General features: G+C 42.2%; 1 protein-coding gene across 4 annotated transcripts; it reads right to left on the bottom strand.

Moving 5' to 3' along the window:
- Positions 1 to 13,385: 13,385 nt before the first annotated feature.
- CACUL1 (CDK2 associated cullin domain 1) lies at positions 13,386 to 64,873 on the bottom strand. Of its 4 annotated transcripts, XM_062635326.1 has the most exons (10): positions 64,411 to 64,869; positions 57,963 to 58,089; positions 53,520 to 53,622; positions 42,953 to 43,048; positions 36,404 to 36,506; positions 23,535 to 23,624; positions 20,570 to 20,708; positions 17,844 to 17,906; positions 16,942 to 16,985; positions 13,386 to 16,381 (listed from the first exon to the last, which is right to left on the bottom strand). In XM_062635326.1, exons 1-10 carry the CDS (start codon positions 64,703 to 64,705, stop codon positions 16,341 to 16,343), a joined length of 1,101 nt encoding a protein of 366 aa, XP_062491310.1. In that variant the 5' UTR covers positions 64,706 to 64,869; the 3' UTR covers positions 13,386 to 16,340. The 4 variants fall into 4 exon arrangements, with proteins under 4 accessions (XP_062491310.1, XP_062491312.1, XP_062491313.1 ...); XM_062635328.1 differs by lacking the exon at positions 23,535 to 23,624 and having other exon boundaries at positions 64,411 to 64,873; XM_062635329.1 differs by lacking the exon at positions 42,953 to 43,048 and having other exon boundaries at positions 64,411 to 64,871.
- Positions 64,874 to 72,089: the final 7,216 nt, after the last annotated feature.

The raw sequence follows: 72,089 nt of genomic DNA, 5'->3' as shown, positions 1-72,089 counted from the left end.
ATTTTCACTGCAGTGTTCGATTTGCCTTTGATCAAGCAAGCATCTGTCTGGTGATTCTCATCTGCCCCTGTTTGCACAAGATCATAGAATAGTTAGGATTGGAAAGGACCTTAAGATCATCAAGTTCCAACCTCCCTGCCATGGGCAGGGCTAGAGGGCCAAGATGTAGCTGTGCATTTAGTAATAACAGAATTGCACTGTATTTTTATGAATCTGCTCTCTTCCCATTTCAGGAATGTCAAGAAATTGGAATGTCGATGCCATTTCATGGTGGGCAGTTCCCTAGGTGCTAATGGATTAAGTATTTCTGCAAGCAAATCCAGAAGGCGAGGCCTCTAAACTCTAGTGCTCATCTTCTTTCAGTCAAGAACATTAGGGCTACTGAGGCTAGGAGTTTGCACAAAGTCTTTTGAAATCATCTTTTCACCACAAGGAGCAGAGGGCTGGGAAAATGAATCCAAAAGAATCGACTCATCAAAGATCAATATTGAAATAGCTTCAGCAAAATCAAATCCCTAAAGAAAAGGACATCTCTGGGTATCCAGCTAGACTGATCTAAAGTTACCAAGGCACAGACCGGTATGAAACGTCTTGTACAGAAGGGAACTGAAACTGGTTTGCTACAATGGATTAACCGTATCTTTGTATGTGTGGTGAAAAGATCTCTGCAGAACAAACCTTTATATAGATTGTCTTTCTGTCAGAAACAGAAAAGGCAATGACCTACCGCAGAGAACAAACTGTTACCCTCATGAATCACTTCATGCTGGCACAGGATGTATTCACACCAAGGCCTTGGAGCAGCAGCCATCAATTACACACCACATGGACTGTCACCGAATCACTCAGCAGCTGTTAGGGGACTATCAAGAAGAGCAGTGATGCTCCTGGCCCCCCAAAATGGAGAAATCCCTCACGAGCCTGAAAATGGGATTCTTCAGAGGTTAAAAAGGGTCATATTTATTAAGCTGACCTAAGCACTAGTGCTCCCAAGGGCCATTCTCCTCCACAGCTGCTGGGATCTACCTGACTCTGCAGGTAGTGAGTTCCCTGAACCAGCCCAGCCTTGGGATCAAGCACAAGACAGAAATGAAAGCACCACCAATATCATCGCTCTGAATGCCAGTCGTGTGCTTGCAGAGTGAATAAAAAGAACCACTTAGAGATGCTAATCCACACAGAGAGACCCTTAAAGATGGTCCAGGACCAGTACAAGAGACTAAACGGGAATTTCATATAGGGAGTTAATACAGAAGAGGAACAAAGAGCTGTGACGTGAGGAAGCCTTGCTGCCTGCTATTGCTTTCATACCGCAGGCAGCCAGACATGCAGCCATGAGAGGATTCAATGAGAAAGCCTTTGTGAAAGGCTCAGTCAGCCTTCAGAGAGCTTGCTTCACCCAAAGGTGCTGCAGCAACCCTGTGAGTGCAGGCGGGTGAAAGAATTCCCACCATTAAGTCCCCTTGGTGAGCTGCCCCATGCCTGTGCTGCCAGAGCAGCTACAAGAGCAGCTCCCAACCACTGCAGGAAGGACACTGGGGTACCCAGGCAGGTTTGTTCTTGGACCGCCTGCACTTTGTCTTGGGAAAACACTCCTTGTTTGGGGTAACTGTGCTGGTCCAGGCCTTGGTGACCAGCTTCTGTGGGTGTCCGCATCTCAGAACATGGACATCCTGATCCTCCGGGCAGCTTCAGCAGGAAAGAACCTATCAGGGCAGGTAGGGGTGTACTGGGGTTGCTGCTTCCGCAGCAGCGCACTCCCAGGCCACCTTTGACAGCGGAGACTCCGCTCCCAGCTCCTCATGGTAGAGAAATGCAAAGGTTACCCCATGTCTTTGTGGGGTGCAAAACTGTGCTGTTGTCTCCTTCAGCTTCTCCCCCCAACCAGGGCTATGGAGACTGCCACCTCCTCAGACTCCCTCCACTCCAAGAGTGCTCAGATGAGGCACTCGGACCAGGAAGGCTGCCAAGCCACCAGCAGCTGAACATCAAGGGATGGACACCTCTAGCAAAAACCCTTTCAGTGGGTGCTGGAGGTTGCTGCAAAGACCTGCCATGTTCCTTATACCGGGTGGGAAAGGAGCAGCTTTGTACACAGGGTTTTCCTTCGGCGACAGAACAAGGGCTACAATGGTCTGGGCCATGAACTGGCTGGGAGTGGGCAATGTGCCCATCAGCCTCTCTGATACCCCTGTTCACACATGGAGTTTTACTAGTGGAAATTACACCAAATCCTCTTAATTTCCTGCGCTGCACAGAGCAAGGAAGGAGCAGCTTTTATGGCTTTATACCTCCTCCTGCTCCCAGGTGAATGGTTTATATTGCATTGGTATGAAACCCCCAGGCAGCAGTCAAATCAGCTGGGCAGCACAGGAACAGCAAGAGGAACATCAGGGTCAGGACAGGATCTGTTCACCAGACAGCAGTTACCGCATCCACATCCCTCCATGAGGCCAAAACACAGACAAACATCATCTGAAAAAGGCAATGGCAGCAAATGAACCTGCTGTATGGGACGTGGCCAACAGCACTATGTAGCTGTGCTTTTGAAGGAAACAGATACCAAAGACACTCATTACCAAAAGACACTGAGCAGCAGCAGCCACAGCTCTGTCTGCTGCAGTAATCAGAACCTGCTTCATCAAAGCCCTGCTGTGCATTGGGGAATGCATAGCCCAAACCAGACAATGTGATGGTCAGCAAGGCAGAGAGCATGCCAAAATCTAACACAGCCTATCTCAAGCTTGTAAATTAGTTAATGAAGCAAGAAGAGCCTGCACTTGCACTCTGTGCAGCACCATCTACGGGGAACCAGCCAGTGGGGCTGGTAGGGAGACAGACAGACAGACAGACAGGCTGTGAACTATCCAAAACTGACAGAAGGAAAAGCAATTATGCCCTTTTCATGGGTGAGGAATGGAGGCTTCCCATGAGTAGAAGTCACATATTAGAAGTTAAGTACCTCAATACATGGAAAAGCCTTTACAGTATTAGACAGAAGAGGGCTAAAGAGTATCTGATGCTGAGCTCCACTGATTTCAGCAGCATTTCTATACTCAGGTGGTTTCTTCAGCAGTTCGAGTGAATATCAAAGGGACTGGATATGGCCGAGGTGCAGCAAGAAGTGAAATGCAACTTTCCAACACCACTGGCATCCCCCCTTACCGTACTGCAGTTTCTCCCAAAAACTCCCATCTCCATAGACTGTGCAGGTTCAGCAGCTGGGACATGCAGAGCTCTCACATCCCCAGGCTCCCCCATTGACCAAAGAGATGGAGAAGAGGCAGCAGAGAAAGAGCAAGCTGAAAGACTGGTTATCATGATTAACAAGGATGGCCCAGAAAAGCCACCCTGCAAATGAAACTGGGGGTAGCAAAGAGCAGCGCTAGGATTTACAGCCTTTGTGTGTTCAGATATCAGACACAGCCCAGACTTTCACCCAGGAAACACAGTCTGTGCAGATGTCCATGCACAGCAGCAGGGTCTGAGCCCACAGCCCCAGACCCATGTACTCCTCCTACCCTTTGAGCGCTGCTTGGCTTCACAGCAGGCAGGCAATCACAGCAAAACCAGGACTTCCCTACTAACAATATTCCGGGAGGATTTGGGGAATTGTTGTGCCAGGGCCTGTCAGACCAGAAATCTGTGTGAGGAAAAGCAGATATGGTTTGGTTTTTTTTAACACATATAATTCTGTCCTGAACGTAAGCGCTGAATGCTTTTCTAAATTGTTCTTAAATTGCATTACTGTAATGTTACCATTAATTTGGATGTTAGTGGATAATTGTACTTGGTGGAGTTTGATGAATTACACCAAGCAAAATCTGATTTTAAGCAAAGGAAAAGATCTTGAGACTGGAACAAAATGTCTCTTTATGCTTAAGCCATAAAGCCATTTATCAGAAGTCATTGGTGGTTTTCCCCACACAGGTATACATTTCCTGATACAGAAGGTAACAACCAGCTTTTGACCTTGATGTGGTCACTGGGACTAGGAGCAATCACTGCTAGTTAACTGCCACTCAGTTTAGCTCTGAGAACAGCCAGCCAGCTGGAGCACAGCCCAAAGGAGCAGGCAGACATCCTGCAGAGCTGGAGCTCTGATTTGCAGAGGGAATCCAATGTCCTTTGGAGGGCCAGGGCATGATGGCAATTGAATTTATAACTGCATCTATTCAGGCTGAGAGAGATGGGCTTGTTCAGCCTGGGGAAGGCTCTGGGGAGACCTTATAACAGTCTTCTAATACCTAAAGGGGGCCTACAAGAAACCTGGAGAGAGGCTTTGGACAAGGGCCTGTGTCCTGGGTTCAGCAGGAGCAGTCATGTTTCTCCCTCTTGGTATCTGGTGCAGTGCTGTGTTTTGACTTTCGGCCTGGGAACAGAGCTGATAACAAGGATGTTTTGGTCTGGCCAAGGACTTTGTGAGCCTCATGCTCTGCCAGGGAGGAGGGGAAGCAGGGAGGAAGCAGAGACAGGACACCTGACCCAAACTGACCAAAGAGGTATTCCATACCACAGCACATCATGCCCAGGAGTAACTGGGAGTTACCCGGAGGCACTAGGGCACTGCGGGGTTGGACTAGGTATTGGTAGGTGCTTGGTCGGGCTGGGGGGAGTGAGTTATCAGTTGGCTGGTGCTGAGGTGTTGTGTTCTCTTCCCTTGATTATTTCCTTTATCATTATTATTAGTGGTGGTAGCAGCAGTGATTTGTGTTATACCTTAGTTAATGGACTGTTCTTATCTCAACCCGGGGGAGCTGCATTCTTTTCGATTCTCCTCCCCATCCCTCTGGGAGTAGGGGGAGGGCAAGAAGGGGGGGAAGTGAGTGAACAAGCTGCCTGACTGGTTTTAAACCACAACAGCCTGTAGGGACAGGCCAAGGGGAATGGCTTTAACCTGCCAGAGGGGAGACTGAGATGAGCTCTTAGGCAGAAGCTCTTCCCTGTGAGGGTGCTGAGGCGCTGGCACAGGGTGCCCAGAGAAGCTGTGGCTGCCCCATCCCTGGCAGTGTTCAAGGCCAGGTTGGACACAGGGGCTTGGAGCAAGCTGCTCTAGTGGAAGGGGTCCCTGCCCGTGGCAGGGGTTGGAACTGGGTGAGCTTTAAGGTCCCTTCATACACAAACCAGTCTGGGGTTCTACAATCCGTTCTAGGTATCTGACATTGTACTTGAAGAGATCACTCAGGGGAAGACACCGATGATGATTATGCTCAAGAACACAGACTTGTAACACCAAACAGACTAACAACTGTGGTAAGGTCACTCAGTGAAGCTTTTCCAAACAGCATTGGCCTCTTTCTCCAGGATCTATACACACACATTCATATGGAACCAAAGTTGACAGGAAGAGAGACAAGCAGGGTCGAAAATCTCCTTTCTGGCTGCCTGCTATTCAAACTCTGTAAGAAACATAAGCAGCATTTCCTGTTTTCCTCCATTCTCCCTCTCCAAAGCACAATGCACACGCAGTCCATGTAGGAGGTTTGCACCCTGCTTCTGCTCACTAGAAAGAGAGCAGCAGAGCTCCCCATGTTGCACACCATTGGGGTTTTTGTTCTAAGAGTAGACAACAGCTCAGGCAGGTTAGAAGGCAGCACCCTACTGAAGTTAATGAGTGTGCCAGGAGGCCTTGCTCTCCCCAGCAGTCCTTACACACACTCGGGTCGGGCAGCACATGCCTATGTCAGATCAGATGACCTTCAACAACATCTTGTGCAATGTTATGTTGCTTCTCAAACCCACAGGTTTCCCTCTATCTACCCAGAGGCCAGGCAGCTGTTACCTGGTGGGGATGTTTATCTATCCATTCACTTAAGAGGTCTAACAAGGTTTAATAAGGTTTGCCTCTTCTGCCCAAAGCAATTGGCCATTTACCCCATTTGCTCCTCAGCAGCACCATGTTTGCTGCCCAAACCGCACCTAGCAATCAAACACGCTGCGCCTGGCAGGTATTGCAGACCACTTCTATTGCCACAGAGTGCATTTTCTTCACCCTTTTCAGTACTGCCATCCCTCAAGAGCTGTAAACAGAGCCATTTCTTCTGGGCAAACCTCCCCCCCCTGCATCACCAATACCCGAACAACCTGCAAGCAAATGAGGCCCATTTCCTTTACCATTTCTTAGTAAAGGAAATGACCTGCCATGAACTTTCCAAGGTGAAAGACCCCAGTAGACTCTACTATATTGCCCAATTTATTGTCTAACCAGTTTCTGTGTGCCTGGATCCTCCTTGCAAGGCACAGTTTAACACAACATCCCCATTTGGTTCGTGCATAATATAAGGAACAGCTGAGAGCCACTTCCTTCCTTGTGCAAGAGTGGATACAGCCACGTGCCTGAGCCCTTTGCTGCACAAACACCTCGGGTCAAAACCACAGCTTTGGTATTCTGCAGGGAAATCCCTGCCAAGTTCAGCAGGTGCAGAACTTCAACCTGCCTTTGTAACATCACCATCCTTCACCATGCATTTCGGACATCATTTCGTGTCACTGTTTTCCTTACAGCTGCTGCTTCATTTTGTGATGGGAGTTCTGTTTGCAGCTCCGTGATTTAAAGAAAATTACAGTGTATTTAGTAAATATGGTGTAATTCCATAAAATTAAATAAAATACAGACAAGAAACACAGACAAGAAAAATGTTGCTCTGTGATGAACCAAGCCACTGACATACCAAAGTAACAGCCAGCACTGCCTGATGGCCAAACATATTCAGCCCATCTTCAAGGATACAGGCATCCCCAAGGAATCTTTTGCTGTCAGTTATCTGCCTGATTACTGAAAGGTGGGTGTTTTTCACGACTCCAACTTCCAGGAATTTCCCATCAAGAAGGAATAAGGCTTTTTGACAGCTCTGACTTAGAGTGAAAGGCAGAAGTGAGAGGTTTGGAGCGCTTGAGAATAGAAGCGGAGAGAACGCAGCCACAAATGGCATCAGGTTCACAGATACAGCAGTAGTCTACAAAAAAAAGTGACAGCAGAAGAAAATCCTACATTGTAGGAACTCAGAGATCAGCAGAACCTGACTGACAACGCAGCAACACCGAGAGAATAACAGACTAGAACTGCTGGTAGAAAATTTAAGCATATTTAAATTAATTCCCCCATTCCTGACAAAGCAATTATGTTGACAGGGGAAGTACTGAAGATTTCAATCTGTTTTGAAACATCAAGCTGCCAATATTTTCATCTTCTCTGCAATACAGCCATTAAGGGGAATTGAAACGCAACATTGCTAAATGATTGCCAGTATGTCTTCCACATCAGAGAGAGGGATTTAATGCTGCTTTGAAATCTGCAGCCTCACCCAGCTGCAGAACATTGCTTATGATAAATGGACTACTCCCGAGCAGCACACAAGGACAGCAGCTCAGAAGGAGAAGGGTATAGATGGCGTTAACACAGTGTAAATGCTCTTCAGAGCACATTTGGACAGGCAGAAGCACAGATTGAGGAGTGGTTAAAACAGGCAAGATTACTAAAGCAAGGGGAATTCAGGTCATGCTATTTCTCTCCACACAGGGACAAAGAAACCACCTACCTGCGTTGACATCTTTCCTTAACTGAGCAGTCTGTCCTGTCGCATCCTTTCTCCTCACAGCATCTGCTTTTACAGATGCATAGAGTAGCCCAAGGACCATGCCCTAGGGCTAGGAGGGAAGATGGGGATGTGAAGGTGTTCAGCATCTCCAAGTCAGAAGACGCTGCATAGCCAAGACAGAGACAATACTTGACAACCACATAGAAAAGTACAGATTTCAGACACAATTCATTGTGGCAATACACTGGAGAAGTTAAAGATGTTGAAGTTGCACCTATAGAGGCACACAGAAGTTCTGCACCATCTTAGCGTGCGATCAAAGACAAGCTTCTTCCAAGTGGTGAAATGCTCCCTCCTTTCTGTTCACGAGTTGTCACTTTCAACACGACCTTCTGAAGATGCTCAGAGATTTGCCTCTAGGGCTGAGCCGAGCCAGGTGTTCTGTGAAATTTATCTAGTCGAGAGCAGAATTATTTCTTCTGTACGAATATCACTGCTTTGCTTTAAATTCAGTTTATTACCCTTAATTTGGCTGATAAAAAGATAAGGTCACAGTGGCTCAATTAAAAGCAGCCAGATGCACTGGGGTTCTTCTGTGCATATAAGAGCCATGTATGTATAGATGCATACATATGTAGCCTGTAGAAGAAATCAAGAGAATAATGCAATAATGGCCAAGACATTTGTTTGTATTCAATACAAGAGGAATTCACCAGGCTAAAGTAAGCTTGAACTCAGTCACTCTGCAGATGCAGATCAACAGAAAGCTAAACTAGCATTATTTTTCAGGATGCTTTTAAAAATCAATAAAGCTCTTGAAATACGTTAAACACAGCCAACGACTGGCTGCAAAGTCACAACATCAGTTGAAGAACAGAGGCTTGTTCTCCCTTGGAAATTGCTAAATAGGAACACAAGCACCATTTGGTGGCACAAGTAACAACATCCTCCCCAGCCCAGCACACAACTTCAGCCTGGGCATGGTGGACAGCAGCTCTGCCACCATCAGCACCTACACACACACACACACTGGGGAATCCTGCTCTATTTTCATCATGTAGCTTTATGCTTTATGGCATATGGAAAAGTGCCCTCTCCAAGACCAGAGCACAGTCACTGCCCAGTGGGATTCAGCTTTCTACCCCAAAGTCCAAAGGAGAGCTGTCCTTCCTGCTCACTTGGGAACAGCAAATACAGAGCAAAGCACAATCTTTTGTTTCGCTGTGTATTAGGCAAACCATCTCCCAACCCCAAAGGTAAGCCACAAGCCACGTGCACAGTAAGTCATTACATCTTTAATTAAAAGCTTCACTGCAACGCTCGCAGGACACGCATGAGGAACCTGGGTACCACTGAGCGGGGACCTCGGAGCAGCCATGTCAATGCCACCATAGGGCTGGGAAACTGGAAGCCACAGTTTTGATTCCTTACAAAAGAGCTCAGTGATGCTCACGCTTCAGGAGGGGCACAGTGGCTTCAGTAAATACACCTCAAAGGGGATTCCTGACATCTGAAGATGATTGACTGTGGTTTAACAGAACAACAAAGTTAAGTGTGATGACAGGCAATTTCACTGAGGCATTAAAGCACCCTGTAAATGAAAGAGACCATTCTGCAGCAACAATTGCGGGTGTTAAACCTCAGCCAGAGCAGCTGAATTGCTACTGGATGCTCTCCTCATTCTCATTTGCACAGTTTGGATCTTCAGATGTAAGTACATGGATAGCTGCATTGGCAAGCAGACAAGAGGATCTGACAACTTCCAAGCTTGCTTTCTTGTCCTGCATCAGCAAATCATGGACGATGACCAGTTAGTCTGAGTTGAGAGAATGTGCAGCAAAGGAGTTGCAGAAGCTCTTTCCTAAATAAAATCCTATCATTATAAGTCCTTCTTGTTTCCTTTTACCCAATGAAATCACCTTGACAATTCCCATTTCCTCAGCAGGATCACAGCATGACATCACAAATCCCCATTTGAGCTCGTCATCTTGTGATGTCAGCATCTGGACACTTGAGTCCATCCAGCAACACTCATGTGCTAAATGGTGAGCTATAAAATATGAGTGATGAGGGCCTGTTTCAGCATGTATAGCATTGATACATGGCTTCAAATGACAAGGAATGCAGCTGAGTTGCACCAGGGCAGATCTTCCAGCAAGCACATGGTGAGTGAGATCCTTTGATACAGATTTCCATGGGGTGTTCAGTGAGCTCGCTCACTGAAAGCTCTTCACAAAGCTACCATGAGGTAACAGAGAAGCTTTTCCACATGTATAAATTGTCATTGGAAAGCTACAGAGCAGGAACTGACAGTGCTCACAGCAGAGGTCACCAGCAGAAGACCCAAGTGCTGGGGTTACACTGGTTGCTGTGTTCAGAAGTAGCTGAGAACATGAAAAACAGGGCTCACGTGCCATCATGCAAGGAGAGAATGAGGAAGATTGACTACAAAGAGCTACAGGACTGCACTTCACTAAGCGATGGGGTTAGAGATCCAGGTTACAAATGTTTACATTGACTGACAAAACGAGGCACTGGGAAAACACGATCCCAGTTTTGCTTTCACAAAGAGGAGTTACTCACAAATGACATCTTGGGATTGTAACACAGCTCTAAGAAGTGCTAGTGTGATATACAGCAGTTACTAAGAAAAGGCAAATTCAACACTGGGAATTATTAGCAAAGACAGAATAAAACATTATTAAGCCAAAACATAAATGAGGTGAAGGATTTTGTGTGCAGCTTTTCAGTTCATGCCACATCCCTGGAGGGAAGTGTAAAACAGAAGTATGCACAGAGAACTGCATTTTACTCTATGGGTCTCTCTCCCCGTGGATCTGTACTCAGTAACTACAACATTCTCTGAAGTAGAAGATTGGAGCCATAACCAGAAAATGTATTATCTCTTGAGCACACGTTCCTAAGTTGTAACTGAGGGAACAAATAGGGTAATGAGATTATTTTGATTTCAAGCAGATAATCATCAGGTCTGATGCATCTCTGTAATGTAAGGAAAATGGTTCTATAGCTTGGATGAAATTCTGCCTGCGATTCATTCCAACAGACTAAAACATCTAAACTGTGTTCCTTGCACAACTCAGGCTATCCAAGCAACCAGGAACAGCAGGTGCCTGCTCAGTCAGGACTCCATACCAAAGTCATTAAGAACAGAACACAACAGGCCCGTTTTCCTTCTGCTCTCGACAGGTAGGACAGGTCCTGTCTGGCAAGTTCTGCTTCCAGCTCCTTTGATGAGATGGTTCAAGTACCAGCAGGCCACGGCTGGTAACAGAGGCTCAAAAATGGAAGTCTTCAAGTACATCCATCTGGTGCTGTGTGGTGCCTGATGAAGAAATCTTTTGCTTCATGTTGCCCATACAGGCAATTTAAGTTAGGCACCTTAACGAACAGGCAGTTTTAAGACTTGACATGTTTCAAATGTGAGTCGTGTGTCACTGCTCAGCCATTCCTGCCACAGAAACAGGTTACCATGAAGATAAGTCATGAATCTGCAGTCCACCAGCTAACCAACCCTACAGAATTGGCAGTGACTTTTGGGGCATACACAGAGCAAGTCACTTCAGCATGAACTCAACCAGATGGACCACCTCAGCTCTTTGGCTGTCTTGATACCTCTGCACATCCTGTACTTCAAACAGGGGCTCTTATCCAGACAATGCCACTCATCCGAAGAGTACCATCTACCAAACATCTTAAGATACTCGTTTATGAACTGTTCTTTGTACAAAGTCATTCAATTTGCCAATAGATGGCAAATGGCACTAACAAATAAGTTACTTGCTGCCCTCTAATAGAAACCACTGATGACCCCAGAAACTAACAGTTTTTCTTAAGGAATGATTAGTTGAAAAACAATACTAAAGACACAGTAAATGTTATTACTAAATCCATTCTCTTGTCGTTGTTATGGGAGTCAACTTTCCTGTTCTATGCTAATCAGATCAGTTTGCAGAAGCTCCCGAAAGAGGAACATTAACCAAGTGTATCTGAAGCATCCCAGGGACAGAGAGAGACAGCCAGGAGGGATTTCTGAGCACTCAGACTGTGAAATTTTGGAATCCCCTTAAACCAGTCATTCAAGTTAGGTCAAGATACATGGGTTTAATCCTCCCATTCCCTCTGGCAAAGTACAAAGCACTCTGTCAAGGAGCTTTCAACTGAGGCCAAATCAGCAAGTTTGTCTTGTTCTGCTAATGCAGTAATGCTGATGGTCTGTGTGCCTCCTGCCAAAAGGTAAGGCTTCCTCTCACATGTGATTGTTTCCCATTCAAAGCCTGCTGATTTTACTGCTGATAAAGATGAAATTTAGATTCTTCAACATTATTTTCCTAACAGGCATACGGGTATAACAGCATCTTGTTGGGCCAGAATTACATCAATTTATGCTACAGGAAGTAACACCCCCTGGGACAAAATAACTTCCTCTGACCTGTAATTACTACAATGACACCTGCCAGAGTAAATCCACTCCTGACTCATGCCTTCAGTGATTACCTATACCTGGAGTTTGTAAACTCACTGAAAATAGCCTTGGCTACCCTAGATTAAATCCAGAATTAAAGTCTCACCATGCTAGAAGCATAGTGCACTCATGACTGGCTGTCTTGCACCACATTGTGCCCTGGAGACCAGCAGGCAAAAATGACACATAGATAACCCTTTCCCGTGGAGGAAAGATCCTTCTCCTCTAACAGCCATAGAAAGCTCCAGAAGGAAAGACTCTACCTGCAGATTCTCCTCTATCTTACGTAGAAATAGGCTGAACAGGACCAAGAACTACAATTTCATTTCACAGATCGGACTCAATGCTGAGAATGTGGACGATGCAAGGCATGTATCTGTTATCACAGACCCCTGGGTCAGAGAAAGGGGGACATGCAAAGCCTGACAATCTGTATCTTCCCTGCCTGGTGACAATGTCGGGAGCACAGTTTGCAGCTCAGTATTACACCATGCAAACATCTCCATAAAGACGCAGAGATCTTTAATGTGTATTTAAAAGGTTCTAGCGGAGGTGCTCTAAGTGAAGGAAATTCAGAGCAGAAAAGCAACCACCACTGATGCAAGCAAATACTGTCATTAACAAACTTACTTAGAGCATTCAGCTATGAACGCAATTTAAAATCAGTTGTCAACAGAAGAAGTATTTTCAACTAAAATGGCATCTGCACAGTGCCTATCCCCATGCCATCGTAGTCCCAGCAGACCAGAAAGGCCAGGACATCAACTCAAGCAATGACTGTTCCTCCCTAGCTGGACCTTTTGGTTGTGATCAACTGATCCTAAGGGTCTGCACTGTGAGCCCAACTAAGTACCCTCTGGCCACCTGGTGAATGTCAAGGCACCAAAAACAGGCATCTTTGTTTTCTCTCTACTAGAGCTGGGCTGAAGACAGGAGTCCAATTCAAGCAGCTGGTTCTTATTTGTAGATCTACAGAATAGTCCTTTCGCTAGGGCCACAGTGTACATGAAAAGCATTTCCTAGTCACTCAGAACATGGCCTTTGTAAGTCTTTCCTTTTTGCAAACCTGTAGGAAGTAAATAACCATTGTCATGGAAAACTTAAAAGCAATGGATGTGGCTGATCACATTTCTATCAAACAATAGGAATGAACACTTTGGCTTCAGAGTATTCATTCATAAACACTTCCTCAACAACTACACAAAGACACCGAGGATATCTAACTGTGGAGGAATTAAATACTTACCTAGTTAGTACCCCTCAGCTTCACCATTTGTATCAAAGACCATCTTGACCAAATATTGACACTTGCCTATCATTACAGTAGGATGAATTCAAATATTTCAACTTCTCAAATCAAGAAATGAAATTAATCTACAAATATTTTAATGTAGCAAGTTTGGCTGTAGAACCAGTGCAACATGAAGACGACACCCATGGTATAACCAACTTTACTGCTTAATCTTAACAGAGTAAGCTACAAATGCAATGGATTTACCACAAGTTATCTGGTTAAATTAAATACTGCAGTTAGGATCATGCTGTTGGTAATTGTGGCTTAACAGTACCAATGCTCAAGTCGGCTGAGTTAGTTTTACTGTAAGTAAAAGTTTACAGAGAAACAAAATGATTCAGTATCGTAAGCTGTATTCTGTTCCATGCTCAGTCACAATGAGAACGTCTTCAACAGATAAAACAGTATTTCAGCATTATGTTAATAATGCCAAAACATACAGGAATTTTAATGCCAAATTTACAACATAATACAGTGCTTAACAAACAGATTTCTCTGGTATGGTGGCCAAGTGAGAATGCTACAGAGGACTGAGGAATATGCAAGCACTACTCATGGCACACAGAGTGAACCATGCCAACAGAAATGCTTTACCTTTACTGTTCAAGAAGTTTGTGTCCCAAACATAATGCAATGTAAAATGAATGTTGAACCCTTGCCTCAGACAATGAAGCGAAAGCATGTTATTTACAAACTTGACCCAGTAAAACCACTTTAAGAACAGAAAAAGACTGTGATCATTTGACAAAGACAACAGAGCTTGATTACTGTATTATATGGGCTAGAATGGTAATGAAGTTGTAAACAGACTTTAACCAAATCAGGTTAATGCATCTATTCTTTACTCAGGAATGTCATGATTTCAGTAAACACTGATTATTTTAAAGCTAAGGACGCTATCAGAGGTTTTATTTTTGTTCAAATCCAAAACTGTCAGAAAATGTGGAAGCTGGCAAATCATTTTGTTCCCTACAAGCCTTCATTAATTTATCCACCGTGTATTTACAAAACCCCTGTTTGTACCTAATTCTGCTTCAACTTAAGTACCTAATAGCAAAGTTGAAGCACTATCAACACTTGAAAAATCCCTACCAAGTGGTTTGATTTTCCATTACTGGGGATGAAATTAGATTGCTGGCATTGTTCTACATAGAAAACACCACACCAAACATTCATTTTTCATTCTAAAAGAAAAGCTGCCTCAAAATTAAATAGTCCTTGCAAATATGCAAAGAAACACACAGGTAAATCAGATCTGAATCTGTCAAACACAGCAGTGTCCTTCTCATTCTTCCTCCCTGCCACCCTCCAAACTAGCGGCATTGCCAAAGCGGCTGATGTGAAATGGACTGAATTAAATTCATTTACATGACTCCTGGATACAAAACAAAAACAAAAAGAAGCTTTGTCCCTGCCGCATCTATTTTTGTCTTTTTCCTGCATTTTGTAATGAACTCATGCAAGCATAAAGGGGGTTGGTGGGTGTCTGTGTGGTGCTGTTCTTAAACAGGCGTAAGAGTTGTGCAAGACAAAACTGAACAAAGTTTGTTTCACTTCGGAAAGATTTTATATTACCAACTCATTTCTCTTCAGAACTAAAGGTACTGAAAATAAATCCATAGTAATAACAAAAAAAAAACCCAAACACCAACAAACTCTGTAGTCAAACTGCTTTTTCAAGTATATGTCTCCTCTCATGAAAGAACTGCATTAGACATACCACTGATTAAAACCCATGTCACAATCACTAGGATTTAGACCATCAGTCCAGATCTCCTGGAACTGGGCTCAGCTGGATATCCAACTGAGTCTACACAAGACTGGAAGCAAGAGGCTGCATTACACCACTCCTCAACTCCCTGATTCTGACTACACCCACCATCATACCCCCTTCACATTCCCAAAACAGGAGAAGTGGCACAGAAGCCACCAAGTGATCTTGGACAGGTACCATTGTTCGCAGATCTACCAGGTGCACATCTAGTTTGTGCTGACAAAGATGCACACTGCAGACCTACTGGACTGGAGAATTTTGTCCACAATGTCGCTACATAGCACAACATAAAACATATCTTAGTATTTCATTCAATCTGGAATTCACATCTCGATCTATTGCAATTATGGAAGCCAATGAAAAGTCAATGAGAGGGTTCTGCAAGAGTTGGTCCCAGCATTAAACACAAATATACAGGAAAATTAAAAAGGGGACAAACTTTCAAGTCACTATCAGTGATGGTGACAGGTTCAACTTTTCTCCCTTCCTCATTAAATTCACCTCCCATTAATGCAAGAGAAAAGTGCAACTTTGCAGCATGTTTGTTCGCATCAAGTTTTGACTCGAGCACATTTTGCAGTAAACAAAATATGGTCTCTGAAGTTGCAAAGTGCACAAGCTGAAGGCACAGAGTACAAACACACAGGAAAAGAGATTCAAAATACCAAGTAACAAAAAAAACAAAGAGAAAAGAAAAATCTGGAATTTTAAACTCCCTGACAGAAGATACGTTTACATGGGACCAACTCCTCAAAGGTGACCATTTTTGAACTAACAAACAAATACTGTAAAATAATGAAACTTTATTCTTATTAAGTAAAAGCTCCAGAAAATACCTTGAAGTTTAAAAACTAATACACTGATGTGTTAACTAGTTTTAAGAATGTCCTTAATATTAAGAAAAGAGTGCAAAAAAGATTCTTCCATTCTAACGCTTTTGGAAGCTGCTGATTTCGCTGCCCGTTTCCACTTTGAAAGGATCGTTTTTCAAGGTGCATTCCTCACAGAAAAAAATCACAGAACATGAACTTGTCGGTAGGTTAGACCAAGGAAACATGTCTTTCAAAGTCATCCCAACTGTAGCAGCAACTGACATTTTATTATATAAAGAAGAAAGTCCAAAACTCTTCTTTGAGGCATAGCTCGTGTCAGAGCTCGAGTATCAGCAGTTGCCAAAGGAGGCTCCGGATACCACCTGCGCTCCTCCAGTGTCTGTTCTGGCTAGGAATAGAAGCTGATCCAGTATATTCACTATCTGTACCCCCTGGAGCTTGCACAAGTTGATGAGCCATCTGAAATTACATTAAAAGTTCAAGAAATTCTCTTGTATTAAAACTTCCACCTTATGTCCTTTACCCCTCTTCCCCCAACAGCCCAAAACCCAGCACTGACTGAAAAACATCAACAGGGTAAACAGAAGCTGGTATAACATATAAATATCCATTCATTCATTTCAAGTTGTAATAACAGTTAATCATAAAACTGTATGATATTTTATGGTAGAAAATAAAGCAAATAGCTGAAGGCACAGGAGAAAACTTGGTGGAAAGAATGCAATAAAATGAACTGGCAATAACTAAAGATATTAATCCCCAGTCTCCAAGGCTATTTAATGACAATCAGGACCTTGTACTTCAATCCCAACCTGGAATGTACAGGACTAGATTCTCCCCTGGACAAGTATATAGTCAGCACAAAACATGGGACTTTCACTACACCCAAATAGCTGTATGTGGAGATGCAGTCCCTGATACCTCACCACCCCTGAGAAGCCAGAAGACCACCACTACCTGTATGCCCAGCCTCTCGGGGACTGCAGGACACTGGAGGGCAGGGGTAGATGCATACTTACTGTAAGTTAACTCTTCTCCAGCTCTCTTGCGTGACTGGTCACCTCTAGGAAAGAAAGAGAAGAAAGGTATTTTCATGATGATGTGAACTAACTGAAGATGCTCCTGCTTGTAGCAGGGAGGGTTGGATAAGACCTTTAATGGTTCCTACCAAACCAAACCATTCAATGATTTTTAAAAAGGGAAATTAGTATGAAATACCTCAGCACAGCCATCAGCTTTCATAGACTTCAGAATCAAAATTCAAACATAGCAGCAATAACACATGACTACAGGATTCTCAATTCACTAGACAGAAGCATAAGCTATATTTTTTGGATTTAATTAGCTCATCCTTCCATTAAAGTCTGTTTGATTTTATAGGATAATTTTGTACAAAATTAAGATCAGGAAAATTGCTCGTATGTAGCATGGTCTTAAGTCATGCATAAAATTGTTTTCTTTGTTTCAAACTCCTTAACTGAACTTTATAGAGCTATGTGAAAAACTCTGCATCTATCACTGTAGAAAGGTACAATGCTGCTGAATACCCAACAGACTCTAGGCGAGTCTGAGCTGAGAGCACTCCCTCTTCAAGGGGAAAATTTAAGTAAGTAACTATAAAGTTGTATAAACACTGATTGACATAATTGGTCCCAAAACCCCAAAGTTGAATTCCCATTGGAAAACATGGTTTCTTTCCTTTTATTCTTATGCACACGAACTCTCAGAAGCTGGAAAATACCTATCATCCTTGTGGTGATAGATATGCTATTGATGCTGTTAAAGAAGAGAGATTCTAATATATTTTCATCACAGTGGTTATAATGTCACATTTATTTGCTGGAAGTTGGCAGAAATTATTGGTTTTTTTTTCCAATAATATGAAATGTTCTTCCCTGAAGAAACTCTTAAGATGACTGACCTGCTGTGCATGCCTTGATTAAGGTCCTTCGCAAAAGAAATACTGCCAAGCAACTGGCCTATCCTGCAACAATAGTATTTAATAGTGTTTATAACCTGACTATTTCAACTAAAACCTGACATGCTGTTAATGCTGCCCAAGAGACCTCACTGTGTTGTGTTCCTCAAGGTTATTGCTTTACAGGGAAATGCAGCAGCAAAGACTTCACCATTTCTGGTGCAATTGGGGAAGAACAGATGATCTTTCATACTAAACTAGAAGAGAACAGATTTGGCACATTACCTGCTAAAAGAGAAAACAACCTTTTTTAAGTGTAAGTATATACATCTATATGTGTAGGAATACAACCTCAGACCAATTTTGAGTTATAAATAAGTTATATTTATTTACAACACAGGAAGAAACGTATTTCAAGATGTAATATGCAAACCAAAATGTGTTTCAAATGCCACTGCAAAATGCCATGTAGCAAATATATTACCTGTTTTTATTTTCTTTTACATGTATTCTTTTAATGATGACAGACTCTAACACTTCATACGACCTCCATGTTTACCAGACTGCACTGACCCCCTGACAGTAAAACCATATAAATATGCAGTGCAAAACACATTCACCAGAAACTAAATGGCATCAATCAGTTATTCCACTGCAAAGGTTTAGTTTGCATTTTTATTTAATACACTGTAAGCAGTTATGTAGAAACAGCAGCTGTGCAAAAGCATGGGCTAGGCTGGGCCAATTGCCTAAACCTACAAGGTATACCAAAACTCTTCACGTGTTCAATACCCAGAAGATGCCATACTGCATAAAGCCTGAAGGAAGAGAACTTGTTACTTTTCTGAGGATGCCCCCAAGTCTCTACCAAGAGAGCACCACAGAGGTGTCTAGACTTTGCAGTGGTCAGTATCCTTCCTAGCCTTTTATACAGCATCTTCCTTACAGCACCAGCCAAAGAACTTCACAGCCAGGCTAACAAGCCTCTTTTATTTTCAGGTACCTAGGGAAAAATGTTTTTGAGACAGATTGTTTTTGTGGATACGAACTGTTACTACTTGAAACTTGATTTTTAATTCTCTATAAACTGTGAAACTGGTGAAATGCAGTTTTAAGCAGAATATTAGAAGCCACCTACAGGATTAGTAATATTGAAAGACAAAACCAAAATGTTCCCTTTTTTGTTCTGTGTACTACATTCTTTTGTCAGCATTATAGGCCAACTCAGTTTCCAAGTCTCAAACTTCTGTTATCTTGTGCCAGCTGCACTGCTCTTTTCAGCGCAAGCCCTTATGGCTTGTTTTCAGTGCCTTAACTCGTGTGTGTACTTGCCAAAAACATCTTTTCCTCACCAGAAAGCCTTACAAGGAGCAGGCCTACAAAACCATTTGTATTTGAAACAGCAGTAGAGTTCTGAAGCTCAATAATTTACCAAGCTTTGAAGAGAGAAAGATCACCTTTGAGGAAACCTACACAGAATCATGGAATAGTTAGGGTTGGAAAGGACCTTAAGATCATCCAGTTCCAACCCCCCTGCCATGGCCAGGGACACCTCACACTAAACCATGTCACCCAAGGCCTCGTCCAACCTGGCCTTGAACACTGCCACAGATGGAGCATTCACAGCTTCCCTGGGCAACCCATTCCAGTGCCTCACCACCCTTAAAGAATTTCTTCCTTATATCCAACCTAAACTTCCCCTGTTTAAGTTTTAACCCATTACCCCTTGTCCTATCACTACAGTCCCTAGTGAAGAGTCCGTGTCCAGCATCCTTGTAAGCCCCCTTCAGATACTGGAAGGCTGCTATGAGGTCTCCACGCAGCCTTCTCTTCTCCAGGCTGAACAGCCCCAACTTTCTCAGCCTGTCTCCATACGGGAGGTGCTCCAGTCCCCTGACCATCCTCGTGGCCTCCTCTGGACTTGTTCACACTTGAGAGTATGAAATCCAGGAGTACATCTTACACTAAATATACCCATGTCTAGCGGGCGTTCAAACTACAGGACCAGATTCTCAGCGTTGCACAGGTAACAAGAAAGATGAAGACTTATTCTCTTCATGCAGAAATGATCCTCTTGGGAACAGAGCACAATGGCTCCCCCAGATTAAGACTACTACAAAAGTGGTACACTGCTGTAGCGAAAGCACTGTGCTTCCATCTAGGCAGTTAAATAGAAGAGCACAAAGCAACAGGGACTCCCCAGAGGGCATAATACAGGCCAGGAATATTTTCTGCTGTCTCTTTTGCTGCTTTTTCTTTCTCGCCCTCCCTAATTCAATACTTAGATGAGAAAAAGACTATTTAAAATAAACACCTTAACTATATAAATAGCTCTATAAGTGGAATAAGGAGAAAGTCATCAACTGGCATTTTCAGAAACATAATGAAAAGAAGTCAGTTTACAGAAACTGAAGAGCCAAAGTAAAGGCTGAACAAGGGCATAATCATACATTAGAAACAATCAAAACACAGGGAATTGTGTTTTGAATTTATGAACTATAAGCAATCTTTTTCATGAAAATATTTCAAGACTTGCAATCATCTTTTTGGTATCATCTGCAGGGTTGGCAGTGCTCAAAAAGCATGGAAAATAAGGCCATTTTCAAATACTGAGTTGTGAAGGTTATTTATTAACTCTTGAATTATTTCTTCAGTATTTTTAGGTGTATCCATTTTTACCATTTCAGCACTGTCCAGCACAATTACTACTGAAGACTAATAATTATTACCTAGTAAATCCATTCTGCATAAGCTCTCTCTGAAGTTTCTGGTCTTGAGCAGCATATTCCTGAAGCTCAGATTCCACAGCAGGTGGTAGAATATTTGGGATGAACTTGGAAAACAAAGCTGGTGCCATCTGTACCCATTCTGTAAGAAAAGGGGAAGCAACAACAAAATGTGGAAAAGATCTTTTGTGAAAACTTTATTCTTTGACAAATGTAACTTTGCTCCGTTTTAAACACATTTTAGGATCTTGAGTTTAAACAAACAAATACTCCACCCAAAATACCCCAAACCATCCCCAAACTCCACAGAAACCAAGCCATAAAGCAGAACAAATAATCAGATGTTTACATGTAGATAAAAGATTTACTGTTTGCCATCAACCTCATCACCAAATTGAAATTCAGTTCTTGCTGCATCTCACAGGTCCTGCTGAGTCTCTGCACTCACCTCAATGACAAGTTTGATTATCAACTCATCTAGATAATCAGCTCATTTGTAACACTTTACTCTGCGAGTGTATTCACAGAGCTGAGCCTTCCTTCTAGAAATCACACTAATGTCACCATACAACCCTGCTTCTCCATCCCCCATTTCAAATGAATTAATGCAATTCTTTTCCCGATCTTCCAAGGCTTAGATGAACACTTTTCTAATCTTTATTATGTAATATTAACCTCTACTAGTTCAGTTTCAGGACAGAAATGCAATTTCACTATACCGAACATTGCCTTACAGGAGCAAGATAGTTTACCTTAAAGTTGCGTCAAGGCTGACTATATGAAACACAGAATGAGTCAAGGATGAAAATTGGGTTTCTAGCAACTGCTCTGAGAAAAATAAATACCTCTTGTGAAGCCAACCTTCCCAGAGGTTATAGCAGTTACCTTAGACTCCATCTTTACTTGGAAAAAAGGGATGCTTTTAAAAACATTCACTAAGGCATATGACAAGTTTTCACCCAATTCCCACATATGTTTACTTGGTCAATGCCAAACTTCACTCTTCACTCTAACTGGCAAACTTAGAAAATCCTCTTTATTAGTGTACAGGGGGTTTAAACAAAAACCAATGCACTAAACTCCCTCATCACAGAATCATTTAGGTTGGGAAAGACCTTTAAGATCATCAAGTCCAACCATTAACCCAGAACTGCCAAGTACACCACTAAGCCATGTCCTTAAGTGCCACATCTACACATCTTTTAAACACCCCCAGGGATGGCGACTCAACCACTTCCCTGGGCAGCCTGTTCCAGTGCTCCACAAGCCTTTCAGTGAAGAAATTTTTCCTAAATACCCAGTCTTTGGGTTCAGCCATCCAGACAGTTTTACCCAGGGAAGTGCACCCATCCAAACCATGAGGAGGCAGTTTCTACAGGAGAATGCTGTGGGAAACGGTGTCAAAGGCTTTACTGATATCCAGATAGACAACATCCACAGCCTTTCTCTCATCCACTAAGCAGGTCACCCTGTCACAGGAGATCAGGTTAGTCAAGCAGGACCTGCCTTTCATAAACCCATGCAGAATGGGTCTGATCACCTGGTTATCCTGTATATGCTGTGTGATGGCCCTTGAGATCATCTGCTCCATGACCTTCCCCAGCACTGAGGTCAGGCTGTCAGGCCTGTAGCTCCCCAGGTAAAATGAAAAGCAAAACCAAACCAACAAAACCCCCAAATTCTACAGACATGAAACAGCACTGTTTGTCTGATGAAATACAGGAAAAAGATACCATGTGGAATGTGTTACCTACTAAAGACCTAATGCCACTGAATCATTTAGCCAAGCTAATAAACTGACTTGGAATTCACAATATGAAATACTGTGGTAGAATATTTCATGCCACTGCCAGATCATCATGGGCGAGGTGAAAAGAGTATTTCAAGCTAAATCCAAGTGGGCCAACCAGCAGCCTGAGCACCTGCCCAGGCTCCAGTGTTTTCTGATACAGGCACCACACGCTGGAGCTAGAATTAGAAGACAGTCTTTTCTGGCAGCATCTGAAATCTAACAGCCTGTCAAGTACTTTCTGCCTGAAGAGAAAACAAGAGAAAGCCCATCACCACCAGCCACATCAGCATCACTTTTCCTTTTGCTCTTTACACTGCCTAAGCAGACACTTCCTAGTGCTGCTCTAATACCCCAGCACATCCAACTGACCACATTTTTCTGCTTTACTTCTCCAGTTACCTGCTTGCCAGACCCATAACACATCCAATGGAGCAAGTCCCACAGAATAAGTAGCAAAGCATGGCCTCAGAGAAACTCTTGCCCTGACTGTTTCAGAATTCATCCTCGAGAACCAGCATCACCAGAGAAAGAACAGCCTTTTACATCAAGAAGTGTATCCTGTGCTCTTTCGGTTGGAATGACATTAAAGTTCCTTATTTTCTCACAGGCTGAGAAGCTTGAGGAGCAGGTAACCAGAGAAAATATGTATTGTTTAAACAACAGCTTAAAGTCAGCCACTTGGGTCCTCCTACCAGCTGTGGAAAGCAGGCAGATTGTAGGAACAATCTTTATACTTAAGTATCTTACAGACATAAGGCAACTATTCAAAATCCAATTAGGCACATGGTACCAACTCAAACCAGTATCTGTTGTGTTGTGAAGTAGACAACAATGATCAGCTGAAATGGAAAACTGGGAAATCACAAGTCCATCACCTGTAAGAAAACCAAACTGAGCTCCTTTCAAAAGAATTATATATACACCCTTCTTTTCTTTGGTACTGAACAGCTCACAAAAATGAAATCAGGGTTGCCTTAAAAATGATGGTACAATGTTACTTTTGCTGTTGTAAAAATAATCCCTGCTTACTGAAAGAGCTTTATCCATGCAATTTGTAAATGGAGGGTCCACCCCATTCCTAGCTTGCATACAAGAACTAGAGCTTTCTGTAAACCTTTCCCATCCTCATTTCTATTTTTATATCAACTAAAGTATGAGAGACCATTCCTTTTTTACCTGGTCGTAGTGTATACAGGCCTTTCACAATATTTGCCATGGTTGAAGGAGTTATTTGAAAGGGCGTTGACTGAGCTTCCAAAAGTAAAGCTGAAATAAAATTACGATAATTAGCAAAGTTTCTAATAAACAAATACAGCCTCTTACATATACATTTTTATATCAAAGACAAACAGCAGTTGTGCTTTGTTATGTGAAGTCCTCACAAAGGAAACATGTATATGACTCATAATGCTCAAAAGTAATACAACATCACCTTTAACAAACTTATTCTGCTCAAATTATATGTGATGAAAATGGGACATAACTTGTTTTTCATCCATTTTCAGACAGGCAGCAGGAGTCATGAGGAAAAACCAAGCAAGTGATGGCTCTTCAGTATTGAGATGCAGAACTCAAGTAAACAATTTATTTTTAGAAGCACTCTCATACTGTGTGCCAAACACCTGGAGAGCCACAAATCCTTGATTTACAGTACTTTGAACCTTGTACAGAAAACTAAGGATGGTTGGAAGTCTATAAATGAAGTACAAATAGTGTAAAAAAATATGTAAAAATCAAATAAGAAAAGTGGTTCTTTTAAACACAAGTGAATATTTTTATTTTATTCTTGGTATCTTCTGTAGTAAACATCACAATAATTGCATTTTCATCTTGTGGAAAAACCTGGCAATAGCACATTCACCATTTATATTACAATACACAGGCCTTTACCCTGCCTTGTAATTTATAAGGCTTAAAAGGTTTAAACTTATATCTGAATTATAGAAACACCCAGGAGAAAGAAAAGAAATAAGTAAGGTTTAAACCAAGTGCTGCCTCTCAGCTCTTACTCCTCTATGAAGGAGTTAAGCAACAAATACACCTTTCTGTACCCATTAGATAGAGGAGAAATGATTCTTACTAGTCTACCTAAAGGGCATCTCTCTGTGCTTATATTGTACAGACTCTGCTTTTTAAGCTTCAGAGCATCTCCAGATCTAGCTGCAGCACCTGCCACTATAGTACCATAAAATGGAAAACAGTGTCAGAAAGAGAAGCACACGCTACTGAAGATTTAAGTGGCTCATGTAATAGGGAGATTAAGGAACAAAGTACTTTTTCTACTCCCCAAGTAATCAAAGTTGTTATATTTAACTGTTGCAGATGAATTTATTTTACAAAGAACCATCTTACAAGCGCTTGCTCATTTCAGCTGAAGCCTTGAGGGGGCAAGAACCTGTGATTGGTTTTGTAATGACTTATTTACAGCCTATTTCGTAAAGACATTTTTCAAACAGCCTCTTGGCAACCAAGAAAGCTGCAAATCATAGAATTAGGAAGGAGATAATGCTTTATAAGGAAGCTAGGCAACAGTAACAGACAATCCAAAGAATGTGTGGGTATATATGTATATTTAACTAGACTGTAGCTACTTTAGCCTAAGCTTCACCAACAGATTTGCACTGTCCAGAGAACTGCAAATTTGTTCTTCAGATACAGACATCAAATTATATCCCTAAAATATGTATAACCAATTATTTAAAACAAAATAAGCCTAGGAATTAACAATAACATCGAAAGCACAAAGTCCAGAGATAGAAGTACTTGAACATTTAGTAAGAAAATTAAAGTAGCATAGCTTCTTGAATTTAATCCTCACAAACAGAAAACTGTGCTCTCACTAGTGCCCAAGATATAACTAGCAAGAGCAATCAATATTTCAGAAGCTACTTTATGTGACTTTATATATAAAGGACATACTGTGGGAGAAAATGATGCTGCTGAGAGTTTTCTTCCCTTCCAGGTAATGGAAACCCCCACCAGTGGCAGTGGTCCCTTAACATGATCAAGGTGTTGCCCAACTGCATTATCTGTAGAAGCAATAGTTTAAGAGCATAGTCCACGTCTTGAGTATAGTTTACCATTACAAACATGTAATAGTACTTGTCACTTTTGTTAAGGTATTATTCACTAATGAAGCTCGTTTCAGTTGTGAACCTTTGAGGTCATGTGAACAGATACATTTACAATATGAAGCATGTATAATAAGCAGCCACTTGTTTCTGTTCCAGATTATTGGTCACACTACCTGTCATTAGAAAGGGATTTCATGATTAAAATCAGTGGAAAACATAAATGGAAAACATAATCCAGCCTACGCTTTCTCCAAAAGCTAGATATCAATACCTGATATAAATAGCACTTCTGCAGGATATGTCTTTTCAGAATGATTTCGGTAAGAATCAGCAAGACTCCTCTCTTTGGATAGATCCAAAAAATCTCAGTTCAGGTTTATAGACAAAGATGTAAGTAGATGGAAGACGTAAAACTTTACCTTCAGTTTTGCAATGAAACCTACCTAAAGGCTCATCAATCCTGGATAACTTCTTAAGTGAGGGTCACTTAAACAACTGTGCCAGACATGCTGAAGTTACCCCTGTTGTTATTTTACAGTCTCACAAAAGAACCTCCACATATTAAGGCTTTGGCTCTTGTTTTATAAGAATAATTAAGACAAAACAGAAGGTGCACCGACTCCTCCCTGCTCTCAGAAGCTCCAATAAAACTAAACCTCAGATGACCGATAGCTGTACTGACGCTATGATACTATCTGACCGCCTCCCCAGTGCTTGTAAACTAATACTGCATTTTACAGACCAAGTAACCAATATGCTAAGAAGTTAATTAACCTGAAAACAGTCTTGAAAACAACTCATGGCAGAATCAAAGAAAAGCGTGGCTTCCCAAGATGGAATGTTTTAATTCAGAAACACACAAGATGCTCTGAAATACTCTTCAACCAAGGTAAGACAATACCTAGAACTACCTCAGGATTTTTTTGGAGTTATGGGGGATGAACTATATTGGTGCAAATGAGGTATGAACCTGCAGCACTTCAGGTCCTCCACAGTAACCGAGTTACTCCATTATTACACAGGAACACTGGAGAAGCTTGTCCCTCAATGAAGGTTTAAGCTACTTCCTAATTACAGTGGGGTACTTGGGGCAAGATTTGTGATCCCAGTAATTCCAGGAATAGCAGATGACATCTCAAGTTCAAAATCACTAGTTCATAACTCAAGGTTCACTTGAAGAAATTAAGAGTTAACTATCCTAAAAATCCTTTTCTATCCTTCAGCATTCCTTTAAAATAGATTTATTTTGCTTGGCAGACAACTGAAACTTTTGCATGTTAGCACACAAGATTTTTTCCTCCCTTTCCAGTAATTTAATAGACCTTAAAACCAAGATATTTTAACAAATTATACATAAGTAGGGCTTAGGCAGATGTGTTCAAAGTTGTAATTATTCAGGGATGCACTTAAAGGGTACTCCCATTAAAAGCAACTCCAACAGCTTCCACAACTAAGGCATTAGTCAGCTGCTGCTCTCCAGTCTTCAGCTGAAGCAGAACTGATTGCTTGATGAAGCTGCACAGTAGAATGAATGTATTCTGGATTTCTTTATCCCATTGTACAAACTGTGATCTTTAGTACTTAATTCCAGCATGCAATACTTGTATTATTTTGCAGAACAACAACTTTAACATTTCCACAGAATTTAAATCTTTACACAACCATGAGTAAGACATATCTGAGCTTTCCAGTACCTAAAGGGGCCGACAAGAAAGCTGGAAAAGGATGCTTTACAAGGGCAGGTATGGACAGGACAAGGGGGAATGGCTTTAACCTGTCAGAAGGGAGACTTAGATTAGATATTAGGAAGAAATTCTTCTCCGAGGCGCTGCCCAGGAGAAGGCACTGCCCAGAGCTGTGGCTGCCCCATCCCTGGCAGTGTTCAAAGCCAGGTTGGACTGGGCTTGGAGCAGCCTGCTCTAGTGGAAGGTGTCCCAGATGAGTTTTAAAGCCCCTTAAAGTCCCTTCCAACACAAACCATTCTAGGATTCTATGACATACAGTAGTAAAGATGAAACTGTCCCAAGTGCACAGCCAGTACAAACCCGAACAGCCCAGGCTCACCTGGCAGTTCTGCCCTTTAGGAATATCATCAGCTCACACGCATTCAAATCTATAGTTTAATAAATTACCTTTCTCTCGATCAGACTGCATAAGGTCCATCTGACCACACCTTGAACATGGTTCCTGTATCCCAATCTTTACTGCCAAATCCAGGCTGTGCAAAGCACTTGATTAAAAGCCACATGCCAATAGCTAATAGGAAGGAAACCACTATGGCTGGCATCAAAATGCAGCTGTAGTTTTGTTGCTGTTCTGGGTTGAGGTTTTAGGGGAGGCTGGCTGGGTTTGTTCTGGGCTTATTTTGGGGGGGGTGTCATTCTTTGGAGTTTTGGATTTGTTGTTTTATTATTTATCTGCTGCCTATTTTATTATTAAAAGGACTGATCACTTTTCATTACTTTAACTGAGATACAATTTGTACATGTTAACTTCAACAGCCTTTTACATGAAAGGCAAACTTTCCTCCGGCTTAACCCTCACATTTGCAGTAACAAACTGTTCACGATTCCGCATTTTTCTTTTCCTCTAAGTAGAACTAAAAAAGGATTTTTAGCACCTGAAGTTCTTCAAAAGTTTGGAATGAATTAAAATGTGGATTAGAAGAAAAAAAAAAGACCTAAACATTGTATTTATTACTAAACATTTGCCAGTAGGAATTTCATAGAGCCACAGATTATGTTTAAAATATTCATTGCATGGCCCAAAAGCTTTATTAAGTATTTAAAGAAAATGCTACAAAATAAAAATTCCAAAGTTTTCATCACATGGAAAATATCCAGCACTGTTAGAAGAATAAATATGAAAAGCAAAGCTATAAATGCAGACATATATACTTTGGGATTTCTATAATTGGAAAATAAGGTGATATTTTTCTGTTTGCAATTTTATGTTAAGGCTTATTGAAATGGGAACATTATTCCTAGTTTTTTACCAAGGAACCAGATTAAACATGACAGTCATTACTTCAGACTGTATTTTCCAATGAGAAAATGCCTTTACTCCAAAGGTGCTGCAACTTAATCAATATGAAACAAGATAAAACAAGAGATGCAACTTCGGCTTTTTAAAATAGCCTAGTTCTTGGGTGAAAAGTTTAGTTCAGTGATAAAATTGTGTGTAGATAATCATAGAGTCACAGAATAGTTAAGGTTGGAAAGGACCTTAAGATCATCCAGTTCCAACCCCCTGCCATGGGCAGAGACATCTCACACTAAACCACGTCACCCAACATTCTGGTCAAGCTGGTCTTGAACACTGCCAGGGATGGAGCATTCACAGCTTCCTTGGGCAAGTGTTATTTAAAGAATTTGAGCATATTCTATTAAACTTAGTAACAATACCTACTGTTTCCAATATGGTTACAATATGATTACTCAGTGCTTAGCTGACAAATTACAACCAGCACTTCAGTATGAGTGATATCACCCTGGTCAGCTTGCCATTCTTGATTACTCCATCAGGTATGCTGAGCACAGACAATTTAAGAGATGAATAGCTGCACAAGGTGTATCCCACATAGCCCTTGAGAGTGTGGGGGGAACTGCTGAGGTCTAAGAATAGACTGACATTAATGTGACAATTCAGTGTTTCAAAGGAAGAGGAATGGTCAGTGCAGCATCTCAGCTGAGTCCCCATATGCTGGGAAAGGACTGGAACATGCTGCACTTAATTTTCACTATCACTTATCTGTGTCTACCAGTATTTGGAAGGAAGATAGGAAGGAAGGAAAGGAAGGAAAACATGTTTTAGGGTTAAAACTGGGAACCTGAAGTGGAGGCAATAACATTAACCTATTTGCCTACATAGAATAAGCCAGAAATTAAACACAATCCTGTAGATACATAAAAATCTTTCATATGTAATTTTAACAAAGAATTCTACAATAAATGCATCCCTTCCCTACATCTAAAAAGGGACCCTTTATGCTACAAAACCCTTTTTCTCCCCTTCCCCAAACATTTAATGTCTCAAGCTGGTAACTCAATGGCTTTATAGCTGTGGAAAAAGAGTAAAATAGGTTTTTGTTGTAGAGAAATTCTAACAGAAGTCACCCCCGTTTAGTCTGGTACAAATGCACTGGAATCAATCAGAATTTCCTAGTGCTCTGCTACCTTGCTTCATTTCTAAGGCCCTCAGGAAGCAATCTTCTAACATCATTTTACCTATCCAGACACATAGGCTGATTCTAAAGGCAGAGTGCAAGGCATTGCACGTGAGAGAGCAAGTAATTCTGCCTTTTAAACTATTGTATTGTTTTAAAAGAAATTGATGGTTTTCTTTCTCTGTATCATTCTTAGAAGCAAGAAACACCTTTATGAAGGTAAAGTAAGGTTATGCAGTTTTTCCTCATACTGATTTTGCACACTTGAAGGAAGAAAAGCAAGCAAAGCAGTGTCTAGGGGCTGAGTAACACCCCATGTATTACAGAAGGAAAGAGCCTCAGCAATCAAATGGGACTTTTTGATTAACAACATACGACTTCTGCCATCACAGCAGTCACTCTGTGTCTCAAAGAAAAAAGGAATGGTGATTTCAAATGCTTAAGGGCAGATTCTCTATTAATGCTTTAGTTCAGATTTGAAATGTGCTTTTGAAGCAAATTCACTGATCATCCCCATTTACAGCTCCTTGGTTTGTATGGCAGAGCTGCCTTGGAGCACATTAACTTCATTCCTTTTGGGCAAGATTAAACCAGATGTGCCCAAACTCCTAACTGGCATTCTGTCCACAGGACCAGACATTAGCAAGTGTGAAATAAAACTCTCCCAAACACATGTAAAGGTGAATACTGGTTCCTCAACAACACACAGGTGTTTTGTCCTGTGTTCCCTTTACACCACACCAGTTATTAACATAGATATAACCTAAACCATGCAAGGAAACCTTCAGCTCCTCCTACAGGACAAATACCTTCCAAGATACAAACCCATGGTCACCAAACTTCAGCTGCACCAAAGCTATAATAATGCTCTAGGCATTTTTGTCAAGACCAAGACACAGAGATACACTGACTTTGGATCCAACAGAGTACAGCTATTAAAGAACAAGTTCATTTATGAAGCTAACTGCTATTTCTTCATGAAACATAAGCATTGGATCAATAAGGTAGAAAGAAGCACAACTTCTTGAATGTAAATCCAGAAGAGCAGCATACAGAAAGGGTAAGGGCAATGCCTTCTTTAGGCAGCTGAAAAAGAATGAGTGTTTTCTGCCTTGGCATGGGATTTTCTCTGTAGTTTGTGCATCAGGGCAGTAACAGGTTACTTCTCACACACAGATTTGAGATAGATGTCAAAATAGAGGGGAGGAAAAAGAAGCACCAGCTCAAGCAGGGAAAAAGTCAATCCAATCCATTCTTTTCTTGTCTATCTCTGCCAAAGGGTGAGGCATAGCAAGTGAATAAAAAAAAAAGACCAACACATCAAAAGAAACCCTGTGTTCCTTATTGTAGCTGCACAATCAGGCCGTGAACCTGGCATCAATCACAGCCTTTTGCACTGCTGCTCTTCTGGGGTAGTCACGACAGCTAGTTAAGGAATTTATTGACAGTAGGCACTATGTCACAGCAGTACAGAGCCAAAGTGATGAGGGTCGCTTGCTCCACTGACATCGACTGGTTTCTGGAGGTCAACACAGCAAAACACATCACCTAAATATGTAGCTCTCCTGCTTACCCACTGCAGAAGCAACAGGAAACATGCTGCCTGGTACATTTATCAACTCCAACAGCTAGGACTAGATTCATTCTCTACAATTTCGTATTAGATTTGTACCTGCTGCAAGCAACAAGGACAGCTGGACAATTTCATCCTCAGGAAGCTGTTAGCAGCCTTTTCCAGCTTCCAAGTTAACTTTTCTGGTCCTTTTCAGAAAGCACTGACATAGTGGAAATTCCTCTCCTGACATCTGTCTTACATAAGACTCTTCAGAGAAAAGTTTTTCCTAGAAAGCTATTAGAAACTGCTTATGTAAGGAAACAGGCTGCGAGTCCTCCTTCTCCTCCAGGGTTTTTACAATGAAATTTTTCTTGGAAAACCATGAGAATTGGTATTTTTGGTGAAGGTAACACAAGGGATTCTACATGGCTCAATGTCCGGCTGGAGACCAGTAACGAGTGGTGTCCCTCAGGGATCGGTGTCGGGACCGGTCTTGTTCAACATCTTCGTCGCTGACATGGACAGTGGGATTGAGTGCGCCCTCAGCAAGTTTGCCGATGACACCAAGCTGTGTGGTTCGGTTGATACCCTGGAGGGAAGGAATGCCATCCAGAGGGACCTTGACACACTTGTGAGGTGGGCTGATGCCAACCTCATGAAGTTTAACCATGCCAAGTGCAAGGTCCTGCACCTGGGTCAGAGCAATCCCAGGCACAGCTACAGTTTGGGCAGAGAAGAGATTCAGAGCAGCCCAAGGAGAAGGACTTGGGGGTGTTGTTCGATGAGAAAATGAACACGGGCCAGCAGTGTGCACCTGCAGCCCAGAAAGCCAACCGTATCCTGGGCTGCATCAAAAGCAGCGTGACCAGCAGGTCAAAGGAGGTGATCCTGCCCCTCTACTCTGCTCTTGTGAGACCTCACTTGGAGTACTGTGTGCAGTTCTGGCGTCGTCAGCATAAAAAGGACATGGAACTGTTGGAACAAGTCCAGAGGAGGCCACGAGGATGATCAGGGGACTGGAGCACCTCCTGTATGAAGACAGGCTGAGAAAGTTGGGGCTGTTCAGCCTGGAGAAGAGAAGGCTGCGTGGAGACCTCATAGCAGCCTTCCAGTATCTGAAGGATCTGAAGGGGGCCTATAAGGATGCTGGGGAGGGAATCTTCATTAGGGACTGTAGTGGCAGGACAAGGGGTAATGGGTTAAAACTTAAACAGGGGAAGTTTAGGTTGGATATAAGGAAGAATTTCTTTGCTGTTGGGGTGGTGAGGCACTGGAATGGGTTGCCCAGGGAAGCTGTGAATGTTCCATCCCTGGCAATGTTCAAGACCAGGTTGGCCAGAGCCTTGGGTGGCATGGCTTGCTGTGAGGTGTCCCTGCCCATGCCAGAGGAGCTGGAACTGGATGATCTTAAGGTCCTTTCCAACCCTAACTATTCTATGAATGTAAAGAATACATTTTTACACTGGGTTTTAGCTCTGAACTCACACAAGCACTGACACGGAAAACTACACTCAATAGCTGCCTACATTCTATTAAGAATCTACAGACAGATAACCAACCGCTCCATATGCTCGGGTTTCAGTAGGTGATTCTGTACTTATCTTGATATACATCATAAACAAAAATCTGAGACATTCAGAAGCTGAAAGCTAATGCTTTAATCCTCCGTGATCATTCTGCCTACACTTCATATTTTCAAGCCCATACTCCAGTTTTGTATTAGTAAGTTTCAGGGAATTTCCTCATTCACAGGCCATGTTCTCACCATGGATCCTGATAACAATGATCAGACTCATGAAGTCTTGGTCCCTCTTTATTGTACAGCGTTTTCACCATGGCCCAAAAGATTTCCTTTCCTCTGGGGAAAAGGGACCTGTTTTATGATCTCTTCCTGACACAACAGATCAAAGATGGGAACACAGGAAACTCAGGTCTAGCCTACCAGAAAAGACAGTGGCTGCATAAGAAGAAAAAACCCCATGTATCTCTGAATTTTCCTGCTTATAAATCATCTCATGCAGGACCCCAGCAGGAACAAAGATAACATTCTCCACCACCCCTTCCCTAGTGACAAGTGGGTATTATCTGTACCTTCCCCCCATCCCATTTCTGAACCTTCTTGTAAATAAGATGCTGTATCTTTCCTTCTTACATTCAGTTAAGTAATTCTGCACACAGCAACTTCTCCCAAGCCATGTAATACCGCAGCCTTATCTGCAAGAGCCAGCTTTGGCTTTGTAAGGAAAATAACCAGGTTATATTCACTTAGTTCAAATGTATCCACTTTAATTTGAAGAGCACTGACTCAATAAGTATGTGTGAATGTAAAAGTGTTTCACAAACACAACTGTGTATATGGATCTGTGTATTATTTCTTTTTATGTATTAACTGCTTATAAGCGCTCTAGATAAAAGAGCATTGTGGCGGTTTTATTAATAAACATTTCCTCTATCAAATAAATGGAACCAAATCGGTGTTTATGCAGGCAAAATTTGTTCAAGTAAAGCTCACTTAAGCGATATTTCTTCTGTAGGTAATGAATTCGCACCTCAATCACTCTATTTCTGCAACTAAGTGCTCAGATAAGTGCTCCCACCACAGAGACCATTTGACCAGGAGTTCATTTTGCATCTTCCTGCCTTCAACCACACAGCACGGGGACTTGGGCCGTCTCAATGAGTGGGAGTTTGAGCAAGATCAAACACTAAGGAAGAGATCTGTGCTGCACTGCTACTCCGACTTAATTTATCCCCATCTTTTGAAGTAGAGCAGGAACCTTTTCTTTGAGCAAAAGAACCTGGAATGTACTTACTGTCCTTCCTGAACACAACTTCAAATACAAATGCCAGCTTGCAGGCTCTGACAGAAAGACAAGATACTACAAACAAACCTCCCTTTGTACAAAAAACATAGCAACAAATTTCAAGAGTAAAAGCAGATGCTATTCTTGTTCTCTGAGTCTAGCCCACAAACAGATTAAACCTATTTTGTTGCTTGCTTTTCAAAATAGAGGCAAGGCATGCTGCTTCTCACTCAAGTGGCAGCTGCGCCATCTATGAAACAGCCCCTGGATTCCATTTCTCTATATAGATCACAATTTCAATGACTTTCATTTTCTAACCATACCCACTCTAAACCTTATTTTCCCCCCTCCCCATAATACAAAAATCTCTTTTCTGTTGAACTAAGTCTACATAGAATGTCAGGAAACAGCACCACACACTGACAATGTGGCAGTAATTAACAAACACTGACTTGCATGCTATTTTCACATAGGCCTTACACTTCCAAAGATTAAGGTAATATCCTTTTCTATTATGGCCTGAGTTACAGCAAGCTAGAAAGAACAGCCAAGAATGGCAGAAAACAATACAAGTTTTTCAGCACCTTTATAGGACAATAATAATAGAAAGGGACCATGTGCTACGTGTCCTTAATAATTTCCCAGGGAACTGATAGCAAGCTTAGAATTTTCTTTATGCATACTTTAACTCAATTTAAAAACCCCATTATCCAAGACTTAAGCAAGTCAGGTCACGGTCAGCAGTTTATACACACCCATATATATCACCTTACTTACTCCTAAGATAAAAACCTAAATAACTCAGTTTTAATAAGCTGATGGTAAGACTGAAATGAAACCCAAGTAAATTGCTCATTAAATAACAGACTCCATACACAGCAACCCCACTGATGAGAGCTCACTTTAATTTTCCAATTATTTTACTTCTGCAATTACAACAGAGCTGGAGAGAAGTATTTCAGATTTCATGCATACACAACCACAGGTATTTCCTTTCAATAGTTCCACCTATAATTACTATTTGATTCTCATACTTAGGTTCTAACGATGTGACCAGCATGACCTTTCCTTTGTCACTCAAAAAAACCAAATCACATTAATGTTTTCATTGCCTGAAAAATGCATATACTTAGAATTAAATGTACTTAATTTTAAGGCAGTATCAGCTGAGTTTTCCATGATCTTGTTGCAGCAATAATATTCCCAGATTTCACCATACTCTTTGTCACACAATAAAACATCAGGCCCATGGGTGGGCATTCCTCATTGTCCTGCTACTTCCAAAGTAATTTGATCTGCTACATGGCTAACAGCTCTTCTTAGAGCTATTTTTCCAAATAGGAACAACAAGATGGCATCAGAGTTGATCAGCTCACATCATTCTAGGTTACCAGGCTCCTTGACCGGAGGGTAGGTACCATGTTCACCCACCCTTCTCCAAGAAGGCCAAAACACAGTGACCCTAAGAAGCTTAACAAAGCTCCTCTCCCCCAGCTCTTCACTGGAGAGAGAAGGGCACTGATACCCAAGTAAAGACAAAAGAAGGAATATACTTCACTAATCTCCCACCCTTTGGTCTCCATTTGGCATACAGATAAGTGCTTCAGAGCAAAGAGGAGGGGACCAGCTAGATGAAAACAGAGACACTGCAGCAGGGGTGGGGTACAAAGGGGAGTACAGTAGGCTAGGTACTGAACTCAGCCCAGGACACAGGAACTATCCAGCTGTACAAAGCATCTACAATTGCAATTCTCTCAGCCCTGTTGGTCAACTGCTCACCACTTTCTGAACTCCATGCATGATTATCTCCACCTTTGCTAACTGCCTTTTCAAGGGACTAACCAGGCCACTACCTAGGCACCTAAGCTCACACAACCACACACTGATGGTAGAGCAGGTTGTAGGCAAACTCAGCGGTTCACCACAGGGGTTACCCACAGGAGCACTTAACGGGAAGTTTTATCACTTGAAACATATTCTATTTGCATTAACCCATCAGCTTCACAGAGAAAGTGCTGCCAGCAGTATGCACTTCACTAACTGGCAGGGAGTACTCAAGTACATCATGACAGTAACGCCAGTGGTGTCATAATTCTCTGACCACATCACATTCTTAATGATACCTGTCAATATTTTGATGCTGAAATTAAAGAGGAACAGCATAAGCAACAGCACAATAAAACATCTGTTGTCATCATCAGAAATCCTAAGGAAAAATGCAGATTTGCTCCCCCAGATACCCAACAAAACCCTGACTTCATACAAGGTCATATTCTCTGAAAAAGCAGGCCACATTTTTTCACATGGATGACTTAAAAGGGAATTTGTATTTAAGTTCACTAACCATTCGCCATTTTCCCCCTATTTGCTGTAGATTTCTGCAATATCTGAAAGCACTGTGGTTTTCCAAACTCCCACTGTAAGAAAAATTCAATAGGTTTACTTACGCATTAGGTTGTAAATGTGCTTTTCTGCAACATGTTCCGTAAACAGCTTTATAAGGTCATCTTTTAAGTCTCTGTTAAGCTTGGTTTCTATGTAAAATTTATTCTGGAAAATAAGACAGAAGTTTCCAAGTTTGTTTTTCATAACAGCAAATAAAATACACTTACTTATCCAGAAATAAAAATAGAATTTAAAGCTGTAGAATATTTGACCTGTAAAGCACTTCCTCAGTGACTGTATTCATACTAAATAGAACATTCCTATACAATAAAAACACCCCCAGGTATTTAAAATTAAGAATGCAAGTAGTACTACTGGTAACAAACCTACTTATAGACAGGGATGCCTCTGTCGTGTGTGTCCCCGTCCCCCCGTGGCCCCCCCCCCCCATCTACACATGTATCTCCATACTGATCCAGACTGGCGAGTTTGTAGGAAAAAACACTTCATTTTAGAACTTCAGAAATGCTCTAACTCCAAAACAGGGTTGGACATAATGTTTGCAACAAAACAAAGCATTTTTACCAGTGTCTAAAGGCAACTAAGCCATTAAAATAGGTATGTTACAATAACAAATCACCAGTACAACTATCCACTTCTGTCTGGTTCATTGCTAATCCCAGAGGATAGCTGGTCAGAATTACTAAACTGTGGTATAAGTGATATATATAAATCTGTACAAAACTGAACTACATTGGAATGTTTAGGATTCAATTACCTCAACCCACTCAGCATTAATAATACATTCACCTTTCAACCTTTGAAGGAAATTCTATTCTGGAGTTCCTTGAGGACCTCTACACCTAATGTACTATTTAGTGTTAATCCTCAGTTCCCAGCCTGCAATTAATAGTAAGATTTCTTGTCTGTTATTTTATTCAAAGGTGGGTTTGAAATGCTGGGAAAAACAATTGTTTCAAGATAAATCTCCTATCGTCACAACATTAACATGGAAGTAGTACAACTGAATTCATCTGGACACCATGGGTAAAAGAGTTCAATAGATACTGTAATGGAAAATCAACTTAATAAAAAATAATGTACTGAAGCACTTAACAGATTTACTAGAGGAAGGGATCTCTTAAGGGAGAAAGGTTTTTCCACGCTTTAAATCAAGTTGTTCTCCTGTTCACGAACGCATTTAGCACAACTGGAACAAGCCCTTGGAACACTATTAGGGCAATCTTGAAATTTCTTTTTGTGAAACCCATTTTCTTGGCCATTACAAAACTGTACACATAACATAACAAACTGACCATGCAGAAACCACTTACATTTTCAAGGCAAGTATTCAGCAGCATTTACCTTTAATGAAAACTGAACCTACTGGAACAAAAGCAATGGCAGGGCTGAATACCTGCCCCTACTGAAGTTTAGGTTTGTTGCAGTAATGGGTAACAATCTTCTTAAGATTTTTTTAAAGATATAGTAGCTTCCTACTGACAGTTCCCTCCCTACCAGCAGAGGGGTATTACTCAAAGGCTATTACTCAGTTGTTTTCCCCTCACCTTGACCTGTCCTTTGAGCAGAGGTTGAGAGAAAGACTGTAGTATTTTTGGTCAATGGTGAATTGCCATTGCAAGAGAAATTCACAGCAACTGAAGATACACATCATAGAATCATAGAATAGTTAGGGTTGGAAAGCACCTTAAGATCATCCAGCTCCAGCTCTATGCCACAGGCAGGGATGCCTCACACTAGACAATGTCGGCCACGGCTCTGTCCAACCTTGCCTTCATCTCAGAGGCATTAAGCTACACACCATGCTACAGTCTTTCATCAGACCTAGCTTCCTAAACCGTTTCCACCTTAAGCTTCCTGACCACATGCTACCATGTACCTACCGGTGCCACACACAAGAGTGACCAGAGCATCTCAGCACAGGTCTACTGACATGAACCAAACCTGACAATGCCAAACTACTGATTTTCACGAGGAGTTAGCTGAAGGAAACAGCTCACTCTGGTCCCTTCCCAGACTAAAGACTTTTTTACATGAAAAGTAGCTGGCAACAAGTGCAGACTGAGATGCTTCCTTTTGTTCAATTGAAAAGCCTATGCCTTAAGTTTCATAACTAGAAAAGCAACACAAGTCCCCAGCAGCTTCAAGCAGAAGAGTTACAACAGAGTACTTAACATGGAACAACTGTAAAATATTCTTCACGTTTGCTCACTTGGCAGCACCTTTCCAAAAAGATGTTACACTTGAACGAACAAAAAATCATCTAACCTAAGTACTTCGTGTCCAATCCACAGGGCTGAAAGGAGATAGCAGAAGAGTTGTCAGCTTTCCTGTTCTCGTTAGTGGAGATGTCACTACATAGGCTGTACCAGTATTTCTTTAAGTGTGTTAAGTCACCTACAGGTCTAACTGACAGGAGAAGGTAAGCAGGTATCAGTAACTGAGAAAGTCAGAGATGATATAAGCCTTTCTTCCACAAAACACCGTATCATGTAAGGCAGATGTTAACAAACGCAGTTGTATTAAGAGATCAATAAATACTTGAAAGAGAAAAAAAATATAAGAACACTTAACTCATCCACATATATATATATATACACACACTCACATATATTTGTGTATACAGACACACATGAAATGCCCTCTAGATAATAAGCAACAAAGCAATACCACCCAGTAAGAATAGTAGTATTTTAAAGGCAATGAAAACATTCTTAACTACTCTAAAACCACAGTGCTCACAAACATTAGGCTCATTTAAAACCACAAGATCACAGGTTTTCAGCTACATCTCCAAGTATAATTAACAACTGAGAACCTATTAGAAAAAAAGTATATCATCTAAATGCTGATTTTAATTTTTCCTGAAGTGGAAATATGATTTTTATTCATTCATGTGTGCAGCATGCTGTGATATGCACAATATGTGAGCAGGCAGAATAACCTCATTTTGATTTACAAAGCAAACACTTATCCACTAGGAATCATTCTTAGGAATAAAACCCCATGTGCTGAACTGCTTCTAGTTTAATTTGCTTTATTTGCAGTTATACCCTGGAGCTTCTGAAGGACCCAAAGAATTCTGAAGGGACGAAAGTGCTCTGGGTCTCCATGCTTCCTTAAGAAGTCCACTGTGTTCAGCCTGGAGAAGAGAAGGCTGCGTGGAGACCTCAGAGCAGCCTTCCAGTATCTGAAGGGAGGCTATAGGGATGCTGGGGAGGGACTCTTCATTAGGGACTGTAGTGATAGGACAAGGGGTAATTGGCTCAAACTTAAAAAGGGGAAGTCTAGATTGGATATAAGGAAGTTCTTTCCTGTTAGGGTGGTGACGCGCTGGAACGGGTTGCCCAGGGAGATTGTGAATGCTTCATCCCTGGCAGTGTTCAAGGCCAGGTTGGATGAAGCCTTGGGTAGCATGGTTTAGTGTGAGGTGTGCCTGCCCATGGCACGAGGGTTGGAACTGGATGATCTTAAGGTCCTTTCCAAACCTAACTATTCTATGATGCTGGTGTCCTCAACATAAGACCGGAAAAATCCATCACCACATGAAAACATAAACCCACTAGTGTGACTAGCAAAAGAAGGAAACAGAAAACTCCCTCAACTACAAAGTCAGCCCTCTCAACCATCACTCACGATTTGAAACACATCTTGGTCACCATATACAACAAGGTTAACAAAACACCCTTCCTGTATTCCCACCATTCACACACATGAATATGGTTTGGTACCCATCAGAAAGAACAGTGCAGGCATTGACATCAAAACACAGAAATAAGCCTAAGGAAAAATTCCGTGTCTTTTTTGGCCACCAAGGGACAAAACCATGTTTCAGTTGTACAAAAAAAAAACAACTTTAGCTTTTCCTCAGCTTCATTCATTTTAAATATTTAAATGCATATTAAAGTTTTCCTAAGCAGCAGCATAATGATCCTTTCAGAATTAAGTTTTCCAGTGCAACTCAACAGCCTTGGAAACTCCTGATTACAGCAATCACACATCAGTACTGATAAAGAGGCAGAGCTCAACAACTTAGTCCTCTTCACCCAAGAAGACAATGAAAATAACTATTAAATAACTGCAAAGCTGCAATTTGTACTGTAGGATAATCAGACTTTTTGTTTTTTAATTATATTTTCTTGTCTGAATAAAGGAAACTGCTGAAAGAAAACCTGATTAGACCCTAAAATATAAAATTGCAAGAGTAGCTGTACATAAAAGTACTTCCAAACACATACAGAAAAAACCTGAACACTTTTCATCCTGACTTCCCCAAGTATATTTTCCATATCATGCACAGCACTGATTAACAAATTATTTTAGAGAACAAGTATGACACTTAATTTGACATCAGCCTTCAAAATCAGCTATATATCTGAGGCAGCTCAGTATTGTATTTGGCAGCAAAAGGGACTAATATGCAAGTCAACTTTACTTCAAAGGGGCTTTTAAGAAAGATGGGGACAGGCATTCCAGCAGTGCCTGTTGTGATAGGCCATGGGGTAATGGTTTTAAACTGAAAAAGGGTAGTTTTAAACTAGGTAAGGAAGAAATTCTTTACAATGAGACACTGGCACAGCTGCCCAGAGAAGCAGCAGATGCCCCATCCCTGAAAACATCCAAGGCCAGCTTGGACAGGACTCTGAGCAGCCTGACCATTGAAGACGTGTCTCCTCATTGTAGGGGAAGTTGGACTGGATGACCCTTACAGGTCCTTCCCCACCCAAACCATTTATGATAACTCTCAGGCCTAACTTGAATTAAGTCAGGCCAGGATGGACGGGCTTGGAGCAACCTGCTCTAGTGGAAGGTATCCCTGCTTATGGCAGGGAGCTGGAACTGGATGAGCTTTAAGGTCTCTTCCAACCCAAACCATTCATTAATTGTATGAAATGGAAAAGTGTTTGCAGAAACAGAATTTTACTGCCTGAATAAATCACTAGTCATGCTTTAAAGAAGCTTCTCCTTTAGGTCAAGAGAGTACTTTCTCTCTTCTTCATTCTGAAATAAAATATAAAACCCCTATTCATTTTACAGGTCTGTTTATTACTCACTAACCATTCTTACAATGTTTAGATATCAGTTAAACTCTAAAAATGAAAGGATGAGATACAGAGAGTCCTCATTTGAAGATACAAACACCACATCACAACTGTGCACGAAGAAGGATATAGAAATCTATTCAGCAATTATACCTTGCCTGGTCATATAAATATAGCTTATAATGATAAAGCCTGTCTGATTATGTCTATCATGAACATTGTCTAGATGATTGTTATGCAGTCTTAATTGTTAAAGATAGATTTTGACCTCTGTGATGGAACTGAGAATTCAATAAAAGTACACACCTGAACACCTTATCTCCATTTGGATATTAAATTATGAGACCTCTTGAACACCTGCCTGCAATAAACAAGTGAAGCACGCATGGGTGAATAAATGGCTAGCATATAAGAATATCTGAATGCACCAGGGGGAAACAGTCTCTTCCTAGTTTTTCTCCAGGATTTTAAAACAGGAGCAAGGAGAAAAATACAAAATCAGCACTAGGAACACAGCTCTTAGCTTACAAGTAAAGCTGTGGCAACTGGATTTCATTCTGTATTAACGAGAGAGAAGAGCAATTAGAATCATCCATTTCAAGACACCCAAATTCCCCTTTTACTGCACTATGCTGAAAGGCTGTAGCAAGTTACCCGGTTTCAGGCACTTTCTCTGAAACAGGATATCCTTCTAACAGATAATGTTTCCCAAACTCTGGGAAGCTGCCAATGAGAATAATTTTGAAGAGTTTGAGATTTATTTAATCTAAATCAGTTTAAATACCTCCTTTTCTTTTAAAAAAGTTTCTTTCCCAACAAATATTTCCTTTCTTTTTCTTACTTCTAAGTGCTGCCAATGCAAGGATGTTTTCCAGGAGAAGGGCAAAATTCAAGCTCAAGTTATTCACTACATTAAAAAAAGGCAATAAAAGTCTTGGCACTTTGGCAAAAATTATGCAAACCATAAAGTTCTTGAGATGCGCTGAAGACACTGAATTACAAAATCAGCACGACAAACATAGCCAGTGGTTTCTGAACCTCTGTGAGTATGCCTGACAGTGCTATGAACTTAAGTTTGTCTTCCTCCAGTCAATGCTCTAAATTGCTTTATCAAGTGACACACATTTCCAAGAGACATTTCTTTCCATTTTGTCTGAATCTATACAATTTAAAAGCAAGAAACAATCATCTCTGTAATCCGCCCAAAGTACCAAGCCAACATAGAAACAAGCCACTAAACTATCTCTAATAAATAATGACCTAACTACCTGGGACAGCTTTTTACCCAAACAAAATAAAAACCATTCCCCCCACTCCTAGGAAAGAAATATTAGGGCAGAAACCAACTGCAAAATGCTACCTTTAAAAGCACAGCTCCCCTTTCTTCTCCCCACAATCGGTACTGTTGTGCAGTCAGCAAAAGCAGGCATGAATCATAAATGCTACTACAAGTTAAAAATCATTACAGCTGCATTTTATTCTTTTCACTTTCAGTCAATATCTTGTGTATGGACATACTTTATTTGAAAAGAATTTTCTAAAACTTACCATATATATGAAAAGAGGCACAATGCTCTGCAATGCTCCCATATACTGTCCAAGAGCTACGTTAAATCTTTCAATATAGAGATCTGGAGGGCTGGCCTGCAAGAAACCGTAAAAGTCAGGTTGTAATTTGAACAAGAGAAAGATCTGGAACAGCATGGGCTATGCTTTCATAGCAAACTCAAAACACTACAAAGCATTTGATACACTAAGTCCACACAAAGCAAGCCACACATCATTCCAGAGTTTCTGCTAGAACTCCCTCCAGCAAAACAGGTTTCTTCAGTAACTGATTTTTGCCTAGGACTATATGTCAGTGCCCAGCAAAAGGTCCACACTATAGGAAATACAGTATTCCTGTAACAAACTAGCAGTTAGCATATTCAAATAAAAGCACTTATTAAAGACCAGTCCTTTGTTTTGAAAGATCTATCACTCCTAGAACCCATAACCGATATTCAACAAGTGCTTCAGTGTGTGTTCCCACCCCCCTGGAGGTTTCTACCCCAAGACAGCAGGGTGGCATAAAGCTACTGCTTTGCATCTGAAGTGGCAAGTGGCACATCCTCCAGCTCCAGGGAAACACTGTTCCTCATAGAAAACATGTACATTTTTTGGCTGGGTCACTTAAGGCAAGGCAAGTATTCAGGGAGCTGACCTGGAGGGACCATGAAGCAATGTCTTCAGATAGAGCTCTGCAACTGGCATCCTGCACTCCAGATGAAGCTCACTAACATCTACTGCAGCCCTGCAAAACACAGCATTACCCTGTGGCCCCAAGCAAAACTCTGCTACACAAAACCTGAATGTGCTAACTTTATGATAGTGCTTGTAGAGCCCACAGTGAGCACTGCTATTTTCTGTGTACAATACCATCTTTCCCAAAGGGAGAGCTAAGGAAGCTAAAAGGATCTGTTTTGCAGCAAACTGAGTTGAAGTGAGAAGGGAACCAGACAAATGGGAAACACGAGCCACTGTTTCTTTTATAAATACTTATTTGGAGGGATGCAGGGTTGCTGTGTTAAGAGCATTCAGGAGCACACTTAGATAAGCAGGGATGGGAGCGGAGATGGGGTAACATGTTCCTCACATTGTGCTCTGCCTCTGGCCCAAATCCTGCTTTCCCTGTTATAGGCTTTTCAGAGGAGTGTGAGCAGCTGCCTACATTTCTACTGTTCATACACATACACACACCTACACACACCCAAGGACAAAGCATTGCTTGCTAATGAGAAATAAAACTTCTCTTCCCTCACACCACTTCCTTCTCTGACAGTGCCAAGCCAGAGGAGGATGGAGAAAGCAGCAGTGACTGGGACCTTGCAATGCAACAAAACAAGCTCAAAGATTTTCTCAAGCCAAAGCATCTGCGGTGTGAGAAACACCCAAGGCTAGCTGCACCTCTACCACCCTACAGGAATTTAAAGCTCTTATCTCCATGAAGCTGATTTTTCACCCTTCACATGGACATTCACCAGGGCCCCAAAAGAACAGGTAATAGTAATGCTGACCTTCTGCTCTGTTAACTATTCTAAACTGATCAAAGGTTTCTTCCCTTTAAACTAGCTTCTTCTGCCTCCCTCCTTAATATGCTTAATAAACCTGTGGGTAATTTTTCACAGCAAACGCTGATACAGTACAAACATTTCAGAAAGGAAAACAAAACTGGCAAAGGAATAAAGAGTGTTATTCCATATGCAGTTGCTAAAGGTTATATATGGCTATTCATTTTGATCAGAAGGTTTTAATCTTACTGCAGAAGCAGGTCTCAGGGGTGGGCAAACAAATTTTAGTTCAAAATGCCAACAATGTATAAAAGTGGCTATGAACTCTAAGGACTCCCTTTAATATACAGTTACATATATAATTTGTTGCAAATAATATGCAGTGAAATACGAATTTCTAAGCAGTATGTATTACTGCTTCACCCCTTTTTAACCTCAACTTTAAATATGGTTAAACTCTCTGGTTTGTAAAGACTTGGTATACAGCTTCTAGATCAAAGACAAAGGTAAATTCTGCTTCAAAGAACAGAGACAAAAGGAGACCATAGCCTGACATAGGGCATCACTCTTCTCACTGACATTTTGCACTTTTCATTAACAAAATAGAGAGACAGAAGTTGCCTGGATAATGCACAATTTAATCCCATGAACTGATTCTAGGCAATGATGCAGAGCCAGGCTGCCACTCTTTTTACAGGGGACATTAAGGCCGATATCTTTTTCCCCCACTGAACACAAAACCTCTGCTAGCTCACCTCACAATGCCTATGTCACACTGAGAGACGCTTTAAGAGGCACAACAACTGCACACCTCGCTGTCTCCTCAAAACAACCTATAACAGAGGCTACCTGGAAGCTCTTGACCACCACCACATTGCAACCAAGTGCAATGCTCTAGATAAAGACAAAAAAAAAGCTAAGTCCTCACAGCTTCAGGGTAAGCACTCACTAGTGTCAGGCAAGTATCAGGCCTTGGTCTTAACCTCTGGAATGCAATATCATGGTGTTAACTGCTTTATCGGCATGAGATGAAACCTTTCAGTTGAATTCTCCTGGTAATGTTTCATGTCAAGCCTCAACAGCCAAGACATTAACAGCAAAGCATGTACTACCTAACTCTGCTTAATTCAAAAAGAAGCTTGACAACCAAACTCTCTTCAGCTATCACTTGGCTTGTAAACTAACAAAACCCCCAAGCCAATGAGAAATCAATACTAGTATTTCCACAGCTCTCCTATGAATGATCATGGTCTGTTTTCTGTTCATTATGGTGTTACTGTATGGCTGCTCAAACTGCCAGACCAAAATCAGTTACTTGTTTGAGCATAGGAACTTTCTCCACGTCTTTACATTCACATTAATAAGACAGCAACTGCAGTGGGAGTAGCTTTATGTAAGCTACTGAATTTTGAATTATGAATTTTATAAGCTAAGATGCAGTGCCTGGCACCAAATTTATGAGTAAATAGATGTCGCTAAGATTTTTCTATTAACTGACTATCATTAGAATAGATCTTGACTTTAAAAACAGTATTTATTCTGCTATAGCTATTAAAAAAAAAAGAAACTGCTTAGGCTGACATTTTTCACTCTTGGTCTGAGTCCAGAAAACAGAACACACACATTCAGCTGTTTTAATTACAGGGGTGGGATAGGAAGAATTAAACATGACCCTCCAGAAAATATTACATCTTTAAATCCACTCCTATCTTACCTAAGGGATATAATACAGAAGGTATTCAAAGAAAGAAAAAGACACTGCTAAAGTTTTCCAGGAAGGAAGAGGACTCCTGGTTCCTTCACTCCCATCCTGAATCCTATTAAACTGTCAATTCAGTTGCTTTGGGTTTTTTTAAGACACTCTATATAGGCAGACAGCTTAAATCTGCTCCTACATCTGCTCTCACCTACCACTCATAGGCTTAAGAATAGTTTTCTAGTAGCAACTATACAGTGCGTCTGTCCATGGGGGCACTGAACATTTGGTCAGGTTTCTCAAACTGTGATGCAGCTGCATTTACTTAACACCGTCAGCCTGGTTTTGAGTCAACTACTTCTTAGCATAAAATACTACGGCTGCTACTAAAAGCTGATGTTAAAGACATCATTTAAAGTCATGTTAAAGACATCCTTACACACCACAGCAGACATCTCAGCACCAAGAGAAATGAGAAGAAAACACATTTGAGAAAGGATAACATGCAAGACGGACATCTTCAAACAGAAGCAGCAATTAGCCAGTATACTAAATTACCCTTCCCTTACTTGAAATCTAACATCTAGGTATTTCAATGAACTTGTGGGCAACAAGCTGTATACATGAAAAAGACGTGGGTTTTTCAGTTTGAATATCATTAGCTGAACATACAAATGAAACCAGAAGACATGGTGCTGGCTCAAGACAACTCAGAAACGGCTCACAAGACAGAAACAGTGACGACAGTTCTTTGCTTGAGGAACACAAAGTTAATCTGTTCATGAATAGTTGTCTGGCACAGTCAGCAATATATTCGGCAAAGCTTACATTCCTACCCTGAATGGGCAGCTCCATTTTCCTGGGAACATGCTCGCTGCCAAGATGCCAGCACGCATGCTGCAGCATCTCTCCCACGCCTGCCAAGTGAAAAGGGAGAATGACTCCACAAATTTACCTGCTATTCATGTAAGTGGTCTGAATCTTTTAAACCACTTGCTGTTCTTTCCCAAGAAAATGTAATTTGTTCACTTTGCCTTGCAGACAATTTACGTGATGCTCACATTTACCTCACAAGACGAGGGGACTATTAAAGCTTTTTACAAAGACCAGAAATAAAGCCAAAGTACAAGTCATTCAGAGACAGACTGTGTCTTCCAATCCACATCGGCACTAAAACCTGTCCAAAGCTTTACAGCATCACGACACACTCTAGTGTAATTGTCTTCAAGTAGAGGGGGCAGATATAGGGTATGTTTATAGGGCATAAAACTAAAAACCCATTGTATCTAAGGACCATCAAAACTCTGTTTAGTATCAAGAAAACTTCAGAAGCTTTGCCACCTAGTAAAGACATACAAGTAAATATAGCACAAACTAGTATCTTTCTGTATCAGGGTCTGCAGGACCCAGTGCAGTGTGTCAAGGAATTCAAAACGACTTCAGCAATACAAGCCTTCTCAAAAAGCAGCAGGCAAGGAGGCTCTTCTCAGGTTAGCTTGCTCATGAAAACGTCATTTTTAATAGCAAGTCTGGCAATAGAGTGACCTCTACCTCAAGTCAAAAACCATCTTTTTGACACCCACACATGAACAGGCACACATTTCTGACACTTCTGGCTTTTACAGTCTGAGTTTTAATACGGATCATTCATTTGATCTGATTCAATTCAGTGTGATTCACAGAAGTAAAGGCTTGGTTCACACACGATTAAGCAATCTTCCCCCAGCAAAACAGATGGATAAATGCCTACAGCACTTGATGTTTGATGGGGCTTTTTTTTCCTTTTAAATATTATGGACTCCAAAAAAGGCAGTCTGAGTCTCCTCTTTAAAAAAACGACTGTTGATACTAACAGATCATAAAGTTGACCCCAATGGACTTTAAGAAACACTAGAAGTTTAACATATTTAGTAAGAAAAGAGATAGGAAATGCAAGTACTCAATTTTCCTTTTCCACCTCTACTTCTGATCTTTTCTATAGGCAGAACATAGGGAAGGCAGTTTCATTTTCTACATAACTGCTTTGAGAAACTACTGCAACTACGGAAATTATTTCAGGAAATCACCTAAATTCAAATTAAGGTGAATTTGAGTGTCATTTCTATGCTATAAGAGAGGAGACATAAATCCTGAAGAAGATTCACTAGTCCTCATTAGGTAGCAAGTCAGGTGATGCCCATATAAACACTGTAGTATAAGAATGGGCTTCTTCACATGGATGGAGTATATCACCTGGCCCCCATAAGTAGATTACTAAAGTCTAATCATAACTTCATTAGCAATCTGATTTACTAAGATCACACAGAAACCAGCCACATACGATGTTGTCAAAAGTTTCATCTTACAGACTGGCTTAACTGTTCCATTACAATACAGCACTATGTAAAGGTACTGTAATCAGTGTACCTTGGAAGGAAAGCAAAATATATCTACAACACAATCCGGGGTAAAATTACCTTAAAATATAAATGAGATGGTACCCAGTAGGTAACTCTGCCCATAGCCAGAAGTTCAGCTTTACATTCCCTCAAAGCAATACTTGGATGCACTTTTATACCACCCTGACTATATGCAAAGCTCTCAAGGTAAATGTGACAAGCGACTTAAGCTTCATGCTTTTACCCCTGTAATCGGGAGAAATACTGGAAGTTACACAACTGTTTCTAAAAGATGAGTGAGGAAGTTCAGAACCTCATCTGAAATTTGGAGTAAGGCTTTTGTATTTATCACGTTAGTGTTTCAGAAAGAGTTGGGGCAGGAAATAAGACTCCTCATCACTGGATGGCGAAAATCCATATAATCACAGGGAACAAATGAAAGGAAATGTGAGACAGAAAAGGAGAAAAAGGGAAGGAAGGAACAGATTGTCTACAACAGATAATGCTGACACTCTTTAAGAAGAGATAGCAACAGTGAGATGATACAAGGCATCAGTTCCCAGAGATTTGGCAGATCCCAAAACACGGCTTTTACAGGAACCTGACACCAAGGCATATTCTCCCAAGGAAATAATAGGTGAGAAGATATTTTCATGCCCTGCAATGACTGGTTTGAGAGCTGATGAGACAGAAGGCTGGGAAGTTTAGTATGAGGCAGGAAAGATTTCTGGCATTGCACAGCGAAGACCTTAACCCTACAGGTCCTTGAGGCCACACAGCAACTATGCAAATTATCTACCAACACAAGTGACTGCTCAGTTCAGTCATGTTCATTATAAAAAAAATGTATTATTCAGACCAAAAAAAACCTTCCAAAATCCACATAAATAGCAAACAACAGATTGCTTTTTCCTCTTTCCTCTGGGTACAACAGGGTACAACATGACTTTGCAGCTCTCAGTTCTTTCCTAAAGGAATTACTGTGATTATTCTAACTAAAATGAAAATATTCACTGCACTTGCACAAAAAACCTCCTTCTGTCACAGGCATTCGCACTGTCAATGCTTAAAGTACCTTCCAGTGTCTTTTGCTGAGGAGATATGTAATGGGCAAATTACTTGATTTTACATGACTTTATCAGAGTGCATAAGTTTAGCCAGAAACACAAGTGCCTAACGCAAATACAGTGTTATTCATTTTAAAGAGAGATCTATGTAATTCAAAAGCGTATGTGCCTGTGTATGCACCCTACCTCACACATCTCAATGACTCAGCACTTAGCCACAAAACCAGCTGTCATTATGTTAAACCACAACATAATGGGCTATGGCCATTACCAATAAAACCTGTCCAAATAAAGTAGGTTGGAAAAATCATCTGTATACAACAGGCTTCACAGGCCTCAAGACAACAGGAAACATTTGTGTGTTCTGCAGTCACCTTTTTCTCTAAGCACACAAAATCCAAAATTCTGATCAACTCAAAAATCAGTGAAATTTCATCCTCAGTTACAGGAATCTCTACATGACAAAACTCAGCCTAACGCAGAGAAGCTCATCTGGACACCAAGTGCAAGAAAGGAAAGTGATTCTGGCTCAGCTCCTCCAGAACTGAAACACCCTGAAGACAGGACCATTTGCTTACACACATAGTAAGGAGGGAGCTAGGAATATCTTGGGATATAGGAGGCCCCGTATCAAAGAGCTGATGGTCTGATGACAAGCAATTAATCTCTATCTCTCAGCAGGCAACGGTCACTGCTTTTCACCCCATGTCCAATATGCAGGGAATACATGAGCCGATCCATATTTTCATAATGCCCCTGCCACCACCAAAAAGGACCTTTTTTGAAGGTGGAAATCTATGAAGCACACCCTGAGGAATGCAGGTGGCAACAAACACCATATATAGGGAGTTTCTGCAATGAATGCCACACAGAAAGATTAACTCCAGAAAGGCTGGAACCCTGCAACAGCAAGTCTGACCAGCCCTCTGAGATGCTCCCACTTTTACTATTTGGTGTCTGACAGGTTTATTGCTTTTGCTGCTGCTGAGTGGTTCTTGGAGGATACAGCTTGCTCTGGCATCTTGGTTACATGCAGATATTCTGCCATCCACCCACCATTAAACTGTTGCACCTCTATGCAAAGAGGTTGCTTGGCTTGTTCAGAATAAGACACCGCATTTGCCTGCCACTTCAGTTTTCATGATCGTCTGCTTTCTCACACAAACCAACACTCCTGCTTATAATGGGCTACATTTGCATCTCTGCATGTAAAACAAAACGAAAAATAAAAGTTATCTTGCATCAAATCACACCTTGCCAATTAAACAAAACTCACCATTAGAGTGAATATTGCTGGCAGGTGGAATGAGTCTGTGTCAGAGAAAGCAAAGCACCACATATTGTGCATTGAAAGGGTTCACATATACATACGTCTGCCTGTGTAAACCAAAAACTTTTAGGGGACTAGCATTCACAAAGTCTGTTGTTGGTGTTGCTAAGGATCTTGTACTGCATTTTCAACCTGAAACCCAAGTGACTGTCACCAAAATGTACTGAGATCAAAGAAGCATCAGGATACTAAAATACATTGTAGTCATTTCTTAAATTTCACAACCCATTGCTAAAACAGTTTCTTTATAGGACCATTTTCTACGCCACAGGAGTTTGACTTCAAGCAGCTCAAAAAGATGGATTTACCATCCAAAGCCAAAGTCATGTTCTCGTCAGACAAAACTGATGTAACACACTCAAAGATGGTATCATGTTATATATCACAGTCTTCTTGCCACCTGCTACAAGGTGTGTCTAACCTACATAAGGAAACTTTTGCAAGATGAAGATTGCATTGGGCAGTTCTCGATCATTCTTTCAGAGGCTGACGTTCAGAAGGCAGCCTTGGTTTTAGGCATGGACTGGATGGGAACCTGGCTGAGGGCTGATTCCCTCTCATGACTGAGAGACATAACAAAGCATTTTTTTTTATCAAAGTGTATTGGTAGAGTATACATGTTTATGTTCATTGTGACTGTTTGTCCAAAGAGGCAGGAAAACATGAGGCTGAAGCTGTTCTATGACCTTTATACTTGGCTGCACGAGGGCCAACGCTCCTGGTGCGGACAACAGCGAGATCATAAGGAACTGCACAGCCCCATGAGTAAAGTTACAGATATGGCATAAAGCCGGTTGTTTTTCTAAGGGTACAAAGGCAGGACCCTCTTGTGGCCAAATCCAGAGCCTCACCTATGGGTGGATGCACCATGCAGGAATTTTCTCAGCTACCTGAGACTCCCAGCATTGGCTGCAATGGGGCTTCCCAGCTTGAAGTGCGTGCCTGGATGACGCTTCAGTGGTATCTGGTGATGTGTTTCTTCTCAATCTCTGTTCTGTCTATGCTGTAATGATCTGATGCATTGCTAACTTTCCTCTGTACTTTACTCTCAATATGTATGTCTCTGATTTGCTCCCTTGTACTTATTTACTGTGTATAAAGAGATACATACCAAATTTGCATTAGTGTGCTTGTTTGCTTTAGTGTGCTTGTTTAATAAACTGTGCATGCGATACAGCTAGTGTGTGGTCATTTTGTGGCGTACCCTGCCTGTCAGCAGAACAAGGCAGAAGCATTTAGTGCATATATGTGTTAAATCAAACACTAAAAGCAGCTGCCTCAGTCAGCTTTGGAACCTCAGAGGAAACAATCAAGGACTACCACAGAATAAAGCCATGGGATGTATCAGAAGAACTGGCCAAACCTGTACAGCTGCAATGATTTGTAGTTCTCACAAGCTGAAGAAAAATGTACAGGTTGCACCAGCTCAGCAGAAGCAAGGGAAGGCTTTGCTTTAAATACTACATCCATCTACCCTGACCATTTTTTACAGAACAGTGAGGCTGTCATTCCACAAGGAAAAAAGGAATTCTAAAAGAGAATAGCAACAAAGAACCTAGTTTAAGATGACCTACATAACTCATAGTCAAAGACTGCTCCCAGAATTGCCCACTGAATGCAAGGAGGTTAGTTTTCTTTATAAGAAAAGCAGCAAGAGGAAAAGAGTGAAATGAGAAGTAAATCAGAGTAATCACAGTGCTATATATTTTCATGGCAATGCATGTTTAGCCAGAAGTACCTGAAGCAGTTAAAAGTAGTAAGACTGCTTCTGACTAACAGATGTGAGTTATCAGTTTTCAGAATCACTGAAGGAGCTGCTGCAGTTCAGGGTTCCTTTCCATCTCGATGCACCGCAAGTCAGTTGTGGAACTGACAAGAGCTGTAGGGTAACAAAATAGCATTGGTGCTACAGCAGTGACAATTTCAAGAATAGGTTTGGAGATTCTAGCCCAAAAGGAATTCTCAACAAAGAACACACATGAAAACAAACATGGATGCACAAATAAGATGCAGAGAAGGATAGGAATATACAAACTGTATTAGGACTGCTGTAAACCACTGACATCTAGAGATAGGCAAGAAAAATGCAGAATAAACTGTAGGACAAAACTTTCATATGCAATAATTCCTAAATCATGCTTCACAATTCGTATCTAATTCACTTCATTTTTTCTCCTTTGGATTTTCCCTTTTGTGCTGCTTGTGATGCACAAGGACCATAAACAGTTTAGACAGATTAACACAGCAATGGCAGACATCATGTCATGTGTTCAGATCACATATGACTAAAGCATTTACACCTTAGATGATAATGTAGATTTCCCATTCCCTAGCCTTTGATTCTGTATGATATATTCACGTTCAGCCGCTGCTCTCCTCATGGTTTAGATCTCTAAGGCTAGTCAGTGCCATGCAATTGGATCTAACAGCTGGTATTCTGCCTGACAGCCAGTTAGTGAATGAAGCAGCCCACAATTTAGTAAGCTAGTGTAAATCAGTCTTAATGGCAATCCCCCTCCATGGGCCATCTCCATGCTGCTTGGATATAATCACAGATCCCAGGAAAGACATAATTAGATTGCGCAGCTTCTTACCTGCAGCTCCTTTGAGACTCTCTCTAAGTGGTTAGTTATCTTTTTTATTAGGTCACTATACATCTGTTCCGAATGCTGCTGGCATACACACTTATACACACAACTGCAGAAACAAATATAGGAACAAACAATGAACTTACAACAGTTTGCAATGAAGGGTAACAGACTTCAAAATATTTCGTTCAAGTCCCAGTTTAGAGGATAATAAAGTTAACTGAAGGAGTGGTGAACAGCCCTAAGCTTGGAATGAGCTCCAGCAGACTCTTAAGTCTGACCTGGAGGCCCCACTGTGTCCACCCAATTTCCTCTCCCCAAACTCACTTTAACTTACAGTGAGATCTCTTAACAGTGCACTTCAAAACAGCCAGGATAATTCTGTCAACAGCAGACTCCTAATTCGGGATTTTGTCTCTCCTATGTGAATGAAGTCTCCATTAAAATAAGCAGGTTTCATGATTATATGCATATCATAGGGTGAAACCCTTATTAAAAGAAGGGCAACACTGACAAACAGTCACGGATGCACCAAAATCGTGCTAGTGGTTTAAAAACAAAAAGTTCTAAAATTACAGACCCAAGCATGTTACTCTATCCTTTGATACTTAAATTCTGAGAAACCCCCACATTTTCATAATAAACAAAGATGTACAGAAAGAGCAACAAAACTTGAATTCTACATTCCAGCTTGGCTGTGTTAACTCTGGTCTTCAGTGTCACCTTTGTTTTTTAAGGACATTTTATTGCTTTCATAGTTCAATACAACATATCTACAAAATAAGGCTATGCATTGAAAACATATTTACAACAGTCGTAAAACAAATACATATATTGCTTTCAGCAAGAAGTTACATTAAGGTAGTCATCATCATCATCAGGGCTAACACCATCATCTATACTAAGCAGCTTTTACTTCTCTTGAGTGCTTCCATTCTTTGAAGTCAGCATTCTGGCAGCTAGCTGTCAAAATTCAAGAGGCACAAGGAAGACTTGACCTGCTGTCTTGGGCAAAGCAAATCACCTCCCCATGCCTCTGTCCTGCTCCTGCTCCCCCCTCCCTTCATCCCTTTGTATGGAATAGAGTGACAGTGAGCAATTTAAACCAGAGACTGCTCCTCAAGACATGCACAAAGTATTTCCGGCAAGGTCCAGATCCCAGACTCGAATTCTGCAGGTTTTGAATAGCACTAAAACCCTAAAGCTGTGGTACAGCCACAGTGTCTCTGTAGGGGAAGAATAGCATTCCAACTCTCTACTGAGAAGGACAATGACAAACAAACTGCAAGGATGGGATTAAAACAACTACAGGCTGTTGGAGTTTTCCCATGCAAGTGAGAGATTAGGCACCAAGTCCAAGCCTTCAGGGGCCAAGACAGCACTCTCATTCATAAGTGCCACTCTCAAAAGTCTTCCGAAAGAAGGATTTAACAAGTGAATTATCAGTAACTCTTAGAAATGTGTATTTATTCCCTTTGACAAAAGGCCCTCAAAACACAGCAAAGTCTGCTTATTTGGCAAACCATGCTATTTCTTAAAGAACAAAAGACACCTCCCACCTCTCCTACTATTATACATTAAAAATAACTGAATAGCTATAGTTTGAAGTCTACCAACAGCAGAGCCTAGTTTGGAACAAGCAAGTACAAGACATTTGGATATGATGTAGTAACAGCAAAAATATCAATTTCATTTGGATCAAAGAGAGACACTGATAAGAAAAGCCAGACTGATTTTTGTGATAACTTACAAACCAGACAGCTAAGTAACAACAGCAAATGGCTATATGTTTGCTGCATAACTAACCAGTATATATATAGCCACTTCCACAACTGACTATATGTCTGCTTAGTGTTACATACACTACTGCTATACCTACTTCTGCAATGCGTTCTGTACCCAAGCACCAGCCTTCATATGAGCGTGCAGAATGTGTTTACATTTTACTTGAACACTTCTATTTAGAGGTTCCTTCCCCATTTTAAGATCCTGTTTTCAGTTCCTGAGCGTGGGCTGATTCCATGAATCATCCTTGCCCTCCTATTGCCCAAAAGAAGTCACCAGCTTGTGACATTAAAAGGTAAATATTTAAAGAGAGGGATGAAGATCTGAGATCTGCAAGTTGTCTTGAAGAACACAGATCTAACTGCATTGTACCTGGGAGGTAGTAACAGTTGCCAGAACTACAACTTAGCTGTTTACATCTTCCTCACCTCAAAGTTTCCTTCACATCTCTCTGTCAATATATTTAACCCTTCTAATAGGAAGTGACTCTGCACAGGCAGGCTTTGGACTTAAAGATAAAAGCAGTCACTAATCACACTTTGCTACCTTAGGGGTAAACTGATCCATAGTAAATATCTGCATACACACCTTTCAAGTTATCTCCTAGCTTTATACTGCTGTGGAGTAGACACCTACAGTTATCACTGATTATGGCAAATGCAGTAGTTTGGGTATCTAATAATGTATTTTGAGTCTGCATTGATTCCTTTAGTCAGCACAAGAATGATCAGAAAAAAAGCACTATATTTTCAGCTCAGTATCACTGTAAAAAAAAATAAATATGAGAGATGTAACTGTTTGAACCACTTCAGAAACACCCCATTTTCCAGACTAAATAACTAGCCTAGGGAAACAGAGAGGATCGAAACCCCAAGTCTGCAACAGACTCTCTTTAATACTCCAAGCAAGCATCCTCATTAAATTCAATAAAAATCAGTTTTCCTTCTCTTCTCAATCTATCTTGTCTAGATTGTCAATCAAGCAAAGGAAATGTCTAAAAATAATGAAAAAACAAAATAATCAATCTCCTGATTGGAAGAGGCTGTGTCAGAGTAATTACAACCACAGACATAATTTGTAATAGAAAACTGACACAGCAGCTTTATCAATAACACTAAAACGCACAATATCTTTTGGTTTGGTAAATTACATGCAACAGACATCTGTGCATCATTACAATACTGCATCAAGTGTAACCCTTTTACATGAGGGTTATCTAGGAGAAACTTAAAACCCATTATTCCTTCAATGCATAAAACTTCAGAGGAGTAAAAAGGTGAGAAAAATGAACTCCAGTTATCTTAAACCATAACCAGCTATAGATCTACTCCAGGTATTAAAACCATTAACTCTGTATGCCTACTCTATCAGAGATGACTGCCAAGATGGCTTATTTCTAAGTGATGACTGTTTGCACATTGGGGATTTTAAGCCAGGGAAAGGACTTTGATTACTTACACTAAAGCTGCAAAATGTCTCTCAATTCAAATGACCATCTCAATTATTTATACACATAAATGCCTGAGTCCTGATAACAGCAGTTCTAAAAGTTTGGAGAGAAAAGAGGAAGTTTTAAACTGGAATTAAGATGGAAGACTGAATACCTGTCATTCTTACATCTAGTTCCCTAATTCAAAGTTTCAACCTGGAGAGCCAAAGTGGCTAAGAGCAAGCGGGCAGGAAATGACAGAGCTGAAAGCCTCTAAACCCAGCAATCAGTGACTGAGCTGCTGTTATTTCATAGAGTGTAACACTGGATTAAAGAAAATCAAAGCCAGCAATGCTATTAGTTGTGCTGCTGGCAAGGGCCAGTAGTTTTAAGGGCATCTTGGCCAGTAAATGCAGCAGCAGCTACCCAATTTCCATTCTATTTACCAACACATCAGATACCAGTCACCTACAGCACAAAAATCTCCATTTTAGTCTATCTCAAATAAATGCCAAGTCTCTAAAGCATCTAGCAGCTTGGTTTGGAGCAGTAGCATGGTTTTGAAGCAAATCTCCTACCATCCCCATTACTTGCACAGGCCAGCTCTAGTGTGTGACTAGATCCTTTTTAACTCAAAGTAAACTGCAGCTCCAGGCCAGGTACAACTCTGTTTCCAAACAAGAATGGAGATATAAAGGATTGAATCTTGTGTCAGCCTTTCAGACAGCCTCCCACTGCACATGCAGCCAGATGGCTGGGCAAGGGAAAAATGAGACTAAAGCTACCTGGTGCAACACACACAGATAACAGTTAATGTGGACGGACCTTGACACCAGTAGCTTCTATTTATCTCTGGTGCACCAAATCAGTTCCTATTAGACATGACAAAGAAGCCTCTTGAAACATGTAGTGAAACCCCTACTATGCCAGTCTCTTCTTCCCCTTTGAGGAAAGGAATGTTGAGACTTTAATATATCACACTAAGCAATTGTGGTGGAGACTGATAATGTTTTCAGCACTTATGCACTGTAATTGTTTAGCATTTATTCCTATTAACATTGGACGTTGAGATACGCATCTTTTATTCACTCATTCCAACCATTTAAATGATGTGCTTCACAAAACCTTCCAACTTCCCTCCTCATAAATACAAATATGACATACGTGCAGGCTGCAAAATAAACCAAACACTTGATCTTAAATTAAAGAGTAACAAAGCGCTCAGATTTCCTTACCTGTATATTTGTTCATAGGAGATAGGGATGTAGTCACCAGGACTCTGAGTTAGAAGCTGATCTATGGCACTGTCCAACTTTGGCCAATATGTGCTCTTATAGTCTTCAATTGTTATAACATTCATTACTACAAGAAAAAGACAAAACTACATTTAGCAACTCCAGCTAAAAGCAGCAAGTAAATGCTCTGCAATTTCAGATCACACCAATAAGTTGGCCAAATAAACTAGGAACCATTGACTTCCACTAAGACAAAACACCTAAAACTAAAGCCCCAACTTGAAGCTGTAGTTTTTATTTAGAGAGAATAAAGTAAAATTAGAAAATCTGCCAAATCAGTGCTTGGCTATTTCTTAAGGGCTCAAACAGCAGGGAAAAAGAAACTCCTTGGAAGTTCTAGCATGACAAATATAGTAGTATAGAAAAATAGCTCAGTAGTTAGTTCAAACCAATAAACTCTGCAACTTTGTAGGAGTCCAGAATCAGCAATTAGCTCTGGATCCTCACATGCACGAAAACAAGCTTGGGCCAAGTCTGGCAGTTTCTGGAATACTCCTTCCCAGCAGATGTATGAATTTTACAAGTCTCAGGTGGGACCAGCAGCTTCCTTGGCCTAAAAGCTGAGGCAATTTCCTCTGCCTTCAATTGCAGTTCGGCTCCTGGGCAAAGTTTTTGGACCTGTATTACAGTTCCCCCTCTGGCAGGCACAATTACACTCCTTTTTCGGATCAGAATCAACAGTGAAGAATGGGAGGCATTCAAATTAGCATCCCCATCCCTCCCCAGTTTTCCTCCTCAGCTTCTCAACTGCACCCTCTTGCCAAGCCACCCCATGTGCCTCCACAGTCAGGGAAGAGTTTTAACCTGTTTCTTTTTGGGGAGGATTTTTGAACTAACCACACGCAGCTCAGTTCCAAAGGCAGCCATGGCAGAAGGGTTAACACCTTCCCTGCAGAGACTACTTGCAGAACTATCTTGCTGGCTTGTCACAGCACCATAGCTTCACACCACCTACTCAAAGCAGAGCCCTCCATAACTAAGAGCACAGGGTATCCTTCATATCAGAACTACCCAAGCCAGGGAATCTGAAGTCATTTCTTCACTGGAACTCCACACATGGGTTTGGGCTACATGGAACAGAAAATAAAGACAGTTCCTATCCCAAACAATCCATTTTAGACACCACACTGAAAATAAATATTTTAACAGATCTGCATTTAAAATACATGCGTAGATGTAAAAATCACTGCACAGTTTGAGGAGCAAGATTTCTGAGCTGTTGCTTTTACAAGGGGTTGAAAGGAGCCGAATGAGTCACTTTTATCAGCATTATGAAGAACAATTCTAGGGAAATACAGGCAAAAGTATGAGAAAAAGAAGAATATTAGAAAAAGAGTAGAATAAAGAGAGGTGTGAGACAAGGAATTGTACGAATGCTACCTGTAAGAACAGGTATTACATATTCCTGGTGTGGTTTTTTAGGGTATTTCATCCAGAAACCTTGCTTAGTGAAGAATGCTAGTGCAGCACTCCTAGTCCCCTCTTCACCCAACTAGCCACTGGTTCACTCTTGCTTCATACCTGTTACAGAAACAGCTCTAGTTAACCTGTCTGAGCAGTGAACTGGTCTCCACTACCAAGTCCTGCAGGATGCTGTCCCAGTGCTCCAGCCTGCAACTTGAAAGTGCAATCCCATTTCTTAACAACTTGACAAAAGGTTACAGGTGTGTGTACACAACCACCAGGACATAAGTTAACGTGCAGCAAGTCAGCTCCACAATGTAAAAACATCCATGCGGGCAGAACAGCACAGCACCTGCCTGACAGCGAATTCACTCCTTATTCATCTATTTCACAATGACTTGCTTGAGTTCTTGTCCCTTACAGAGCTCAGGCTCCAAGCAGCTTCACATAAAGCTATAGGTTTACTATGGATGCCTAGACTCAGCAGCAAACCTGAAAAAGTGGGTTTCCACAGAAGTGCTCTGTTTCACAGAAAACACTGAAGTCAGCATACATATTAGACCAAGTCTTGATTTAAGATTTTAATGTATAATCACACCCACACCTGGCTTAACATATGAAATGAGCTCTATTCATTTGAAAGAAAGTAGTCAAGTAAGAACTGAGAACATGCAAAATAATTTTTAACAGGCTGTTGAGATAGCAATTTGGTTTTTTTACAGTATGGAAAACGAAAGAAGCAGCAGAAAGGAATGTCTGCCCATTTGAAGTGCTGCGCAGGTACAGAACAAAATGCTTTCACAAACAGCCCCAGGAGACTTGACTAGGAACCACTGATGAGTTCAAAGTAATATTCTAGAAAAGATTTATTTTTATTCTGAAGACTCTCACAAGCAATATTTTATTTCCACACTTCAGTTATGAAACTAAGCCAACCATAATATTTATATAGTTAAGCATCCAAGGCTACATACTGAACAATCACTCTCTGGCTCTGGGCAATCCCAAGGACAAACACAGGCTGCGGAAGAACGCACTGAGAGCAGCTCTGAGGAGAAGGACCTGTGGGTGTTGGTTGACAAGAAGCTCACCATGATCTGTCAGTGTACGCTTGCAGCCCAGAACTCCCCTCTGTGCGGGGCTGCACACCCAGAGCATGAGCACCAGTCGAGGGAGGGGATCCTGCCCCTCTGCTGCACTTTGAGGAGACCCCCCCCTCCCCAGTCTTGATCTAGCTCTGGGGCAACAGCATAAGAGAGACGTGGAGCTGTTGGAGCGAGTCCACAGGAGGCCATGGAGATGGTGCAATGGCTGGAGCAGCTCTGCTCTGGAGCCAGGCTGAGAGAGCTGGGCTGGGGCAGGCTGGAGAAGAGAAGGCTCCTGAAGGGGAGACCTTAGAGCAGCTCCAGTGCCTAAAGGGGATTCAGGAAACCTGGAGAGGGGCTTTGGACAAGGTCCTGTAGGGACAGGACAAGGGGAATGGCTTTAACCTGCCAGAGGGGAGACTGAGATGAGCTCTTAGGCAGAAGCTCTTCCCTGTGAGGGTGCTGAGGCGCTGGCACAGGGTGCCCAGAGAAGCTGTGGCTGCCCCATCCGTGGCAGTGTTGAAGGCCAGGTTGGAAAGAGGGGCTTGGAGCAACCTGCTCTAGTGGAAGATGTCTCTGCCCATGGCAGGGGCTGGAGCTGGAGGAGCTTTAAGGTTCCTTCCAACACAAACCAGTCTGGGTTTCTATGATTCACAGATGCATCAGGCAATGAAAAATTAGGAAGCAGGACCACTCAGCAGGACACTCTCAGGTACTGTTTACACACACAAAGCAAAGGGTGAGTTAAAGCAGAGCCTCCAATTGCAAACTCTGCAAGAACCTCAAGAGCAGGAAGAAATCACACAAATCCTCACAAAGAAAAGACAGACTGCCCTTCTAGGAACTTACTTGATTTTCTACTTTTCTAACTTTTTAGGATGTCATTCTTCAATGCTTATCCCTACATTAGGTATTCAAGACTTGTAAGAATTGGTCCAATAGCCTCTTTCCAGATCTCAAGGAAAGGGTGACATTAAAGGGTGACTTTCATGTCATTGAGATTTAATATGTTTCTGGGAAGCGACACAGATATTTTATAACAAAGCATGCTAGAATGCATGATTTTATCCAACTACAGCAAGTTTGGGGTGGGGCTGGGAGAGAAATCAATCTGAGCAAAGGGAAAGCCACCGTTTTCCAGGAAATTATAATAGACTTCACAAGTGAAACTTGAGAAGCAACTGCTGCTTCTCCATATACAGGAAAATTCAAAAGAAAAACTGCTTAAATCAAATGCAGCAGTGAAAACATTTAAGTGAAAAAGAATATGCATGAGCTTCATATCATAACCTAGATATTTCAGTATCATAGCTATAATGGATACACAGCCTGCTGCAAGCTACCACATTCTTTGATATCAACTTCAACCAGAAGAACAGCAAAACCCACTTACATTTTATAAAAAACAAAACCAGAAGGTTCAAGAATAGGTATAGAGCCCCCATGAAATTGATGAGGAAAAACTTACAAACATACATAGATGCTGGAATAGTAATAGGCACAGGACACAAAGAATAAAACCAAAAATCACTGATACTGTTGGTTTTGTTATTTAGATGTAAAAGCTGTCTGAAAAGCCACTCAAACCCCCTACTACCCCTACATACAAAATGCATCTTCCTTTCAAAACCAGGATTTTAACAGATTTCTACCTAACCTTCTGCCTCCATGACTCTGCCAGCTAAATCAAACCAAAGAAGGCCCACCAGATGCTTTAGTCTGCAACTGTGAACATGAACAAAACTACCACGCTGCAAGTAACTACATGCTGGAACACAAGCATTGTTGGAGGAAAGAATCAGGAGGGAGAGACCTTTCTGAATGTCAGAGGGGCTCCAACTGACCATAGGATCATTGGAAATCACACACCACCCCCATTTTTGAAGGTCACCTGTAGGATAACCTAAGACTAAGCCTCTGCATCCTGAAGCAAGGAAGACACAAGTACTTGCTCATTTCACTGCAAGAAGTTCGTCATGCAGCAGAGAACAGACAACTTCCCTACAAAACTCAAGACTGACACTCAGCTTCTCTATGCATGTTCTGCCATTGCCAAGGCAGAGCACGCAGGAGGGGCCTAGAACACGCCTGTCTCCCTTTCCATTGCATAGTTACAACAGAAGTAATCTTCCTCCTTTTTTCTATTCTTAAAAAAATAAGGAGGGCAGATTAAGGGATGCCCTGTCAGAGGCAGGATTAGAAGACTCAGGATGTCCCATCCCTGGCAGTGTTCAAGGCCAGGTTGGAAGGGGCTTGAAGCAACCTGCTCTAGTGGATGTGTCCCTGCCCATGGCAAGGGGTTGGAACTGGATGAGCTTTAATGACCCTTCCAACTCAAACCAGTCTGGGATTCTATGCTGATCCCAACTCAGCTCCTGTCCATTCTCAGACCAGACAACTTCACTGGACTTGTCCTGTTTATATACACATTCTGTCAAAACCATCCACATCACAAGGGTGTAAAAGTTCTAATGGACTTCACTCAGAGGTTTCCATTTTATGAGAATTTCAATTTTCTTTAGAACAACACTTAACCTCAGTAAGACAGGTATCGTGTTGCGATATGAATGATGGGGAAGTGAAACAAGAACTCAAAATCCACACCCTAAGCAAAATCACACACAGCCACTTCTCCTCCTGCTCCAACATAAAATTGCAGATCAACTGGAAAGTCACCTTCCCATTTGGTGATGGCCCAGCTTGAAAACATTCTTACCCTGAAAGAGAAGGAAAAACTAAGACTCTCAATTTCTGGATTGGGAATTCAAGAGCTTAGTTCAGCAAGGCCAAACCATTTCAACTGTCTCAATTGTTTATGAGCCACCCTAAGGTACCTGGAGCCCTGACAAGGCAGGCAGAGAGCCAGAGAGCTCACAGAGTCTCGAAGCCTCCACTTAAAGCAGTCAGCCCTGGCAACATGACTAGAGCCAGGAAATCCAGGCTACCAGAAAAGCAGGGACCCAGAGGCCTGAACTTTGAGCTTCTGATCAGCAATGAAGCCGAGCTGCTGGACAGATGAGCTGGTACTTGGGAAAGAGGGGTGAAACAAGGTGAAAAGGATAACAAGGTGCTTCCCACCCAAATTTCATCATGGCAGTTACACTTTTAGACTTCCAGGAATACTGTGAACTAACCAAATCCAAGTTTTCCAACAGCCATTAGAGAAAAGGGCATATTTTGCCCAGAGGGATGACTTCTGGAAATGAAAGTTAAATTGAAACAGCAAAAAAATCTTCTCTTCCCTCAACCTCAGCAAAACAACAGGGGAAAATAAAATGCCATTTCTGTGAAAAGCTACATACAAAAGATGTTTTGGAACTATTTCTTAGGGAGGTAAATTCATCTCCAAGCTGTTCACACCAGGCCTTTGCAGACATACGTCCCCTCCAGAGGCCAGCACACCCCATCCCGGGGCTCTGCACACATTGCCATCTGCTGTCAGCAGCCACAAACAGGTTCCAAACCCACCTTTTGGGGTTTTTCAGGTGGGGAAAACAAAAAAAAAGAAAGTCCTTAGGAAAACAGGACACGAACCAAGAGCTTCAGGAAAAGCAACCGTGCTTCGGTAAAGGTGAACACCTGCCTACACTCGCTCTCCCAGTTCTACCGCCAGACCTACCACGTCACCTTGCCATGACAGCAAAGAACTTGGGGTGTGTGCGAGAAAGGTTATTTTCTCCTTCCAAGGCGCCTTAACCCATCCGATTTCGCTTCGGGAAGCCTCTGGGGCCAAGACCCACGCCAGGACCCGCCGCAGGACAGACCTGAGCAGAGCCACATGCAGGGGACAGCGGGGCCAGGGCAGGCCGGGAGCGGGTGAAGCGCGCGGAGCCGCCCGGGGCGAGGCCCCCGCCGGCGCACCCCAGAGCACCGCGGAGACGGGCGGGGCGGTCACTCACGGAACTTGGAGGTCGAGGCGTTGATGTTGATGGCAGCGGCGATGGCTCCGGCTCCCCCCTTGCACGAGGCGCCCCCCGCCTCGCAGCCCTGCAGCATGCCGTTGGCCTCGGAGAGCTCGGTCCCGGCCGGGGTCCCGGCGGCGGCCTCGCGTAGGAAGCGGTCACCGACCTGCCCTGCGGCGGAGCCCAGCAGGTGCCGCCCGTAGCCGCCGGCGCCCCAGTTGTTGTGGTTCTGGTCGTCCATCATGGGCTCTCCGCCGCCGCCACCCTCCTCCTCCATGCTCTCCTCCTCCATGGCGCTGCCGGCGCGGCGGGAGCGGGGCGGGGAAGGGCGGGAATCACCGCCCCCCGCCCATGGGGCCGCGCTCCGCCCGGCGGGGCTCACCGCGGCACGGCTCCGGGCACGGCCCGCGGCCCACACAGCAACCTCCGGCGGCGCTGCGCGACACTTTGCGGCAAACGGAACACGGCAGGAGGAGAGGGAGGTCTCGCCGCGGGGCGATGCTGGGGAGTGTAGTCCGGAGGTGCTGAGCCGCGATTGGCTGGAGCGCGGGAGGGGCGGTGCCGCGCGCGGTGCACTGTGGGAGAGCGCGGGGCGTCTGTGGGGAGAGGTGTTGGAGCTTCCCGAAGCGGGAGTGGAAATGGGGATGGGGCTTCTTGTCCTAGTTTCTGCCAAATCCGATGAGTATACTTAACTCTAAAGGGGGTGCTCCGGCAGCTTCCGCCTTCGCTTTCCCTTTGGTGGTGCGGAGACCGCCCCTGCACTTGCTGCAGGCTCGGGGCTGCATCCCCCTCTAGCGGGGAGCGCTCCACGGGCTGCGGGCGGGGAAAGAGCCGGTGCCATCGCGTTAGAAGAACACCTAAACACGGGCCTGGGTGTTCCACCCGCCCTCCTGGTCTTGCTCTGTCATCTCCTACTGTGTGGGTGCTGAGGCGCTGGCACAGGGTGCCCAGAGAAGCTGTGGCTGCCCCATCCCTGGCAGTGTTCAAGGCCAGGTTGGACACAGGGGCTTGGAGCAAGCTGCTCTAGTGGAAGGTGTCCCTGCCCATGGCAGGGGTTGGAACTGGATGAGCTTTAAGGTCCTTTCCAGCCCACACCGTTCTAAGATTCTGTGACCTGTAAAGTGCCTGCACAATGCTGCTGTTTATAGTGCTCCCTTCTGTTAACAGAGGAAAAGCCTGCCCAAACAATACATAAAAATCATCTACCTTGTCAGTGAACAATGTAACAGTTACGAACAATAGTACTGTCTAGTTGCCTTCAAGTACTTCATGTTTACTTTCATTTGCAATTGGCTGTTGTGATGGAAGAACAGAAATGAGGATTTTACTGAAATTGCCACTGTTTGGGGTTTTGCTCTTCTTGCCAAACACCCCTGAAAATGCAGATAAAAACAGAGGTGCCAAGCCTGTTTTCCAAAACATCTCATGGAAAGCAAGAAGCGTGTCATTTGTTATCCAAATATAAGCATCAATTTCTATTTTAGAGTGAGGCAAAGTTGTCCTATTTTGTAAAAGCAGAAGACAGCACTGGTCTTACTGCACTGTGGAACAGCTAAACCTTGAGGTGCTTTGATAAAACCCAGCCGTGGAAAGAATTTGTCCTTATTGTGGTTTTCTCATACATATTTGTACTAATAGTGGTTTTCCCAGCTGCAAAAGATCGCACTATGAACACCCATGGTCTGTTCAAACTGATACCCAGCCCTCTTCATTTTCTCTGTTGGTGAACACCAGGAGAGACCAAAAGCTGATCTGGCACATCATGCATAGACCTGAGATCGTGGACTCAGCCCATTCACACACCTGCTTTGGCTGCTGATTTATTTCTGTCTACACCTTAAGCAAGGCTGGAAATGGGACAGAAAGGACCTTTTTGCTCACTTGTGCTGCATCTCTGCATTGACTGAGTGGGATGTGTAATACAATGCAAATATCCATAGAGACATAATGGATATTAAACATGGAAAGCTAAAGCAGCAAACCATTTTTAGCTTAGGGAAGTGTTGCAATTTTCTGGTAATCACAAAGAAAGCTAATCTTCATAAGTGCGTATCTTCACTGCTTCGAGAAAGGCATGTTTGTGTTCTCAACCTGCAGAGCAACTCCCTCATATCCTCCTACTCAGCTGCTTCCACTGATCCCAGGAATGGGTCTTGTGTTCTTTGCCAGTATTTAAAAACACTGTGACCTGAGGAGAAATCAGGAACTTACCCTTATCAGCATAGCTTTGTCTTGGTCTTATTAATTTAGAAAGTGCTTATGTTAACATCTGAGAGCAGTGGAGAAGGAAGACAAACCCAGCATTTTTCAGTGCTAGGATTTCCCATTCTCTGTTTCATACTCTTTCTGCACGCACCTATTCTTGTTACCATCTCTGTAGCTTACAGACCAGCTGGAGTTTTGTTTGGGGTTGTTTTTTTTTACCCTGATCTTTAAAGGGTTTCTTTCCAATCACTTATATAATGGTCCTTGCATTGTGGCTGCACTTACTGCACTTCCTTGTGGCAGGAATCCAAAAAAGCTTAGGAAATACTTCACTGTGGAGTTCTCTACAGAGCCTCCTCTGTTGCCTTGTGCAACAAGCTGGCTCATCTTACAAATCAAATAAGAAGCTCTTTCTTGCCTCCCATAAGGCAAATGACAAGCTGCAACAGTCATCTATGGCTCATGCTATTTAAGCACATGACTGCATGCTGATAAAGGCGCTATCAAATGCCTCATCATTAAAGCAGCACTTGTTTTTGCATGCACTTCAGAGTCTTCCCCGCACTGTTTCCTTTTTTCCTCGTCAGCATGTGAAAATTTGATTCAGGCTTCAAACACCGTCTTGACAAAATCCCATTTTGCAATACCACAGCTATAATTAGTTTCAATATTAGTTGAGAATACCACATACAGATGCAGTGCTGACAAGACCTGAGTATCCACACGTCTCCATAAAATCCCTGGAGACCTGAGACTTCTTTACTGTGACCAGCTCATCAGTAAGCTCTGATACTTTCACCAAGATAGCAAGCATATGTCACATTTTCCTTGCAGACTCCTGGATCCATAGCTGATTACCAAACAAGTATCAGAAGCATTCGTTGCTCATTACATCTTCATAATATTTACCCTTTTTTTTTGGCTCAGCACTTTTGATAACCAGGTCACAGCCACAAGCTTTACTCCAAATTAAAAGGGAAGATCAGGGTTTTCTAATAGTACCCACGGAAACTGTGAACCAACAACGAAGTATTTTCTACACAGAAATGGGGCAACAAGGGAGCTTTTCCTTCCAGGCTCTCCAAAGCAGGCTGTGTCACTTGCTTCTGCTGGATGTTTCCCTCTTGTCTGAGCTTCATTTTATATCAACATTTGTATCAATCAGAAAAGGGGTATTTTCTTTTTCCTCAGCTGTTTGTGTTTCTAAAGCAGAATGATTGGGTACTCCACCACCGCTGTTGCTGTGCTCTGTGCCACAGCTGGGTGTTATGTACAGAGCAGTTAAATGATAGATGAGACCTGTTGGGAAAATACGTGCATAATATGTTATGGTTTATTTCCTACTATTGGTAATAAACATTATGACATGGATACAATTCTTCTTATTTTAAAACAGACCATTTTTCCTTATTTCCCAAGTGCCCGCTCTACTGGAGTCAATAGGAAAGCTTCCATTGATTTCAATGGGATTTTAATCAAGCCCTAACACAGCATGTAAAATCGTCCCAGATTTATAGCTCTGGTTCTAAAAGCCAAATGAAAAAAGAAATAATTCTGACAAGAAAGAAATATGAATGCTAAGCAGAGCCTTAAACAGCAGTCTGTCAGGAGGAGCAGGAAACATTGCTCTTTCAATGGCAAATAAGACAGCCCCTTGCAGAATAGTGCTGGGGAACAGATAAACTGAAAGGGAGGTTCAAGTACTTGTTATTTTTGAGACATATTTTGACAATCTCTGAGAGATGGCTTGCTTGAGCTCAGAGAGCCAATAGTCCCTCTGCCATCTGGCTATCTGTAGCATACCCCATATCCCTTCCAACAGCAGCTATCGCTTAGGGCAAGAGGATTAGTGTCAAGTTTTCATGAAAATGTGCCAGTTATGTTATGGAGAGACCACCCTTAGTGTTTCTCCACTATATCTGTGAACACAGGCTCTGTACATGCTGTCTTATTATATTACGATCTCTTAGTTGGTCTCTCCATGGAAAGAAAAAACACAAAAACCAGTTTTTGTGCTAAGTCCTTGGGAACTAAAGGCTGTTGACATGTTTTGTCAGTAGTATCGATTTCTGACTTCAGAAGAAGGAAGCACAGCACAAGCAGAAATCAGCTGCCTGAAGAGGAGCAGTCCCTGCCACCTTCCCTCTCAGGGTGGTGAGACACAGGGTGCCCAGAGAAGCTGTGGCTGCCCCATCCCTGGCAGTGTTCAAGGCCAGGTTGGACACAGGGGCTTGGAGCAAGCTGCTCTAGCGGAAGGTGTCCCTGCCCATGGCAGGGGTTGCAATGGGGTGAGCTTTAAGATCCCTTCCAACCCAAACCATTCCAGGATTCTATGAGTTCATGAAACTGTGTATTTTGAACATAGGAAATTCCATCTACCTCCCAACAAGGAAGCAGGAGCATGCTCTTGCCAGGTTCCTCTGGGGCAGGAGAGAAGCGCACGCTCACCACCCAGCCAGGGAGCAGTGCCATAAATGTAAGCTGCTGATCAAAACCAAACACAAGCACTCCAGAGATGTTTGTCCTTTCTCCTGCACTGTACAAACATACAGGTATGCTCCTGCTGTGCAGGGCACAACAGGAATACTTAGTCAAATCAGATCATATTCTACTGAAACTAACTAAAGAGTCATAGGAGAGACACCACAGACTGCCCTCTGTTACCCCTGGGTGCATATGCAAAAACTCAGTTGGATAACTTGTATTTAGGATAAATGGGGAAGTTTTACACCAGATTCAAGCAGACACCCACTTCTATCCTTTAGCAAGTGAGGCTGTGCTCCTCCTCTCCAGCCTCACAAAGAGAGCAGGACCCAGAACTGTGTGAAGCTGTTTATAATGAAAATACATTTTCAAACCAGCTCCCTTTTCTCTGCCAAACACACCATCAGCAGTATATTAAGAGCACAGGGACTGCAGTAGCATATCCACTGACATTCTTCCAACTTCCCCAATAATGGTCACATTCCCTGCACCATCTGTGCCTTGAGTGCACTAATTGGCCATAATTAACATGACCAACCTCACCCAGGACCCCTATCCATAAACCTTTTGTCCAGGAGCCCCACTGAAGCACAGAGCTTGAGGTTCACCCCTTGCCTCTGCTATGCTGTGTATGTCCTGTTACCTCTGTCCACCAGGTCCCTGCGTGTTACTCTCCTTCATCACAGGATTATTTCAAGGTCCGTGTCACTCGGTTCCTGGCTGTGGGGATAACTCAGTATTTGCCCACGGGAACAGGCAGAATAGACACTCCTGCACAGTCGTGTGCCCTGGGTCAGAGCCTCAGCTGAACATACACTGGACACACTGTTATGTCTGTCAGGCGCATAAAGCATTGCCCTAACCCAAGACCTGGCGTTAGCAGGACAGGTGGCATGTATTATTTTACAGCATGTATATTTTTCTCATATGGGTTTGACTTTGGTTTTATGGCACCAATACAAAACACAATTCTTTTATTATAATTAAACTGCAAGCATTTTTGTGGCGTGTGATGCAGGTTAATCCTTTCAGCTACAGGCATGACCAGACTATTCCATCCCATCAGCCAATATCAAAAGGAACTCACATTTAAATGATAAAATAGGTTGGCTGGTATTCATTAATAACCTCATTTTGGTTGTTTCTTGGACCTTTGGTAGGCCTGTCCAATATGTCTGGATGACACCAGGCCAGTGCAGTTTCAATCTCTGAAACCATGCTCAGCACTTTACAAAACCAGCCTCTTGCCTCCAGCAAACATGAAGAATATGGAGTGCAATCAGTGCACATGCTCCACAAAATATGAACACAATTGAAGACAATTCCTTACCACCACTTCAAGCATCTGAAAGTCCAGGATGCACACAGGCAGCCAGCCAAGGTTCTTATCTGGAGCATGCACCAACTTCTGTGCAGTTACACAAAAGATGAGGTTCTGGATGTATTTGGGCTACCCATGGAGTAAACACATGCCAGAAGGTCACATATGTTTGTCCATCGTATGACACCACCGAAGGGAATGCTCTATCAGCCAGGCTGAACCATCACCATGGGTCTGGGTCTGGCCATGCTGCTCCTGGAAAAGGGCCCTCACAGGTGAAATGATGCCACTTCCACATCATAGCTTTCTTCAGTCCTGTGGCCATCAGCCCTCATGCCAGATGTTGCTCACATGGGTTCTCCACTGAGGGTCCCCACCAGGACTGGCTCCATCCCCGCATCACCGATGCTCAGCAGCTCAGCCAGCAGCAGTGTGGTCTCACCGGGAGTGAAGTGGATACATCTGGCTTCCCGATGGATTTAGGTTCTTCAGGAGATGCCTGATGCATTTAGCGCAGTAAAAAGCTTCAGAGGCTGTTTCACTGACGCTATTTTTACAGCCCGTCATTAGATGTCAGCCCGCTGCCCTGGGACCGTGGGGCTGGGCAGGTCATCAGCCACATGGGTGCATCCAGCAACACGTGCTTATAGGGCGGCATTTGGAAATAAACACAAAAGCCGTGGTTTTATTAATGCAAAAGGAAGAAGCAAAACAGCATGTAAATATTCTGCTGTTTCATCATGTTTTCTCATTTGACTTGGTCCATTATCTCCTGGTAATCTTCCGCTGAGCCTCCGCCTCCGCTGGGGTGTGCATCTATTGTAAGCTCTCTGAAAGCACCCCATTTATCAAACAAGTGCCTCTTGACTAAAAGCAAAAAGGAAACTGTAGGCTCCTCAGAGCAGATTTTGTTTGTGGTGTCATTAAGTATTTCGTTTCTTTCTCACAGTGTATTCAGAGAATATGTGGGAGCCCATGAAAACTTTGGTTCCAGTGAACGAAGCGTTCATAATAGAATACATTAAGTTATATTTTCAGAGAATCTGCCAAAGCTTTTGTGCTTTAATTTTTGATTCAGGTTCCCCCTTTCCACTCCTTGAGCTGAGAATGCAAATGCCAAGATGTGTTTGGTATAAAAGCACAACAATTTTAGCCATTAAAAAATAAAAGTGAAAGGATTTTGATATTGATATGCCAAGAGAATTTTCTCAGTAGTGAGGAACTTTTTAAAAGGAGCATTACCAATATATTTACATATAAAATTTAGGAAATATTTGGGAGTTTTTCACAATACAAGGACTAACTTTCATTCCCCCCGGACTTCCCCAGGGAAGCGTAACAGCAGCATCATGCTGGTTGCTGAGAGCCATCAATGTAATAAAACACTCTGGTTTGTTTCTTCCAAAATGAAAGCATAAACCCCAGCATGAACAGTGATGGGCAGATCACCCTGTGAAGCCAACTGTCATTCGCCTAGAGGTGGAGCCAGTCATCTGCAGGGCTGAACACTGAGCCACAGCATTTTCTGAGCAAGGATGCCAGAAAACTGGACAAAAAATATATTGCAAGCTGTGTATTGGCTTGAATAATGGCTCTGTGTGTGTGGTACATCCTCACCAGTAGTGAGCAGTGGGTGACTGGGAGGTTTGGAACACATTTATGATAG

Source organism: Pezoporus occidentalis, unplaced genomic scaffold, assembly GCF_034315485.1.
Source record: "Pezoporus occidentalis ecotype Australia unplaced genomic scaffold, CSIRO_AGI_Poc_V1 ctg45, whole genome shotgun sequence".
Lineage (NCBI taxonomy): Eukaryota > Metazoa > Chordata > Aves > Psittaciformes > Psittacidae > Pezoporus > Pezoporus occidentalis.
Note: the sequence above shows the minus strand (reverse complement) of the source record. Positions and strands in the feature narration are given on the sequence as shown.

Coding starts and splice junctions, on each gene's coding strand:
- CACUL1 (XM_062635326.1), bottom strand. CDS start 64,705: ATGGAGGAGGAGAGCATGGAGGAGGAGGGTGGCGGCGGCGGAGAGCCC. Junction 43,049..53,519: donor GAGTCTCAAAGGAGCTGCAG/GTAAGAAGCTGC, acceptor GGTTTCTTGCAG/GCCAGCCCTCCAGATCTCTA. Junction 36,507..42,952: donor TGCCTCTTTTCATATATATG/GTAAGTTTTAGA, acceptor CTTATTTTCCAG/AATAAATTTTACATAGAAAC.